Source organism: Notechis scutatus, chromosome 3 (assembly GCF_049901735.1).
Source record: "Notechis scutatus isolate UNSWTSFEM ecotype Mainland chromosome 3, rNotScu1.2, whole genome shotgun sequence".
Classification (NCBI taxonomy): Eukaryota; Metazoa; Chordata; class Lepidosauria; order Squamata; family Elapidae; genus Notechis; species Notechis scutatus.
In genome coordinates this window covers 90355033-90427121 of record NC_142011.1, presented here as the reverse complement: position 1 = coordinate 90427121, position 72089 = coordinate 90355033, and the positions used below count along the sequence as shown (strand labels likewise).

The 72089-nt window shown below is 39.5% G+C and overlaps 1 protein-coding gene and 1 pseudogene across 2 annotated transcripts; both read right to left on the bottom strand.

The window, feature by feature from the left end:
* Positions 1 to 34226: 34226 nt before the first annotated feature.
* On the bottom strand, positions 34227 to 49377 carry LOC113414756 (pancreatic alpha-amylase-like). The gene is made up of 10 exons (XM_026671768.2): positions 49210 to 49377; positions 46857 to 47003; positions 44708 to 44905; positions 39875 to 40105; positions 38982 to 39115; positions 38761 to 38883; positions 38238 to 38337; positions 36457 to 36578; positions 36104 to 36229; positions 34227 to 34482 (listed from the first exon to the last, which is right to left on the bottom strand). The coding sequence occupies exons 1-10, from the start codon at positions 49375 to 49377 to the stop codon at positions 34290 to 34292; spliced, it is 1542 nt and encodes a 513-aa protein (XP_026527553.1). The 3' UTR covers positions 34227 to 34289.
* Positions 49378 to 50713: 1336 nt separating this feature from the next.
* LOC113414757 (pancreatic alpha-amylase-like) lies at positions 50714 to 71589 on the bottom strand (annotated as a pseudogene). The gene is made up of 10 exons (XR_015748668.1): positions 71033 to 71589; positions 69103 to 69249; positions 65385 to 65582; positions 62221 to 62451; positions 60583 to 60716; positions 60233 to 60355; positions 58001 to 58100; positions 57296 to 57417; positions 56458 to 56583; positions 50714 to 52448 (listed from the first exon to the last, which is right to left on the bottom strand). The product of XR_015748668.1 is annotated as a pancreatic alpha-amylase-like (transcript).
* Positions 71590 to 72089: the final 500 nt, after the last annotated feature.

Genomic DNA, 72089 nt, shown 5'->3' with positions numbered 1-72089 from the left:
AAAAAATTTTTTTTGAATATTCAGAAATCCTTATCCCTTTAACATTTAATTACCTCCAATGCAGGTTTTCCTATTTCTCTTACAATTCTGTTCGCTGACACGTTAGGAAGGAGAGTGAAAAGAAGAAGAAAAAACCTTTCCCTTTTAAATTTCCATTCGCCGCTTGCAAGTCTCTGGGAACGATGTATCTTTGGCAACTTTTAAAAACCAGGATACTTTCGCTGTTACTTTTCCCGGTCAGCAAAAAAACACTTTCACTTCTTCACAACTCCTCCTGCACTTTCTTTTTCCGGCTGAGCACTTCTATGTGGAGGCCATTTCTGACCGCCGCTCAGCTGCCTTCGGAAAAGGGGGTTTTGCCGGCTAGGGAAGAGAGGTGAGATATCTCTCGACCCTGCCAGGTCCCCCCTGTCTTCGCCACCTTCTACGGAGGTGGCTAACCCTGAAGCCAGGTGGCTCAGGGCACTCGGGCAGCGAACACAGGCAGAAACCGCGCACAGTCACGGATTCCTGCCTGCCCCGAAGCGCTGCAGACCGGAACCCCCTGTATCAGATCCTGTTTCTGAGATGGCATAATTTTACAGGAGGGACACCTTTTCTGCTTTTAAAGAATTTCTATATGGGGAAACAATTATAGCCAAGTTACATTTACAGGTGGGATAGAATCTGCTGACCTTTCTTCCTTGTTTTTTCTCTGATGCCAGAAAGAGTTTAGAAACACAGACTAACTAGGCAAAACAGTTTGACCACATATGGATATAATATTTGTGGATATAACAGATATAAATGCAGGTAGTCCTCAACTTACAACAGTTTGTTTAGTTATAATTCGAAGTTACAATGGCACTGAAACATGTGACTTATGACCATTTTTCATAGTTATGACCTTTGCAGCATCCCCATGTTCATGTGATCAAAATTCAGATGCTTGGCAAATGGTTCATATTTATGGCCTTTGCTATGTCCCAAGGTCATGTGTGACCTTCTGATAACCAAAGTCAATGGTGAATTCAGATTTACTTAACAAATGGGTTACTAATTTATCAACTGCAGTGATTCACTTAACATCTGAGGCAAGCAAAGTCATAAAATGGGACAAAACTCACTTAACAGAAAGCTTGGGCTCAATTGTGGTCATAAGTCATATATATTGCACCGGTGACTTGGTAGCTGATTTCTGGAGGAACTGTTTTCAGCAGGTTAATAGAATCTAAACTTTGCAGGACTGGAAGATTAGCTTCTTGAGGTTTGATCAAAAGCAGAGGTGAGCTGCTGGGGGTTTGCAGGGGTTCGGGAGAGCCCCTAGGTAAGATTCTGTGCAGTTTGGAGAACCCCCAAATCCCACTCCTGGCTGGGCCCACCTACCCCTCCCCTCATCCCCCCTCATCTCCCCTCCCTCCCAGGAGTCCCCACGTGGCCCGTTTTGGATGCAGGTAAGTGCAGAGCACACAGGGAGGCTCGGGGTAGATGAAAAACGGGCTTTCCGGAAGTCCAGGAAGGCCGGAAATGGGCCTGTTTCCAGATTCTGGAGCCCAGAGAGGCTATTCTCACCCTCTCGGCTCAAGGAAAGTCTCCAGAGTCCGGGGAGGGCAAAAACTCCCTCCCTCCTCCCCGCCGTAGTACAGGAGGCCAACTAGGCCATGCTCACCATGGCTATGCCCACCCAGCAACTGGGCAGAGAACCCTTTGCTAAAAATTTTGGAGCCCACCCCTGATCAAAAGTAACCCCTTCATGTTTTAATGCTTTTATTGTGATACATGTCTCTTTCTGCATGAATTCTAGGAAGGGTGTGCTATGTGATCAATAGTGGAAAGCTTTGTGGTTGACTCTCATGCACAAAATTAATTTCGATTTTTCACTAATATAAGGTTCTCATATATTATATATCTTGCAAAAGAGCCACTTTCTGAATTCAGTTTCAGAGGTTTCAGTCAAGGGAACAACTGGTTTGTAGAAGGTGGTCAGACACATTGTACAACTTGGCCAAAATCCCTTCATACCACCTGGAAGGAATTTTCCCATTCTCCTCCTTCCTCTCAAGAAGGATTTTACTCATATTTCTCTTATCTTGCCATTATGCAGGGACAGCAGCAGGTGCAGTGATTACTCAGCGGTGTTCTTCTCCATTAAATCAGAATTTTGAGCCACCAAAAAACCCCAAAAAATAATCTGGACTTGCAGATCACAGTAGTAAGATGGAAAAACAAATTAATATTGCCACCATGAACATGGTTCACTTGCTTGTCCATGTTTCTACTGTTGTAGCATGTTAGTGTTTGACTATAGCTGGGATAGGTACACCAAGAACATAAATATTGTTGCCTTGAGCCCTGTTGTGTTTTAAGGACAATCCTGTGCACGGGCCTCTCTAAAAACCATGCAGAAAGAATCTTGCTGAGCAGATGGAGATTAAATCTGTGACAACATTTTACTATCAGTTCAAGTCACCATTTTCCTCATTTATCAAACAGGAAATTTCCTAATTCAAAATTTCCCTTTGACAAAATCGACAGGAGACACTCATCCTTCAGAATCACTCCCCTGGTGATTGATTGCATTATTACCATTCTTATCACAGCAGGCATTTGGGAAAGGATATTCTTCCATTCTTGGCAAAACCATCTTACGCCACCTTCCAGCAAGGATGCCTTTGGCACAGTTGCCATCCATAGCCAAACCTTTGTTCTTGCACCCTGGTAGGAATACAAATGAAAATCATTCTGAGAAACCTGAATATGGATGACACCTGCCAAATTTAGGAAAATTAATGGTTCTATTTCTTCAGGGTATTGAAAAACACCAGGAAGAGAAGCTGAACATTCATCCGCATGTGGTGTCATTGTTGGCATCATTCCTGCATTTTGGCTCATGCCCAACAGGATAATTTCGAAGAGCACAGGCTCAGGACCTCCATTTACTTCAAAGGTTTCTCTAGTTAGCCTGCTTCTTGAAAATTCTGGTAATTGGTTTTGACAAAGACTTATGGCTTATATAATCCTCCTGCAACTAATATTATTGCTGAAGCATAGAAATACAATCATCCTCTCGCCGCACTCAAGCAATTACAATGAATTTGATAAATGCACAGAGCGGGGGAAATTGTCTTTTGGAGAATAAAAACAGAAAAGAAAAGTGAGATCACTTCAGTGGGACGTCAGTTCTTGAATTCTGTACTTGCTCAGGAGTTTCTCATTGAAAAGTAACACTTATGCCAGATACCTTTGGGGGCACTGACTAATTGATCTATGTCTACAAAGCACAAGTGCTTGGACAGGACTTTGAGACAGCTTTCTAAGCTTAATTCCGGCAAAGTCGAAACAAGAATTGGCAGTGGAATTTACTGCTGGTTGGACTGCTTGACATCACCTTTCGTTGAACTATTGCTGTGTTCCTCATTCAAGTGTTTTCTCTTCCTTCCTCCCCTCCCCCACCTAAATGATTAGATGCAAAAGGAGAAATACATAATAGCGGTGGGGAATTTGTGGCTTTCCAGATGGTTCTGCACAGTAGCCTAGGATCTCACAATAAACAGGATATGGAGTTGCATTTCAGCAACATCAGAAATGTCACGGTTTCCCCCATTCTGATGTTGAGGCATCCTTTCCCTCCCCAAGCAACAGCTTTTGCAGGCTGGGGAGTGATCAGGTCTTCCATGCAAGGCAGAAGGATTTGAAATACTTCCCCCATGATATGAATTCTGTTGCTGCATAAGATTGCTAAAGGTATGTTCAAAAATAGCCTGAGCAGGTGTCAGGAAATACTAACAGGGGACCTCCTTGTCTAGTGCTGCAAGGGAATAGCCAAATGGCAACCAGTGATTAAGGTCTAATCTCAGGGCAGCCATATTGGAAAGGTCTCACTGAGAACACGTCATTCTGATTGCCCAGCTCATAAGAACAGCAATCATCAACCAAATGATGGTTAGCTTTAGTGCCACTAAAGCAAGAATAAAGTGGGCAAAAGGGCACCACGACCCCAAGTAATAAAAATGACAAGCATTATTGCCTTTTGAAACTTCTTACTGTCAGAAGCAGATGGAAATGTGCAATATTCTCTTTTCCAGCTTTAGATAAACCTTTGGTGGAGCACATTAGATTAGCATTTCTTATAGAGAGCCTTCTGAACCGTGTTTAATAGAAAGTTTGGTAAAATGGACACATGCTTTTAAGTCAGCCTTGCAAAGTAGCTCAGACAGAAAGCAAACACAAATGAACTAATTCTACTTTATTGTAAATTAACAGTATCTTGCAAGCCTGAAACGTATTTTTTTTTTACAGCCCAAGAAACTAAGGAGGGTTATTTCTGAGAAATTTGCTTTATCCATATTCCTGCAGAGGACCAAGCAAGGCCTTGCCTGTGGCTCTTTTCCCTGCCTTCCAAGGTCATTTCTACATACCATTACAGCTATGGGAAGTGATGGTCAGGCATTATAGGGCAAATGTTACACATGCTCCAAGTTTGGCATATGAATTATCCACCATACTTGGTAATTTTCATCCAGTATCCCACCTGCTTTTCCTGGGAAAGGCAGTAGACAAGATGGGCACACAACAGCTTCAGAGGGTGGAAGCAGATTACCTGAACCTTTTTCAGTCAGGATTCAAACTTGGGTAATGGCATTGGTCATGTTTTTTTGGATGATCTCTGGAGTGGGTGGGATGGAGTAATTGCATTAATCTTTATCCGACTTGACCTCTTGGTGGTTTTTGATACCTTCAACCATGGTATCTTTTTGGACCAACTCAAAGGATTGGACATTGGTGGGACGGTGTGCTATTTTGCCTCCTTCCTTTGAAATCAATTCCAGTTTGTGATGATTGGGAAGAGAGGTCCTGCCTTTGGCGCCTACATTGTGGGGTACCACAGGGTTCAGTGCTTACTCCTCCTTCATCCCCTTGATTTCAGTATTATAAGAAATGACAGAGGGCACAGTTTGGGCCACATCTAGCCATAAAATGCAATGGTGTGGGTCTGTGAATTGACAGTTTAGAAAAACATCTGGATAGCATTGGCCCTGTCAAGAAAAAGCAAGGTATAATAGGAAAAACATAGAGCAGAAAGAATCCTTTAGCCATTTAATCCAATACCATGCATTCTGATCCACTGTATTTAAGCTATCATCTCCAATCTCTTCCTGCAGGGATCCAAATTAAAAACAACAACAAAAGCCAGACAAATGGAACTCTAACCCTTGACTGAATATACCCAAGAACAGCCTACCACCTCTCTGGTTATTGGTTCCATTGTTGAAGCATCCTTAACATTGAGATATTTTTATAATACAGCTTTCCTTTCTGCACTCTATGTTTTTGCATCCTGTAATTTTCCACACTCCATACCTGGAATGAGCATTTGAAGATAGCCCTTATCATAACTGCTTGGCCTTCTTGTCTCAAGGCTAAACAGCTCTTCCAGTCTCTCTTTGTAATGCTTAGTTTTTAATCTTCTGATCACCTCCATTATCTTTCTCTGAATCTGTCCTTTGTCACATTTTGCCTTCTTCATGGAGCACCTGGTGTGTTACTTTTACTTTTATTTTGAGCATATCCAGAGCAGTGGTGGGATTCATTTTTTTTTAATTACCGGTGCTGTGGGCATGGCTTGATGGGCGTTGTGGGTGTGGTGGGCATGGTGGGTGTGGCTTGGTGGGTGTGGCAGGGGAAGGATACTGTAAAATCTTCATTCCCTCCCCACTCCTGGGGAAGGTTACTGCAAAATCCAATTCCCTCCCCACCCTACTAAGCTGCTTTCCAGCTCCGTTCTCCTGTGCAGGACAACAAATGAAGATCCAGTCGATCAGCTGAGGAGGCAGATAATAGATGGGGGTGGGCCAATCAGAGGTGGTATTTACTGGTTCTCTGAACTACTCAAAATTTCCACTACTAGTTCTCCAGAATTGGTCAGAACCTACAGAATACCACCTCTGATCTAGAGAAGCTATTTTTTTTTCATTCTTATCATCCTTTGCTAGAATAGAATAGAATACTTTATTGGCCAAGTGTGATTGGAGACACAAAGAATTTGTCTTGGTGTAAATACTCTCGGTATACATAAAGGAAAAGATACATTCATCAAGAGAATCATAAGGTACGACATTTAATGACAGTCATAGGGTACAATAAGCAATCAAATCATACTAGGAAACAGTCAATATAAATCATAAGTATACAAGCGACAAAGTTACAGTCCTACAATCACAAGTGGGAGGGGATGGGTGATAAGGAGTGATGAGAAGATTAACAGTAATAGTAGTGCAGATTTTGTAATAGTTGAACAGGGTTGAGGGAATTATTTGTTTAGCAGAGTGATGGCTTTCAGGAAAAAACTGTTCTTGTGTCTAGTTGTTCTAGTGTGCAGTGCTCTATAGTGTCGTTTTGAAGGAAGGAGTTGAAACAGTTTATGTCTGGGATGTGAATATTTGTAATTGTAATTGTAATTGGGATTGTGAATATTATGTCTGGGATGTAAATATTTTCACAGCCCTCTTTTTGACTCATCCTTTGCTAGCCTCCACTCATTTTGACCTTCTACTTTCTTGAAACCAGCTCTACAATTCTTCCTGTCTATCTTTTTTCTTTGTAACCCTTTCCTTTTCCTCCCTGTGTCCTTTTTTTCTGGTTCAGATCTTCAGTTGTTGTTGTTTTTTTGTACTGTAAAACTTCATTGGCTCCTTTTGCTCCCCTCCACTTCCAATTGTGCTTTAAACTTTTTCTTCCTTAGAAACTTCCACCAATCCTGAGAGCTCCTTTTCCAATTACCTTCTCCTGCCATGGAATGTTGCTTCTCATTTCTCTAAGTTTATAATCAGCTCCTTTAGAATCCAAGGCATGTATGTGACTACAGTTTTTATTTTCCCTTTAAATCAAGAACTCCAGCATGACATCACTGTATGTTCCCTATGTTCCTGCTAGTTCCGCTTCTTTATCTAAATTTGCCCTATTATTAATCAGAATAACAGAATTAGGAGGGATTTTGGAGTTCTTCAGAAGCAAGAAGACCTTATATACCATTTCAGACAAATGGCTGCCCGATCTCTTCTTAAATATCTCCAGTGTTGGAGCATCCACAACATCTGAAGGAAAGCCATTCCACGGGTTAATTATGTTCACTGACAAGAACTTTCTCCTTGGTTCAAAGAGAACTAAATTCTCTTTGAAGGACGCCTTCAAGGAAAAACCAAGTCCAGTTGCCTTTTGAAAAAAGCACCTTTGGGACAACCATGACTTGGATGACTGCAAATCTCCATAAAGATTTGAACTTGATCCTTTTTAAGGATCCTTGACCTTTTTGCACCTTCTTCCAACCTCTGAAAGAGACATTTTTCAATAAGCTAACCCAGGAACTCCCAATAGAAGTCAGTTAATTAAACCTCCCATCATTGTGACACCTTATATATTTGAAACAGCTTCAATCTGCTTTCAAAAAGCATCATGTGCACATCTTCCCCTTAAATGAGAGGATGATAGCAAACACCAACAGCAGCCTTGCTTTTTTTTGTTCTTCACATACACACATTCTCTCTCTCTCTCTCTCTCTCTCTCTCTCTCTCTCTCTCTCTCTCTCTCTCTCCCACCACCCTCTTTTTAACACAGATGTCTTCTTCAGCATTGCAAATTCATTCATTTGGATTTCTGAGCACAAACTGATATTTTTAGCATTTCTAGTTAATTTGGCTGCATTTGAAGGCCTTCGTCAAGAGAAGGTCACCATCCCCTGTGGAAGTGCTATAGTTGTCAAGACAACATTTCTCATGATGTTCCAATGATATCTATTATGGCTAGGCATGCCTCAGAAATGATTCAGAAGAAGTGCTTCAGAGTTCACATAAGAATAGCACACCTCTGTTATTCTTTACAGTACTCTTTTTCTACATGAGCCTGGGGAATTCATTAATGATCTGAAAAAAAAAATCCTAAAAATAGTCAGAGAATAGCAATAACACTAAGTCTTATATACTGCCTCACGGTGCTTTACAGTCCTCTCTAATCGGTCTACAGAGTCAACCTATTGCCCCCCAGCAATCTGGGTCCTCATTTTACTGACCTCAGAAGGATGGAAAGTTAAGTCAACCTTCAGCCAGTGAGGATCAAACTCCTGGCAGTCTGCCAAATTCACCTGCAATACTGCGTTCTAACCACTGCGCCACCAGAATCGCGAAGCAATGATATAGAGAGCCACAGGAAGGACCTTGGAGAAACTGTGCAGAAATGGTTACAGAAAAACAAAAGCTTGGAAATAGAGAAAGTATGAGAAGAAGATCAGAATGACTCCATTCTCATCCATAGGTATAAGAGGCAGGGGAGGAAAGGGAAGCTTTCAAGATGTTATTACTAGAACCTAATTTAATACATCCATTCAAATGTATGGAGTCCGTTCCTGATCTGGACCTCCTCAAAGAATTAGTAGGTATTTACTTTGCTTGGGGTTTGTAAATATTTCTTCCAATTCCAAATCACTTTTTAAAATACTACAGGCCTAAAACATCTACCTGCTTGTAATTTAATCCCATTCCATTAAAAACTATTATCTTGAGTGGAACAAAGCAAGAAATTTTCTCTTCCATGTCAAAATTCTTCTGCTATAAGCAAATACAACTTTAAAAATATTTCCTTAGATTATTTGTTTTCTATCACCCAACCATGTTTGATGATGATGATGATGATGATGGCAGATATGCCAGCCTTATTATAAACCAGGAGAAAGTACTAAAGATTGAAGGAATCAAGATATTCTATAGAAATGGCATTAAGAGTCCAAACGAAGAAGGTAACTACAAATTTCTGTGTCTTTCAAGCTGACAGCTTGAAGCACACTGAAGTCAAGACAAATGTTAGAAATCATATAAATCATATAAAAAGAAGATTTTAAAGCTCAAATTTAGTGGAGGAAATACTATCAAGGCAATTAACAGCTTGGCAATTCCAGTTATTAGATGAACAACTGGATTAGTGGACTGGATTCCAGCTGAATTTAAAACCCTTGATACAGGTAGGAAGAACCAGAAAAAAATGACAATGAATCATGTTCTACATCCATACAGCAATGTTGACAGATTCTGCTTACTAAAAAACATGGGTGAGTGTGGAATGTTGTAGGTATCCGTTGAGGGAATAAAAAGAACATCTGAAAAATATCTGAAGGACAGTAAAGAAGATGCACTGAATCTAGTACTCCATGAATATTGAAAAGACCAAACTGGCCTACAAGTAAAACCAAATAAAGAATAGAAAAGAGACATGTCTAGGTATAGCATTACATGGCCAATATATAAAACCTAGCAGGCAAAGCAGATAGCAACAAGGCCTGTCAATGACTAAGAACAGGAAAGTTGAAGAAAGGAGTGAGGGCTAATTATGGCTTTACAAGACCAAGCCTTAAGAATAAATGCATACAAAGTCAGAATTGGGAAGACAGCAAATAGTGCAGGAAGAAACAGTGGATCACCCAATTAGCTGCTACGAAATCATTCAGACTGACTGCAAACAAGTGCGTGACTAAGTAGCAACAATGGTGCATTAGAATATCTGCAAAAAATACCCCTTGCCTGTAAGCAATAACTGGTGGACCACAAAATAGAAAACAGTAAAAAGTGTTGTGTTCAGGGACCTTAAAATTCAAAACAGACAGGCATTTGCCACATAACACCCAGATGTAAACCTGTTGTTAAGAAAGACAAAAAAAGTCTGAATAGTGGACATTCAGTGGAATAGAGGAGAAAGAAATGGAGAACATCACAAAATCTAAAGACCTGCAAATAGAAATAGAATGTGAAAAAGATGTTGAGACTCTAGAAAGAGTGCAAAAAATTATGATTAAGAGACTGGAGGCTAAAACCTATAAAGAATGGTTGCTGGAATTGGATATGTCTTGTTTAATGAAAAGAAGGACTAGGGGAGACATGATAGCAGTATTCCAGTATCTCAGGGGCTGCCACAAAGAAGAGGGAGTCAAGCTATTCTCCAAAGCACCTGAGGGCAGGACAAGAAGCAATGGGTGGAAACTAATCAAGGAGAGAAACAACTTAGAACTAAGGAGGAATTTCCTGACAGAACAATTAATCAGCAGAACAACTTGCCTCTAGAAGTTGTGAATGCTCCAACAATGGACGTTTTAAAGAAGAGATTGGATAACCATTTGTCTGAAATGGTAGTAGGTATCCTACCTAAGCACTGGGTTGGACTAGAAGACCTCCAAGGTCCCTTCCAACTCTGTTATTCTAAATCTAGAGACCCTCCTTCTAAAAATGAGCAAAGATAGAAACCAATGGTAAAGGGCATCTTTACTTGGAACAGTTTATATCCTCCAATGATACTTTTACCACCGTCAAACAACATCTGCCATCCCAGATCCTTGGGAAGGACTCTATAGGTGGATAGAAATGGCCAAATCCATCTAAACATCTGGTTGACTGTGCAATCAATTAAAATAATAGATTAAACTTGTATGTGTCTGACATCCCCCCACACACAACTCTCACAACAATCAAATCAAAGAAATTCCAATAAAACCAACAAAAAGGGAAAAAGATAAAAGATGGCAAGAACAGCAGATCAGATGAAATGAAGCAAAGTGTCTCACTTTCCCTCGCCAAAGGACTCAATAAAAAGCCAGGTCTTCACAGTTCTTCAAAACATCAGCAGATTTAAATCTCAGAGGAATCTTGTTCCAGAGGGTAGATGCTTTTCTACAGAGAAAGTGAAACTCTGAGATCATGAAGGGGTGAACTATGAATTTCAATAAGATGAACAGAGGTGGTATTCAGCCAATTCAGACCGGTTCTGGCATACTGGTAGTGGAAATTTAGAGTAGTTTGAAGAACTGACAAATACCATCTCTGGCTGGGCCCGGCCTGCCCCCACCCACTGGCTCTCTGCTCATCCTTGCCCGCCCACTTGCTGCTTGCCCCGCCTACCCACTTGCCCCATCCAACTACACCCTACCTATATATCTCGCCTTTGCCACATGGCCCAGCTAAACTCCGTACCTCGCATGCTCTGCTAACCAAAAGTAAGCATGCCACCTGCTCGCTCTTCACCTAGGGTCAGGGCCCAAGGATGCACCATTCCCCGGCTCCGGCTCTGCCCAATCGCCCTTCACCTAGGCTGGCTCAGGAGACGTGCCATTCCCTGGCTCCGGCCTTGTCTCAAAGCCTCCGACCACTCGCCGTTTGCCTAGGGTGGGTCAGGGGAAGTGCCATTCACTTGCTCCGCAAAGCGCTGCAGCTGAGAGAAACAGCATTCCACGTGGCTGCTGCTTCTCTGTGCCACAGAGCTTTCTGGATGGGACTTAGAGGAAAATGGCAGCTCACAGTTGCTAAATTGCATAAGATGCTGCTCTCCCAGCAAGAGCAGCTGTGGAGAGAACCAGCCACTGCCCTGGAGAGCAGAGATGGAGGGGAGCAGGTCCCGAAAGGCTGCTCGGTCGAGCTTCACCACACGGCGGAATCCCCATGCATGCACGGAAGCCATTCCAACGCATGTGTGGAAGCCGTTTGCGCACACAAGCGCAGAAGCCACACATGTGCATGCGCCTTCACATCTTCAGCAAACCGGTGGTAAGATTATTTGAAAACCATCACTGAAGCTGAATGCAATTTCTCAGGAGGGTCTGCTATCTTGAAAAGAATAAAACAATCCTTTGAACTTATCCTAGTGAGGGCACAAAGCAATATTTCTACCCTGGCAGAAGATGCTTCTTACCAGAGTATGGCCTATGTTGTATTTGCTATTTGTAATACATGAATAAAAGCAAGCCATTCCTACAAAGGATATTTGGTTATCATGTGAGTTGGCAGATAGGCGGAGCAGCATAATTATCTTCATTTTTAACCCAAGACATGCTATTATTAATCTGGTCCATTTAATTATTCTTCTATCTTGCATGGATAGTAATGAATTTTTGCTCCTGAAATTTAATGTGTAAATTAGAGTGTGATCTAAACAGCAGAAACCTAATCAATGGATTTATTATAGGCAGAAGCAGCAAGCAGTATTGGTTTCTTTTTCTTTTTTTTAATCCAACCATTAATTGGTTGTCAAGAATCTCTAAATCTCACATTCAGTTTGATCGTATCAGGGTCACAGGATTAATTTGCAGTCGGAATCCCTAATCCCAAATGCTCAAAGCTTTTACAGTGAACCATTACAACCATACCAGCTTCATGTATAGAAAGTCTGCTATGGTTACTATTCTAAGGGAAAGTACTGCAGTGCAGATACTTATCAAGGGTATATGAATTCATTATGTTTTAATTAATTTTTCCCCAAGTCATTTTAATAACAAACAAATGAAACAAGTGGGCCCAATCTGTCCAACTCCAAAGGGAAGGGAGATATGGATGAGAGAAGTAGCAATTTGATGGGGTAGATAGATTGGTTACGTTTTATTTTACATTTGATTGAAAACAGGCTTTGTACTTTCTCAATGCATAGGTACAGAAATAAAATTTCAATCTGCTTGCATAGCTAAATGTAATAGTATAAAATTCGCTATGTGGAGGGACCTGGAGCTATCTGTAAGGTGTGTAAAAAACGGTCAAGATAGCGGGTAACATTACATGATTGAAGCCCCACCAATTTTTTACACACTTCACTTTGTGAAACACATTAATGAAGGGCGGGCTTTGATTGTATAGTTGTAGCTGACATCTTCATGTTTCTGACATGCAGGTTCACACATGAGCACGCACACAAATACATCCTCCATGATGGCACAGTAGTTAGAATACAGTATCAGAGGTGGTGTTCAGCAGGTTCTGACCAGTCTGGAGAACCAGCAGCAGAAATTTTGAGTAGTTTGGAGAACCGGCCAATACCACCTCTGACTGGCCCCGCCCCCATCTATTCTCTGCCTCCCAAGTCCCACTGATTATCTGGGTCTTCTTTTGTTGCCCTGCACAGGAGAACGGAGCTAGAAAACAGGTTAGTGGGGTGAGGAGGGAATGGAGATTTTACAGTATCCTTCCCCTGCCACACCCACCAAGGAATGCCCACAGAACCAGTAGTAAAATTTTTTGAATCCCACCACTGTACAGTATTGTAGACTAATTCTGCAAACTACCAGTAATTTGATCTTCATCGACTCAAGGTTGACTCAGCCTTCCATCCTTCCAAGGTCAGTAAAATGAGGAACCAGGTTGTTGGGGCAATATGCTGACTCTGTAAACCGCTTGGAGAGGGCTGTAAGGCACTGTGAAGCAGTATGTAAGTCTAAGTGCTATTGCTATCCCTTGAAGTAGTCCTTACAGGCAGTAGTGGGATTCAAATTTTTTTACTACCGGTTCTGTGGGCATGGGTTGGTGGGCGTGGCAGGGGAAGTATACTGTAAAATCTCCAGTCAGATGTGGTATTTGCCGGTTCTCCAAACTACTCAAAATTTCCACTACCGGTTCTCCAGAACTGACCAAAACCTGTTAAATACCACCACTGCTTATAGGATCTGATTGCCATGTAGCTGATGAAGAGGAAGTACTTGTGGAGGAAAAACAGCTTTACCCAGACGGTTGGACATAAAGGGACGCTAAACATTCAAAGTCCAAAGTTTCAAATAAGGCATTTGTCAGTTTGGTTTTCTCCTATATTTGATAACTATTTTTTTTTAAAAAAAATCCTCTTATTTCTGAAGAGTTTGGAAAATAAAAAAGGCATCAAACTAAGCTCTCACTCATCAATGAAAAGAGCAGGAGGAAAAGGAGGAGGGGAAAAAGAGGAGGAGGGGAGGAGAAGGACGGGGAGGGGAGGAACATGGGAAGGAGCAGGAGCAGGGAGGAGGGAAGGGGAGGAGGAGATGGGGGAAGAGGAGGAGGGGGAGGAACAGAGGGAAGAAGGAGGGGGAGGAAGAGGAGGGGGAAGAGCATTGTTTTCTAGATTCCTAGAAGAGTGTTCAGGCCAAAAAACAATAGTATCGATAGCTGAAAGAAGGTGGGCACTAGAGATTATTCAAGTGGTACCTGACCTTAGTAGCTAGCAATCTGTTTACTACAAAAGATAAGCAACTTTACCACAAATGGGGGGACTTTGCTTGTTTTAAAATTCAGCCTTTGAGGGATGCAGGGTGCATGAGTTGATATTACCACAAAAGACACCCCCCCCCCATGAATGTACATTTTTAGGGTGGTCCCTTTTGATTTTAGTATACCATTACATCCCTTAAGACTGCCAGAGGTTTAGTTCACCTGTTTTGGGTGCTTATCATGCTTACAAACCAAGTGACAAAAAACTGCCAAAAATCTAGACTTGCTACTACACTGCTCAAAAAAATAAAGGGAACACAAAAATAAGACATCCTAGATCTGAATGAATGAAATATTCTCATTAAATACTTTGTTCATTACATAGTTGAATGTGCTGACAACAAAATCACACAAAAATTATCAATGGAAATCAAATTTAGCAATCCATGGAGGTCTGGATTTGGAGTTACACTCAAAATTAAAGTGGAAAAAAACACTACAGGCTGATCCAACTTTGATGTAATGTCCTTAAAACAAGTCAAAATGAGGCTCAGTAGTGTTTGTGGCCTCCACATGCCTGTAGGACTTCCCTACAACACCTGGGCATGCTCCTGATGAGGTGGTGGATGGTCTCCTGAGGGATCTCCTCCCACACCTGGACTAAAGCATCCCCCAACTCCTGGACAGTCTGTGTGCAATGTGGTGTTGGTGGATGAAGCGAGACATGATGTCCCAGATGTGCTCAATTGGATTCAGGTCTGGGGAACGGGCAGGCCAGTCCATAGCATCAATGCCTTCATCTTGCAGGAACTGCTGACACACTCCAGCCACATGAAGTCTAGCATTGTTGTGCATTAGGAGGAACCCAGGGCCAACAGCACCAGCATATGGTCTCACAAGGGGTCTGAGGATTTCATCTCGGTACCTAATGGCAGTCAGGGCGAGCACATGGAGGGCTGTGCAGCCCCCTAAAGAAATGCCATCCCACACCATTACTGACCCACTGCCTAACCGGTCATGCTGGAGGATGTTGCAGGCAGCAGAACGTTCTCCACGGTGCCTCCAGACCCTGTCATGTCTGTCACATGTGCTCAGTGTGAACCTGCTTTCATCTGCGAAGAGCACAGGGCGCCAGTGGCGAATTTGCCAGTCTTGGTGTTCTCTGGCAAATGCCAAACGTCCTGCACGGTGTTGGGCTGTAAGCACAACCCCCATCTGTGGACATCGGGTCCTCATATCACCCTCATGGAGTCTGTTTCTGACCATTTGAGCAGCCATGTGCACATTTGTGGCCCGCTGGAGGTCATTTTACAGGGGTCTGGCAGTGCTCCTCCTGTCCCTCCTTGCACAGAGGCGGAGGTAGCGGTCCTGATGCTGGGTTGTTGCCCTTCTACGGCCTCCTCCATGTCTCCTGATGTACTGGCCTGTCTCCTGGTAGCGCCTCCATGCTCTGGACACTACGCTGACAGACACAGAAAACCTTCTTGCCACAGCTCGCATTGATATGCCATCCTGGATGAGCTGCACTACCTGAGCCACTTGTGTGGGTTGTAGACTCCGTCTCATGCTACCACTAGAGTGAAAGCACCTCCAGCATTCAAAAGTGACCAAACCCTCAGCCAGAAAGCATAGAAACTGAGAAGTGGTCTGTGGTCACCACCTGCAGAACCACTCCTTTATTGGGGATGTCTTGCTAACTGCCTATGCTTTCCACCTGTTGTCTATTCCATTTGCACAACAGCATGTGAAATAGATTGTCAATCAGTGTTGCTACCTAAGTGGACAGTTTGATTTCACAGAAGTGTCATTGACTTGGAGTTACATTGTGTTGTTTAAGTGTTCCCTTTATTTTTTTGAGCAGTGTATATGTCAGAGATGTGATCTAGGGAGACTCCTGGGAGGAGAGGGGGTACTGCAAAACAGGACTCTGCAATTTAATAGCCGATCTTTGGCTAAGCAAAGAACAGAAGATTCCACAGTTCAAATAAGCCTCTTTGCTGTTTTAGCAAAACCATTCCACATTTCAGACAGTTGCCAGATGGCCAGTTGCTCTGTGTCCCAACAACTGGACTTAAATTTTCATGAGGTGCTCTGGCTCTATCTGCTTCCTTGGCATTCTGAGAGAAGATGGAGATTTACAAAAAGATTTAATGTAAACTGACAAATACTGAGTGCACACTTTACATACATACATGCCAGTTTTACATACATGCCAGTTTTATTTTTATAGATAACTACCAGGGGCACTTTTGATATGCTAATACAAAAGCAGCATTGGAGCTCTGGGAGCACATGGCATTAGCTCTGCTGAAAAGTTAAATTGATATATTTCTACCTTAGTTGAACACAGAATTTCCAAAACCTATCCTTTTTGGGATGGGGGATGAAATGCTGTGGCTTTGTGGAGCTCAAAAACAGTACAGGTAGTCCTTTCAACCTTTCATTTATGGACTCTTTGGATAGATAGATAGATAGATAGATAGATAGATAGATAGATAGATAGATAGATAGATAGATAGATAGATAGATAGATAGATAGATGATAGGTAGGTAGGTAGGCAGGCAGGCAGGCAGACAGACAGACAGACAGACAGACAGACAGACAGATAGATAGACAGATAGATAATGATAGATAGATGATAGATAGATAGATAGATAGATAGATAGATAGATAGATAGATAGATAGATAGATAGATAGATAGACAGATAGAATAGAATAGAATAGAATAGAATAGAATAGAATAGAATAGAATAGAATAGAATAGAATAGAATAGAATAGAATTCTTTATTGGCCAAGTGTGATTGGACACACAAGGAATTTGTCTTGGTGCAAATACTCTCAGTGTACATAAAAGAAAAGATACATTCATCAGGAGTCAAGAATCATAAGGTACAACACTTAATAATAGTCTAATAAGCAATCAAATCAGACTAGGAAACAGTCAATAAAAACTGTAAGGACAGAAGCGACAAAGTTACAGTCCTACAGTCACAAGTGGGAGGGGATGGGTGATAAGGAGTGATGAGAAGATTAATACTAATAGTAGTGCAGACTTTGTAAATAGTTGGACAGTGCTGGGGGGATTATTTGTTTAGCAGAGTGATGACGTTTTGGAAAAAACTGTCCTTGTGCCTAGTTGTTCTGGTGTTTATGTCCGGGATGTGAGAGCTCAGTAAATATTTTCACAGCCCTCTTTTTGACTCATGCAGTATACAGGTCCTCGATGGAAGCGAGGTTGGTAGTAATTGTTTTTTCTGCAATCCTAATTATCCGTTGAAGTCTATGTCTGTCCTGTTGGGTTGCAGAACCAAACCAGACAGTTATAGAGGTGCAGATGATAGACTCAATGATTCCTCTGTAGAACTGGATCAGTAGGTCTTGGGAAGTTTGAGCTTTCTGAGTTGGCACAGAAAGAACATTCTTTGTTGTGCTTTTTTGATGACATCTTTGATGTTAGGAGAGTCACAATAGCACTGAAAAAAGTGCCTTATGACTTGTTTTTCACACAACCAATGCAGCATCTCTGTGGTCACATGATCAAAATTCAGATACTTGGCAACTGGCTTGTATTTATGAAGAGTGCAGTATCCCGGGGTCATGTGATCAAAGTCGAAACCTTCTGACAAGTCAGTGAAGAAGTCACATTTCACTTAACAACTATGTTACTTATTTACCATAACAACTGCAGTGATTCACTTAACAACTGTGGCAAGAAAGGTTGTAAAAGGAGGGACAAAACCCCGCTTAACAACTGTTTTGCTTAGCAACAGAAATGTTGGTCTCAGTTATGGCCATATGTCAAGGACTAACTGTAGTCCTAATTTTTTTTTTTTTTCTCATAGAAATGCTGGGTTTTGGAGTGGTATTTTATGTTCTGAGCAAGACAATGGCATTTGCTATTAGGGCTCAGGATCATGAAGTTGGAAGATCTGAAGATGATGGTGAATTATTTTCAGATTGCAGCTGAGAGCAAATTCTGATGTACCAGCCTTGCATTTAATCTAAGACCTTGCTTTTAAATACATTTCTAATGAATAAGTAAAGCTCCACTAATTTTAATCCATAGTAGGAAAGTACATATTGATGGAACAGCATGAGGTCAGAGTGTTGGAAGCATTAACACTCTCTGATTTCATGCTGTTCCATCAATATGTATATCGATCAGATTAATTAGTGTCTGTATTTCCCCCTCTCTGGCAAAAGTTAATTTTCATAAGGGCAAGGGGGAAAAACCCTGAACTGTTTAAATGCCATAAGAACAGCTCCCAATTTTGACACCTGATGGATAGTACCTAAATTAATGGAATAGTATCACAATAAATCATTTTGTATTTGAGGTTTGTTATAATTACTATCTGGAATCTTTGGGTGTGTGCTGACACTTTCATAGAGAATTAATTAATTGATTAATTAATTTGTTGCCCACTGCAACCCAATGAATTTCATCAGCTTACATTATTATCCAATAGATTTGAATATCTGTCTTATCACTGAAATAAAGGTACAGCCAGGAGAAAGTGTGCATATCAAAAAATTCTGCAGATCCTTGGTAACTCAGAAAGTTATTGAGGATTGGTCAACAACTCTCAATTGTCTCAAGTGCTAGGTCACTTTCTGTGGCATAGAACTGCCTGCAAGACCATTGGAAAAACCCTACACAACCTTTCCAGAAAACATCCAGAACAGTGGTGGGATTCAAATTTTTTTACTACTGGTTCTGTGGGCATGGCTTGGTGGGCGTGGCAGGGGAAGGATACTGTAAAATCTCCCATCAGAGGTGGTATTTGCCGGTTCTCTGAACTACTCAAAATTTCTGCTATCGGTTCTCCAGAACTGGTCAGAACTTGCTGAATATCACCTCTGATCCAGAACGATAAAATGCCTGAATCAGCCCATTTGCCCTATAGAGGTTCTAGTGGAAGCCAATTTCTATTTAGACCAGGAAATAATCCAACCAACAGTTGGAATTGCTCTTCATGTTCACATTACTAACCATCTCTCTGGGATAAACATGAAATCTCTCATCTTACCTATATATGTGTAGAATCTTGGGCTTAGAATCTTAGCCCATGATCACCATGGAGGCCATGAATTCCTGAATTCTGCTTGAGCTGACTTAATGAAGAGGGAGATTGAAAGCCTCCAACATTGGAAGGAAAATGACTCCCACTTCAAGGGAAGGATCCTTATACATTAGAGGTGGAATATGGATTTGGACATGGATAGATAATCCCACTTTTTTTCAGAAGTTCAAGATAATGTGCATAAGTCTCTACCCTTCAGCTTCATTCCATTTTATCCTTATAATAGCCCTATGAAAGAAGATCAGAGTGAAAAGTTACCCAAGCAGCTTCATGGCTCGCTCATATTTTGGACTTAAAACTACTCAATTTTAGACCAACATTCTTACCACAAAAAGCATCTTGTTTTTATCATGTACTTTCCCTCATTTCAATTTGCCTGATATTAAAATAACTGCTCCAGCTGCACTTCTTCAGATAAAACTGGATTTTTAACTAGCATTGGCTTCTTAAATTTATGTACATTGTGGAATATTCTTCTTGTACTGAAGATGTCAAATTTATCAATTTTCATGTAACAGGGCAGTCCTTTTTTTTTATTTTTGTTTTGTTGTCCAAAACTTTTTTTTAAGATTTTTTTATTTTTAGACAAACATACACAAACAAAATATAAAAATTTTGTCCAAAACTTTTAATGGGTGAGGTTAACTTTTTAATCTAATCAAAATCTGTTTTAAATTGATTTTAAACCATTCTGCTGACTCTAGCAAGCTACTACCTAAATCGATTTATTATATATGGGGTTTTGTCTTTTGAAAATGAACTGATTGTTTTTACCGCAAGCCATTTGGGAGAGTTTTAAATATGCTTAAACAGTTTTAAATCAGTGCATTTAAGCTTCCTGTGTTTTGTTTTGTTTTTAAATAATCATGTAGCATGTAACACATAGGCCTTCAGAAGAGTGACAATCTAGCACAGGAGTCCCTATGGCCCACTATCAGGCTGTGAGCTGTTTAGAACTGGGACGGGGAAGCGACATGCTAGTGCGTGCATATGTGCTCCAATTGATGAGAGGTGGGTATGTATGCCTGCCCACCAGTCATGGGAACCATCCGCTCTTCCTCCTCCTCCCTCCTCAGACAGTCCTGAAAGCCAGAAAGGTTGGAGAACTCTGATGTAGTACATCCAAAAAAAATGCAGTACTTTACACCAAAAACAAAAGCTAAAAATAAAACTTGAATTGTAATTTCAAATATTTTATTAAGATTTGTTTGGTGCACACACCAAATGTGCATTTTGCGCATGCGCAGAGGGTTTGCTACTAACCAACTCCTGCAATACTGCACTCTCCCTGTGTCTTCAGCAGCTGACATGTGGCAATCGGCTGTGCCGCGTGAAGCAGCTGAAGTTGAAAAGCAGGAAATCAAGGTCAGTATAGAGCTGGGGTGGATGAGAGGACCCAACAGCTGATTGTTGGAGTGAACCGGTTCGCTCACAGATAATTGTCGGAGCTACCGGTTTGGTCAAACCGAAGCAAACCGGTAGAATACTAACACTGATGTAGATGCCTGCAAGGACACACCTGGTATAACATAGTAAAAAAGATACTTTGCCAATTCCATATTGGGAAACTAAATTTGGAGTACATTGCAGCAATGGCAAAATTAGCAGGCTTACCAGCTTGCCCTACTCAGCCCATACAACTTATTCAAAGATCTTTCATTCTTGTTTTGATGCCTTGGTGCTCTCTGAGCTAGTCTATCACTAGCCGTGATGATGTTATCTCGTTTGGGTAATGAAATGCCTGCAAAAAAACATCCAAATTCTGAGAGCGCCAAATAACCCTCATTTCAATCCTAAGCTAAAAATATTCTTTTTTATTGAGCCTTGTTTTTGCTAAAACCTGGAATAACAAAAATATTCCAGAGTTTGTTCTAGCAAGATTTCAGGAATATGATGTGTTTGAAGTGTGAAACAAATCGTTTCCCCCTGTTTTTTGCAGACTGTAGTACTGTATGTTGCTTTCTTCTTCTGATTTGCTCTTACATTAATATTTGCTTTAAAAAAATTCATTGCTTTTGATCTTATTATTTCTGAATCAAATCAAATTTGTCTTGTTCTTAATTCACTAACTGTAATCTTATTCAGGGGTGTTCAATAACCTCTCTAAAGTATTATGTTTTCTTTAGTTGTGGTTACTGCCCTATAGTGATTCAATAGATCAGCAGTGTTTCCAGATGTTTTTTATATAACAATAATCAGGTACCAATAAAAGAAGTATATTTGTAATAGGCATCCTGTTCCAGTTAATTGTAGTCCCATTTTCTGTGGTTAAAATGAACATCAAGATCCAGATTCCTTTTCAATCAGCACAGAACATTTCTATTTCCTACCTTGGCTCAATTAAAGCACCTTATTGAATTAGTTATTTACAAAGGAAAGCATACAGTTTTATTTATAACACAATTAAACCCTGGTAAATTTTCCAAAGTGGAGGAAGAAACCTTATTGTGATATAAATTATTCCTAATAGACTTTATTAGTCAGTAAACTGTTATTAAGTGGGCATAAGACTTCATTCCAATTCCACCATAATATACACATGATGTTGTCTTTAATGAAAAGGTCTTATATATATTTTAATGCCAAATAAAACAAAGCATTCCAAACCATTGCACAGAAATAAACAGCAACTATGTTTCTTTCTGAGCCTACATGTTTCCTGAGCGCTTAGCAGAAATTTAGGTTCTAATCTCTTTCCACTTTTCTTTCTGGTGGAATTCTATAGGACTTCTATAATCCAGACTTAGATACATTAACAGGGAACTTCTCTCTACAGAGTGTGTGCTCTTTCTGTGTATTGTATTTATAGTGCCTATTGTAAGTGGGGGATGACAGGGAATGAGGTGGCTGGATGGAGTCACTGAAGCAGTAGGCATGAGCTTAAATGGACCCCAGAACATGGGAGAGGACAGGAAGGCCTGGAGGAACATTGCCCATGGAGTCACGATGGTTGGGACACGACTTCACAACTAATAACATTGTAAGTGGCTTTTTAGATGTTGATTGGGTTGTGTTAATGGCTGGCTTTTAAGTCATTAGCTGTCATTTGCTTGTGCTGCCCAGCCCTTGCCTTCTAAGTATTTCATAGGCTGGTGGTAAATCAGCACTCCTGTTGACTGATAAGAGGCCTGTTTCCCAGGCTTCCGTCATGTCCCTGGCTGTTTCTGTGCCTGCTCGTCCAACAATCTTAGTCGCTGCAAAGTTGAATGTGTGTCCTTGTTTATTGCAGTGTGAGACTACCAATGAGTTTGGGTCTTCTTGTCTGACCACTCATTTGAGTTCTTGCAATCAGGTGGTTAGCTGCCACCCCATCTGCGCTACATAGTTACAGGGGCAATCCATACAAGGGGTTTCGGCAGTGATGGGATTAAAAAAAAATACTACTGGTTCTGTGGGCATGGCGTGGCTTGGTGGGCATGGCAGGGAAGAATACTGTAAAATTTCCATTCCTCCGCACTCCTGGGAGGAGGTTACTGCAAAATCCCATTCCCTCCCCACCCCACTAACCTGCTTTCCAGCTCTGTTCTCCTGTGCAGGGCAACAAAAGAAGACCCAGCCAAAAGAAGATCAGCTGGGACTCGGGAGGCAGTGAATAGATGGGGGCGGGGCTAGTCAGAGGTGGCATTTGGCGGTTCTCCGAACTACTCACAATTTCCACTACCAGTTCTCCAAAACTGGTCAGAACCTGCTGAATACTACCTCTGGGTTTCAGCAGATTACATTGGAAGTATCTCCCACCTCCAAGTGATCTTTGCAATGCATAATTTGTCCTCGTATGGTAGCCTTTGGCTGGTGTGCAATGCTCATTTGCAGATCTTGGAAGCTGCTTCCTACAGCTTTTTTTTTTTTTCAGTTGATTATAAAACTCAGAAGTCTGTCCAAAACAAAATCTTAAAGCAGTGGTTCTCAACCTTTTTTTTTTTTTTTTTTTACCACAGACTCTGTTTAAACACCTTTTGTGACCCTGGACCTCAAGATTTATCTCAAGATTTAAATCATAACATTTCTTCAAATCTCCGTGGACGCCTCCTCTGATGACATTGAGACCCCTCCCAGGTCTGTGAATCACAGATTAAGAACCACTGTCTTAAAGCTTTATATAAAGATCATAACAATATTTAACCTTTATATTTAACTCTTTATAAGAAGATGGGTCCCATTTCATCTTTGAGTAGTGTGCCAAGGACAGCCCTGCCTAAAACTGAACATATCCCAGACAAAAACTAAACTGACTCTAAGTTTATATGAGATAATTTGGTGCAGTTAATATGACGGCCTCCACGCCTTTAACAATCTGGAAATGTTTCATATTAAAAATCAAATGGTAACAACAACTTTTGGGAAAGCTGTTAATACAGTAGCCAAGAGGTTGGGCCATAGGTGCTATTCAGCAGGTTCTGACTAGTTCTGGAGAACCGGTAGTAGAAATTTTGAGTAGTTCGGAGAACCAGGAAATACAACCTCTGACTGGCCCCGCCCCCATCTATTCACTGCCTCCTGAGTCCCAGCTGATTGGCTGGGTTTTCTTTTGCTGCCCTGCACAGGAGAACTGGGCTGGAAAGCAAGTTAGTGGGGCGGAGAGGGAATGGGATTTTGCAGTAACCTTCCTGCAGGAGGGGGAGGGAATGGAGATTTTACAGTATCCTTCCCCTGCCACGTCCACCAAGCCATGCCCGCAGAACCGGTAGTAAAATAATTTTTTGAATCCCACCACTGGGTTGGGCCCTCTGGTTGTGTAGCTCTTGCTCTGGACACTTTTAATCAGAATTGAAATTGGTGAAGGAAAAGCAACAGCCATAGCTCTGACCACAATGGCCTATTAGCTGGATAAGCTTAAAGATTGCTCCGCTGAAAGGGCAGGAGCAGGGAGAAGAAATGCAGGAAATGACCTTTATCAAGTCCTATATAAACAGAGTCTCCCACCCATTTATGCCAGCAACCTGGCTCGTTTTTCAGGGTCTTATTGGAAAGACATAGAAGAAGAAAGGAAGGGGCCAGATATTTCACTTCTCTTGGTGTGAAGGAGGAGAATAAGCCTGAAACTGCTGCTGCTGCTGCTGCCTGTCCCATTTTCTCCGTCAATTTGATATCTTTTTTGAGAGAAAGAGAGAGAAAGAAAGAGTTTATTTTGAATTTCTTGGTTTGCTGACACTCTAAAGACCCTGTTTTTGTTTTCAGCCACTCATGTTGAAGGCTGAAAGGTCTGGGAAGAATAAACTGCAGCAAGTACATCTTTGTTTGCTGGTACTCACTTGCAACTTTGCCACACAGAGCTTGGCTGTAAGTAGCAGGCTGTTCCCTCTTGAGTCATCCCCCCCACTTTAAATCCAGTGGTGTAGCTAGTAGACAGCGTAGCCCTTACAATAATGAGGGCATCAAATATGAATCCAGAGAATGACTTGAGTAGGGACCAGCACCCCAACAACCATTGATTTGGTTACCTTTTTACTTTTATTTATTTTTTTAAGTTTATGATCAGGTAGAGTAGGGATAGAGTGGCTCAATGGCTAAGATGCTGAGCTTGTCGATCAGAAAGATCAGCAGTTCAGCGGTTCGAATTCCTAGCACCGCGTAATGGAGTGAGCTCCCGTTACTTGTCCCAGCTTCTGCCAACCTAGCAGTTTGAAAGCATGTAAAAATGCAAGTAGAAAAATAGGGACCACTTTGGTGGGAAGGTAACAGCGTTCCATGCAGCTTCGGTGTTTAGTCATGCTGGTCACATGACCACGGAGATGTCTTTGGACAGCGCTGGCTCTTCGGCTTTGTAACGGAGATGAGCACCACCCCTAGAGCCGGAAACGACTAGCATGTATGTGCGAGGGGAACCTTTACCTTTACTTAGTGAATAGCACAGCTCTTACTAGCAAATATGCTCATTTTCTCTGGAAAAATACCTACTGTGATAGGTATGATTACCAATAATAGATGTCCATACACCTTGTGGGTGATATAAAATAAGGCATTCTTATATACTTATTCTCTAAATTGTCATTATATTGATCTTCTATTGTAGTTCACTTCTCCCAAATGCCCCCATATGTTGCACAGTCCAGGATTAACCAAGTTTGAATACTATTCTGATTGCAAGTTGCTGATTGCTCTGAGTGTGTCTTTGATATTGGTACCACCCCTGCCCAAGGCATTATTTCTTTCTTGAAGTTTGATTCCCCCCCCCCACATGTATCATTTAAAACAGCCCACAAGAAGAGGCAGTTGACAAAATGATTGAGTGATCACATTCAGATTCAGATCCACCATCGCTCATGGAAATTCACTGGCTGACTTTGGGAAAGTCACTATTTCTCAGCCCAATACATCCCACTCGTTTGCTGTACTGGGGAAAAATAGAAGCATTCATATCATTCCTCATATTTGCAAGGATGTTCAACTTCACTTCATCTTACAATACTTTGAAAGAATATAAAACATGTAAATGTAGATCTGGACATAGAATGGACAGCTTAAAAAGAATAGGACACACATTTATCACGCCTTTCTTAAAACCCAATAATAATACACAGGAATGCAAACTGAATATTTCTTGCTTCTGTCTCCCCTCTCACTGCAGCTAAAAATGCTATAGGTTTTTTTTTTCCTGCTGCTTCTTTGTTTAGAAATTCAAGCCTGAAGAGGATTTACAAATTCAGATTAACAAGCTTCTTCTTGTTATTTGCTTTTCTGGTGATGGTCTCATGAGAAACAAAGGATAATTTGACACCAGATGGAAACAAAGATATAGTTTACCAGCAGGAGATAAAAAGTAGGAAATAAGCCCACTGGGTCTCCCACCTCTTTATTACACTGGTAACATGTAGTAAAGCAAAATGTAGGGGACATGACCAGCATGCACTTACAATACTTTCTTCAATATACTGCATTTCACTTCACAGTGGAGAAAATCAGCAGTGCAGGGATATCCTATGGCGCAGTCCCTTTAGCCTGCAAGAAAGGTTCCTTCCAGAATTCATTAGGAATTTAAATGTTATTGTATAGAATACAATTGGAGACCTGAAGGAAAACTGAAGGGTTATACAAATACCTTCCAGCCACATTCATCTCAGACCCAGCATCCCTCATTCATTCACACGCCAGGACAAATTCACACACCCCAGATGAAATAAAACAGAGGCTGTATTGCAATTGATCGTAGCTTGCTGTCCAGATTCACTAGACTCTCAGCCCTGCTGCTGCCCTGGCTATCTAGAAATTGCAGCTTTGCCTTGTTTTCATTCAATCTTGAAGGAGGCAAAATATAAGCCCTTCACCCTCCAAAGAAAGCCAAAAGCCCAAAGGAAAGTGGCTCTCTTTTTTAGGAAAACCCACCTGAGAAGTGAAACCCACTCTCCGGATGTTGGATTGCTCATGGTTCAGTTGTTTTCATCAGCTACCTGGATGAACAGGTCAAACTAATCTTATTTTTACCTTTTCAGGATCTGCATCTCTGGAAAAGGAGATTCCCCTCAGTGAATCAATTATCTTCTGGTGTGAGGAACCCAGACCTGAATAGATTGTCACTTGAGGGTTGTCACCAGGACAGGCTACCTAGATAAGTAAAATTAGGCTGTATATTGTTTAAATTTATTTATTTTGTTAAATGTATATGCCACACATCTCATTATCCAAAAAAATTATCTCCTCCATCCCAGTGTCGGAGGCTTTCACTGAAAAAGGCCTATTCTTTGCAATTATCTAGTGAACTCCCAATAATTGCCCAGTAAGGAAGGCACTTGGCCAGTTGGAACTGCAACGAAGTGGTGCAGCATAAAATATGTAGTTTCTTGTAATCTGTTAATTCTAGCATTTTATTTCCCTTCCTGTTCTGTCTCCTTCTCCTCCTCTTTCTTTTTCTTCCTCCTTCTTCTGTTAAAACTCTCCTATATTGGAACATTGATTAACATGGGGAATGCCCATCAAACTATGTACTAAAAGTATTATAAACATTCCTGGAAAAGAATCTGTATGGCCAATAAGGGAGAAATACATTTCAAATACAATAAGGGAGAAATACATTTCATGCATCCATTTTGTTCCACAAAATGTTCTTCTTATATATATTCTTTTCAAAAATGATGGTTATAGAACTGTATGAAGGAAACCTTTGGAGAGAGAGGGGGGGAAACGATTAAAAAAACAACAACCACAATAACCTTAAAAAATGTGTGGCTTTAAATAATTATCAGTCACACAGTGAAGGCGTTAAGATCACCAATTTTTACTCTTGTGTACCTTGTACTTGTGCGTACTTGCAGTAGCAAATATCTCTTTCCAAAATAAACTGAATCACAGATACACATACACTTCCTTTTTTCCCCAGAATTTATATTCAAGGACAGAAAGAACAAACAGACTGCATGGTTTCCCCATCTGTTCATTTCCTAATCAAAGATCTTTGAAGGTCCTTTTTTATGTTTCATTTTGAAAGAGTGCAAATGCCTGTGAGGTCCCATTACGCTTCTCTCCCCCTTTTATTTTAAGCCTGACAAACACCAGCCTGCCTTTTTTACAGCTGTATGGGGGCAAAGAGGGACAAGGAGCCAAGCGTTTTTGGCTTTAAAAAAAAAAATCCTTTGTGGATTGTTTTTAGAAGGAAAGGCAAAACGCTCACCTTCCAATGGGTCCACAGAGAACCCTTTTTCATTGGCTGTCACCAGAACAAACTGCCCCCTCCCTCTTATATCCAGGATGCTGGCATTTTGTCAGAGCTGTGATGTAAGCTGCGTTACATTATTTTCCACACTGCAAAACACACCACCAGCTGCAAACCACTTAAGATAATGAAGAAAGTCAGAAGAGATTGTCATGACAGCTCATTTTACTGTCACAATAAAGACTGGGGTCCTTCCTAGGACAGGGAGTTTGATCCTAGGTAGAGGCAGATATTTCTCTTTCTGGGCACAATGAGAATATGTCTGCTGAACAAAACTCCGCATCGGCAACAGGAAGGGCATCCGGTCAGTAAGCACTCTGCTAGCTCCATTCAATTGCCCAGACTCCAACCTACATGGGGATTATGGGGGCCATTAAAAGATGATGATGAATAAAGACCGAGGTCCACTAAGAAAGAGTATCAGCAAGTATTTTGTCTAGCGTACTGATAGAATTACACAATCATACATTTGGAGGTGCTTTACAGGCCAGAGAAATGCATAGTGGAAGCATTTCTCAGGTTTATTTATTAAATTTATATGCCTCCCCATCTCAGTGTCCAGATAACTATGGAGCCTCTTCATGGGTATTTCAACTCCTATATTTCCCAGGAAACATGACAAAGAGAAAGTTATCGTGGGAATTGTGGTCCAAAACTTTGTATGTTTTATTGCCATGAATTATTTGCCTATTAATGAAATAAGACATTAATGTCATAGTTGAGATTAAGAAGTGTTATGTTCCTTTTAAGAGGAACACCCTCCCATGCATGCGGCTTCCTCCTTCTCCAACTTCAGACAATAATTTTATTCTGTTTGTATGGTGGTTTTATTGAGTTTATATTTATATTTGATGATTTTAATGTTTATGCTGTAAGCCACTCAGTCGCCCTGAAAGAAGATGGTGGCAAATAAATTTAAGAAGTAAAATGAAATAAATAAAAATAGCACAGACTTAAATTTCTTGGATTTTTATTATGTAATAATCATAGACATTTGGCACTCTATCAATTCCGTTTCATCTCTCACACACACTCCTCACATCTTGTCCAAAAACCTTTTTGCAAAGTCTCCTGGGATTCGTAGTATTGCAGGACAAGAGATTTCAGCCACTGTTCAATTGAAATCTACTTTCTTTATATCAAAATCCATTATCTTATATTCTGCTGCTCAGATGGCAAAACTTTGCTTTCTTTCTGATAACTTTTCATGTCTTTGAAATACATTTCATCTATTTGGTCAAATATACGAGGATCAAAGATGTTATTTCAAGTTTCAGAGCAACTATGACATAAAGTTAATTTACCACAGTTATAAATAATCATAAAAATAAAAAAAACAATCTCAAAAAAGGAGGGTCTTTGAGAAAGATGACAAAATTGAAATTTTTATACAAAACCAAGATCATTTATTAAGATGGATGCATAAATTATTGCTGAAATATGACAGAGGGACAGAACAAATTAAATAATTAGAAGATAAAATGGATGCAAAATTTGAGAAAAGTAATTACAATTGACCAAAGAGAAGAGCTATGGGGAAAAATCAATAAAATTTACTCTAAGGCACACTTTGATTTATATTCTCTAGAAATGTTCTATAGAAGATATATTAATTATGATATCTATGAAGATAGATAAAAACAGACAAATGTTGAAAATGTAAGAAACAAAGAACATTTTACTATACATAGTGGACATGCAAAAATGCAAAGGTATTGAAAAGAAATACATCAAAAGAATAAAAAAACTAAAACTAAAATATAAATTGAAATCACAGGTATTTCTATTGGTCATAATTCCAAGCACCATACATGAAAAATATTAAATTTAGTAAGAAACAATTTACTAAGATTGAAACAAGAATAAACCTAGCACAATATTGGAAAATTGATACCTTGCTATATATCAGACTGGGAAGACTAAAATTGGATATATGCCATAATAGCAACATCAACTGTACACATTCGCAAAAAAGTTTAGTTAAGTTGCAGCAGAAATGGCTCTAATATAAAACATAAGGCAGATTTGGACATCTGGAATATGTTTTTTGATGATTCAAATAGAAACTGGCAACAATTAGAATTTGATGCAAAGTCCAGATATGTAAACAGCGACTGGTGGTTGGGAATACCAGCAGAAGGACAAGATAAGATATACCATTAAAAAGTTACCTTCTTTTTCTTTTATTTTTTCACTATGCTTTGTTTAATTCAAATGTAGCAATCTTTTTATTTATCACCTTGGGTTTTTCTTTTCTATTTTCTTTGTATTGCAATATTATAACAATCGATATAGATTTAAACAAAAGACCAGAAACTTCTCATTTGGTGACTGATTTATTGTCAAGATTTATAAGCCAAATATTTTTTATCTGATTCTGGATATTACAAATTCAAAATAAGACAAGACACAGATTTAAGTTAACCTTTAAGCTTTATTCTGTAATACTTCCTAATATTTACAACCATTTTAAATATATCTTTGGCAATGGTAAGGATGTGTATACATATATACACCAGTACTTTATGTTAACAGTGTATATAACACTGTTTTACTTTTAAGTAAAATAATTACAGAAATACATATGTTTCTGAATGGCAAATAATGTTCACATCCTGTTACACTTGGCATTGAGCCAACTGCAGGCTTACGAACTTGGTTGCTTAAGGTGTGTTCATACTCTTTTACTACGCAATCCCACTTTGTTCCTATTTTTGTTTCTGGGAAACATTTTGCTAAAAAAACTTTGCTACAATTTACCTTCTTCAACATCTACTGTAGCTACTTTTTGTGGTCTCCATCACTTAAATATAGGAAGAACTGATTCAATGCAAATGTCACCTACAACTTAAAGCCGTCTCTCTCTATAGACATCCCCTATGCAAAGAACTGTAATGGCATGTGGGAATGACCTTGCAAGACAGGAGAGAGAAATGTAGATTGGACAACTAGCATGTAGTAGACAACTTAGCCCTCAAAAGGAGGGAGGGTATGGGAAATGTTTTAGAAGAGACCCTCCCAAGTTTTCTGTAAAGCAAAAGGAAAGGGGGGGGGAATACTTTCACTCTTGCAAGATTTTTGTAACATAACAATAAAGGTAGTACTCCTGATTGTGCTTCTTGTCTGGACTGCCTCAAAGAACTAACTGTTGTGGGACTTCCGGTTTGCAAGGTTTTGGCGGCGGCAGGGATTCGCGACACCGCGCGATCCCTGCTGCGTTCGCCGCCAAGGTTCCCCCGATCCGTTTGGATCTGGGGGATAAAGCTGCCCCGTAGAGGCAGCTGAAGACAGGGGGGATCCGGAAAGGGGTTTGGGGGTGACACAGACCCCCTCCCCAGACGGCTAAACCCCCTTTTCCCGAGGCGGAGGAACGGCGGTCAGCAATGGCCGCCATGAAGAAATCTGCAGCCGGACAAGCAGGTGCAGGAGGAAGAAAGTCGGAAGAATAGTGAAAGTTGCTTCTAACTGGGACAAGACAAGAGAAAGTGACCTGGAATCTTGAAGGCTGCTAAGTATGCATTGTCTCTAGTGAGAGTTACAAGCTGCGAATATTTTAAAAGGGAAAGTTTTTTCCTTGTTCCACTCTCCTTCCTAAAGTGACAGCGGAGGGAAATCTTTTTGGCTGTGAGTGGGAAGGGAGAGGGAAAAAAATTGGAGCAAAATTTGAAAATAAGGAGAAGATTGCCTAGAATTTTAAAGAGTTACTAAACATCAATAAGACTTCCAAAAAATATATTTGAAAGGGAACTTTGTGATTAAACCTTAACTCCAGAAAGAGAAAGTGAAGAAGAAGATATTTAAAAGAAACAGCCTGTTTGGATTGTTTGGTGACTTTGGAACTTTTGAGAATTATTTCTGATTAAAACATCTGGGTGGTTGTCTGGAAAAACTTTTTCTCTACACAATGGCATCACTTGTGAATGGATTGAAACTTGTATATCAAAAATATGAAAAAGAAAAACAAGAAGGGAAAGATGGTCTTGGCACTATTTTTCAATTTTTAGAAATGACGGTTTATACTTATGTGAAGCAGAATGAACAACAGGATGAAGGGGACAAAGAAGAAGCCATCTTTGATGAACAAATGACTTTGGTTGGAGAAGGGAAAAAGGAAGAGAAAAAGGAAAAGATGACTCTAAGATCTGGAAAAACAACCCAAAAAGAGAAGAATAAGGTGAAAAAGGGACATTATGTTAGGAAACAACAGAAAGGGGGAAAACAGAATAAAAGGGAGGTGGAGAGACAAGGGGTTAAAGAGAACGAGAAGAAGAAGCAAGGGAGAAAGGAAGGGATGAGAAGCCCTAATGGTGGGGAGCAAGATGTTAAGAAGCAAAAGGTTTTTAGAGATAATGGATAAACTTTATTGATAAAGGGATTCTAGAAAGGTACATAAGACTGTTTTTTTTATATTTGTATTTAGAAATAACCATAGAAAATTGGAAATAATATGTAATTTAAAATGTGATAAAATATTTAACATAAACTAGTGAAATTTTTGTTAAGAAAAAAGGAGTACTGCAATGAAATATGATTTAAGATTGTTATTTGGGGGGGGGGGGGTAATAATTTTTGGAAAGCATAACTGTTCCCACAAAGGCATGATATTTAATTGAAATGGATAAAATGTTTAAGATATAAATGATTGTTAATATTAATGATCAGACTATGGTATATTAGCGAATTTTTGTGTGAAATGAGAGATTTGAAGTAGAAGAAGGAGGAACATCGTAATGAAACAATGAGCTATAATATGTGATGTGGGGGGAGGGAATAACTATGGAAAATAGGGCTCCTATAAAAGTATGTGATTTAATTGAAAAGTAATGTGTTAAACGTTTAAGATATAAATGAATACTAATGAAAAGATTTGTATTATTTTTGATAACATAGTATAATTTTAGAATGTACCAGACAGAATCCCAATGTAAGTTATGTGTTTTATATTAAGTATTATAAATATAGGGGAGAGAGATAAAGGCATCATACTCCATATAGTGTACAGGAGAAGTTTTTCTTCTTTTTTAAAGAAAAATAAATGGATGGCTGGAAATAGAACAGACAAAGAATAATAAATATTATGATCTGAATTGAGAGGAGATAAATAAAATAAAATTGAGAAAATTTAAAAGAGAGGAGAAGTTATATAGAAAATTGAAAATGTTAATAAGATATGAAATGGTATATAAAAGGAATATGAATTTGAATTTGTGTCTGTACCAAGAGTTATAACCCGGGACTAAGCAACTTTCAGAAAAGAGATTTTTTATGCTTTTATGTTTTGTGTTTATGTGTATTTATGTATTGTATGTCTTGAAGAATTAATAAAACTTGTTTTTGTTTTTTTTTAAAAAAGAACTAACTGTTGTGGAGCGGCCGAATAACCTGAGGCAAACTCGGAGCGAACTTCAGCTGTTACTTTATTGAGACAATAAAGGGTTGCCGCAGCTGCCACAGTAACAAGGCAGCCAGCTGGCGGACAACAGCTGATGCCATTTGACAGCTCCCTTTTATAGCCGGCTGTCAAACAGCATCAGCCAATAGGAACGGTCCGTGTTCCCGCTGGAAACACGGACCTGAGTGAAAACTTCGGCTTTAGTCTATTGCAAACGCCACACTAACAAAAACTCATTTTAGGGGGATAGCCTCCCCAGATCTATCTTTCTCTTGTCATGGAACTCCATTTGTTGTTAGGACAGAATACAAGAGCAGAGCAGAGCAGAATAGAATAGTTGGAAGGGACCTTGGAGGTCTTCTAGTCGAACCTCCTGCTCAAGCAGCAAACCCTACACCAATTCAGACAAATGGTTGTCTGATGTCTTCTTACAAACTCTCAGGGTTGCAGCATTCACAATTTCTGGAGGCAATTTGTTCCACTTATTGTTTTCAAGGAAATTTCTCCTTAGTTCTAGATTACTTCTCTCCTTGATTAGTGGCCATCCATTGTTTCTTGTCTTGCCTTCAGGTGCTTTGGGGAATAGCTTGACTCCTTCGTCTTTGTGGTAACCCCTGAGATATTGGAACACTGCTATCATGTCTCCCCTAGTCCTTCTTTTCATTAAACTAGACGTAGGCCGATTCAACTGGGGGGGTGGGGGAATGAATCTAGATCTAGGATAAATCCATGCACTATTGTTACCAGAAGATGGTTGTCTGAAACCACTTTTAAACAGTGGTTTTTCTGTGATGACTTATTATGTATAGCGGGATCCCCAACCCCTGGTCCTGGGTGCTTGCGGGAGACCATCTTCTCTGCTGCCATTGCTGTTGCTGATCTGCAGAGCTGAAAAAGTTGGGTACTAATCTGATATGGAGAGAGAGACCCCATATTGCAGAGGTCAGATTGGTGGGATGAAGATCAACATGTGATGGAACGGTAAATGCTGTGACTATTTTATACATTATGCTGTCTCTCAAGACTGGCCACCTGAAGTCATTTGAGATACGTTTAACAGGCTAAATGTAACAAAAACCCATGGACAAAACAAAGAGCAAAGACCTTTTCTCAGTAAAGCAAATGGAAAAACTATCAGAAGACAAAAATGATTTTTGAAGATGTCCATTACTTTGGAAAACAAAATTGTTGAAATGTTTCTCTCACTGAGATTATAATTTAGCTTTGGTGTGAATGGCAACAAATGGATCCTCAGCAAAATTGCTAATGTTAAAATCAGCAGTGCCATTTCCATTGACCTGGATTTTAATTCCGGTACAGGTATTATTACCCTCCTTCTGTCCAGATATAATATCACAGTAAATTCCTTTAGGAAGGCCAGTTTGTAACGTGGCAGTCAGATTCCTATTAATAAAGAAAAGTATTCAAATTAGGCAAATGTAGTGATTTTATATGATACACTTTTATTCCCTAGATTTAATTTTGTTGCTCTGAGACTATAGTTTTGTAATACAATGCCTAACATTGGTATCCAATTTCCCAGTCCCAAATCAAAGTGTTGTCTTTTAGCATTTAAAGTCCCAAAGTAGATTATGTCAGGCTAATCTTTCATATATATATGCCATACATACATACATACATACATACATACATACATACATACATACATACATACATATATATATATATATATATATATATATATATATATATATATATATATTTCGCAGGTACTTACATGTATGGTATTCAGCTTTGTTCGGGTATTTTCCCATGTCATTATAGTTGTGCTTTTAAAGTTGTAGCAACGTTTCGGCAGAATCTCATCTGTCATCATCAGGCTTCTGTATTGTGTTCGTCTGTGAGTCAGACTTTCACAGCCGTTTCTGTTTTAAATTTGGGGCTAGCCTACTGCTGTGCCAGAATGGTTTTTTCTTCATCCTGATTGGTTGGGAGTCTTGGTCTGTGTGCAAACTCCAAGACCAATAAACACACCTAGACCTACATACCTGTACCCGTGAAAATCTACAAACACACATACACACACACACACACACATATATATATATACTTCATCTTTTCATGTACTTCATTTGTTTAAGAATGTTTTGAGTTGAAATCATAAGAATTGGCTTATGGGGCCCAATTGTTTTGCAAAGTAGTTTGTACACTACCATTGCTATTAGTTTGTGAGTTGTGTGCGACCACATTCTTCTTTCAATAGTAGTTGGAAAAGGTGCAAACCCAAAGATCAGCTAAAAGCTGGCCAAAGTAATTGGAAGTCAGGCAGCATATTAATTAATTAATTAATTAATTATGATTCTAATAAATAAGCAAAATGTAATAAACAATGTCCTGAGATTATCTGAATCTGACTAACCTGATTGTTTGAGACAGATAGTAGCAGGAGTGGGATTCAGACGATTTGGGCTGGTTCAGGCGAACCAGATGTTAAATTTAAATCTGGTTCGCTGAACCGGCAGTTGAACCGACTGGCTGGCCCCGCCCTGACCACCCTGCCCTACACTGCATCTCCCAGAAGTCTCCACATGGGCCATTTTTGGATGCAGGTAAGTGCATGGTCCGCGCGGAGGCTCTGGGAGGGAGAAAAACAGCCCTCCCGAAAAGTCCAGAAGTCTGGAAACAGGCCTGTTTCCGGCTTCTGGAAGGCCTCTAGAGCCCAGGAGAGGCCCGAGGGAAACCTCCGGACTCTGGAGAAGGTGAAAAACAGCCCTCCCAGAAGTTCCAGTAGGCCACACTCACCCAGCAACTGGGCAGAGAACCGGTTGTTGGGATTTTTGAATCCCACCCCTGGATAGTAGCCTTTCCAAGCCCAGTACATTCCAGAATTCTGCACCACAGACCCCATATTCTCTAGCCAGAAAAAAACAAGGGCAAGGTTAGATGAAGTTTATGGTGTCTGTAGTCACAGAACTAAAAGACATTTGTTTGGGAAATGCTGCAGTGTAGTCCCCAGTTCCGACAAGATGTCTGTATCCTGTATGTAAAATCCCTGTTTACTTACCAGTCATCATTATTGAAGACAATAAATCCCTGGTTACCACGACCGAATGCCACTTGATTGCTGTTGTTATCCCACCAATTGGTAAATGGTTGCCCATCCACAACATTGCGGAAAATAACCATATTCCTTGGAGAAAAAAAGGAGAAATAGTTATTCAAAATCTTGACTTACATTAGTTTGATGTGTTACATGTGTTACATGTTCCAGCTTGATGTGTTACATGTCCCAGCTTGATGTGTTGCATGTTCTGATTGGAAATTATGGGAACTGATGTCCAATTGGTCTGGAAGATGACAGGATCTGGGAAGCATGCATATCTTATTGCTAGAATAGGAATTGTGAAATTTTCTAACCTTATTTGACGCCACCGATGTTCACAGATCCAGCCATTGCCACAGGTAGTGTCTGGATTAATTGTTACAGACTTAATTGATCCATCTTCATAACTTGGGGGACCAACCCAGGAATTAATATCCTGGTTGTTAAATACAAATTAATCATGAAAAGAAAATGTAAAAATAAATAAATAAAACAAGTGAGATTAAAATATACAAACTAGAATAGGCTACCTGACGATAATAAATTCATTTTCTTTCTTTTATGAAAAAATTCCATAAAGGGTTTCCAGTCAGCAATAAATGTCTTTTCTTTAATCAAATGTCAACTGGGCTATCTCAGTAAATTCTATCACCTTCACCAACCATTCCTATGTTTGTTCGTTTGTTTGTTTGTCTAAGTTTATTTGCAGCACATCTCCTAAATTTTTCTATCTTTGTGCATACAATAATTTCACTGTGGTTATCATATACAAAAACAGAATTCCAATTTTTTCCAACTATTTATCCCTGAAACCCAAGAGGAAGACTTATATAGGCAAATCAATTAATAATGTAACAGAAATTCAGAATTTATCTTCTAGTCCTGTGATGGCAAACCTATGGCACGCATGCCACAGGTGACACGCAGAGCCATTTGTGCCGGCATGCAAGCTGCAGGAAAACTTACTTCACTGCGCATGTGCATGCCTCACAGCTGATTTTCGGCCAGTTTGAGGCCTTTTTCAGCCTCCCAAAGGCTTGAGGAAGGCTTCTGCAGGCTTCTACAAGCTTTGTAGGCCGAAATCTAGCCCCGTTTCGTCACTTCCGGTATTTTGGAAAAACAGGAAGTGATGAAACGGGGCTAGATTTCGGCCTACAAAGCTTGTAGAAGCCTGCAGAAGCCTTCCTCAAGCCTTTGGGAGGCCGAAAAAGGCCTCAAACTGGCTGAAATTCAGCTGTGAGGTGCAGTGTAGGTAAGGGGGCGGCGGGGTGGGGTGGGGTGTGGGATTGCACGCGCATGTGTCGTGGACATGGGGGGGCACGCATTGCCTTCTGGGTGCTCGCACACGAGTGCGAGTGTGCAAGCACGTGCTCAATTTTTGGCACAGGAGCCCAAAAAGGTTAGCCACCACTGTTTTAGTCCAACTCCCTGCTCAAGCAGGAAAACTTATATATCATTTCAGAATTTGTCAGAAATGGTATAGGGTATCCTGCTTGAGCAGAGGGTTGGACTAGAAGACCTTCAAGGTCCTTTCCAACTCTGTTATTCTCTTATCTTCCATTGTCTGGCTCTCGTCCAGCCCATTACTAAGTTCAGGGTCAGCACAACCTTTGGAGCTACAGACCAGATGCCAACCAAGCATGATCTCATTTATTCATTTACGTATTAAATATATTTGGCACCTATAGGGTGTAAGTTTCATGTAGGTGTAGCAAACTTTCTCAACCATGTTCTGCCTCTTGATCACTTTAAGGGTCCCAGCAAGTGGGATGGCTTGGTTAACAGACAAAAAAGCTTTGATGAGGGGATATTTCATTCTTCAAATCCATCTAAAATATTCCAGCCCTCAAAATGTTCTACCTGACCATTCTACAGGTTCTTGAGAACTATAAATGATATGCTAGGAATGCCTGTGCCCCACAGATTGCCTATCTCTGGTACAGTATTATTGCCATGAAGAGGAATCAGCCTGGTCACAACATTGTTCTAATAAAAGACATCCATCAGGGCATCCAAGATTCCCTCTCAATACATAATTAATAGATGCTGCTCATTTCCCCAAGCTGTTTGTTAAGTTTACAAAAGAGACACTGACCTCTCCATTTTCAAAATATCTTGGCCAGCTGAAACTTGACATGATCCTTGTAAAGCCATATGGATGTGCAAGCATGAAGCCAACTCCCATTTTATAGAGCCTAAATATGAAATTTTAAAAAAGGCAGAGAAACTCATATTTGTATTTCTCTAGCAAGAGAAACTCAGTCAGGCTTTCTGGACCCAATGATTTTGGTGTCTGAGATCAAGAGAAAAAAATACCTAACTTCATTCCGTATACACAGAAGCAATTGGATTGACAAATCTTTCTTCGGCACAGGTATTTTAATGGACTTGTTTTTTTCTTTGAGGTTTCTGGGCTGCCACCTGGCTAGTTTAAGGGATGCAGAAAAGGCTGTGTGGCACACACAGTTCTGCCTACCAAAACAGGGAAAGAACTGAAAAACCCCAATAAGAATAGTTTTGAGAATTGTTGCTACTATCCCAAATCCTCCTACTTGTGGCAGTTGTCCCAGTTAGTCTAAGAAACATCTGGCAGAGGGACCTTCAGAAGTCCTTCTCACCTGGAATCCCAGAAGGTCAAAATAGAAGCTCCACCACCTCCATGACTTCTCTGGTTATCATGATTATCCACAAAGACAACAGCTTTGTCAGAAGGCATAAAACTCCAGCCTTCGCCCCAGTTCCTTAAAAAAAAAAAAAAAAGACAGCAAGAGTCAGTTTAAGTGAACACAATATGTCAATGAGCTAGGAATCTTTTTTAAAAAGCGGAAAGCTAAATTACTTCAAATAAGTCATCTTTTCTCCATGCCACTTGCGAATGACTGTCCCTAATTTGGCACCATATTTGAATTCAGTTACTCGGCCGTTTCCAAAGTACTCACTGGATGAAATGGCCTCCCCACCTTGATCAATCACCTGGTGAAAATCAGAAGGAAAAATATTGTGGCATACAACCTTAAATTTAAAAAAGCACTATATATTTTGCATAAATATACCTGACAACATCTCCTGATAAAATAAAGCAATGGAGAAATCCAATATGCAGTCTATGTTGAATAAGATCCTCCTTCTCATTAAGCTAAATACATTTTGTTTGTCTGTAGTTTAGCTTGTTGTAAAAATGATGTCAATGAGGTTTCTAAACCAGGATTTAAGTTTTAGTATGAACCCAACCATGTAAACCATGGCTTATTGAATTATATAAACACAGACATAATAATTCAGCTCCAGCTTTGCCTTCAGGCTAATCAAATAGGATTGCCTGGTTCACACATCTCTGGTGTTAACTTTCAAGAAATACAAAATCACTTCATATTACTTGCTTTTCAGTGGAGCCAGTTCACACATACAATTAGGAACCTTCAAATTTTGCTAATAAATTCATAGATATATTGACCAGAATAGCTTAACATCAATATGTGGGGGGGGGGGGGGGATAAAGATGTTGCAAGGCTGTTACCTACAAAAAGCTAAGAAATTGTTTTTAAATTATTTTCATTAGGTGGTTTATCATAACAAATAAGGTTATGTTTTCATGTTGTTCTACTGCTTCCAGCTTTGGCTTTTATTTAGAGCTGGAGGCCTAAGAAAATGTTCAACCTTGCCTTTTTTCCAATCTTTGATATGTATTTGAAATTGATCCTTAGTATAAAATAAGATATATAGGCAGTTTACCTCTTGGAAGATGAATGGCCTTGTCCCTTCAGCAAACCATTTCGTGTTGAGATGTTTTAGTTTGTCTAAAAAGGCTTTCATATCCCCAGGCCACATGTGCTTGGCAGCATCAATGCGAAATCCTGCTACACCAATGTCAATTAGGTGATTCATATATTCCACAACTTTGGAACGCACATAATCCTTCTCTAGTGCAAGATCAAGAAGACTAACAAGGCGACAGTTCCGAACCTGTTCAGAAAGTTCATTTAAAGAAATCAACATATCCAACACACTTTTTTCAACATAAAACAGACTCTAAATCAAAAGTCTTCAAACTTGGCAAGTTTAAGATTTGTGGACTTCAACTCCCAGAATTTCTGAGCTAACTGACTGGAGGAGGAATTCTGGGAGTTGAAGTCCACAAGTCTTAAAGCTGTCAAGTTTAAAGACCCCTGCTCTAAATAGTCTTCAAAGTTATTCTTGGACTCTGGCAACCAAAGAAAATTTCAGTTTGTTTGTTTATTTATTTGTATCCTAACCTTTATTATTTTGACAAGTAATTCAAGGTGGCAAACTTATCCAACACACCTTCTTCCTTGTGAGGTGAGTTGGACTGAGAGAGAGGGACGAGGCCAAGGTCATCCAGCTGGCTTTTATGATTAAGGTGGGACTAGAAGGCCATCCAAGAGCCACCCAAGAGTTAGTTTGAGGTAAGATAGATGGCTAAATAAATAAATAAATAAATAAATCTCAAGTTGAGGGGTCAACCTCTCAGATGGGTTGCAATGATAAAATTTAGAATTACAGGAGGTTGTCATTTAAACATAATCTTATGTTAAAATCCCTAGCTATAGCAATGTGAGAACCAAGAAATATTAATGCAGATTTCTGTTTTTGACCAGATTTCTACAATTTAAAGGTGAGGGGTGTTAGGGGGGTATATATGCATTTACAAGGATGAAATTCTCGTGGATGGCTGCTAAAAGGATCTAGAAGAGTGAACTCAGCATTAAGACTGAATTCAAATTCGAGTTTGTTTATTACAAACCCAAGGCCAGATACAAAGACAGCAATAGCACTTAGATTTCTATACTGCTTCACAGTGCTTTACTGTTGTCTCCAAGCAGTTTACAGAGTCAGCATATTGCCCCCAACAATCTGGCTCCTCATTTTAACAACCTCAGAAGGATGAAAGGTAGAGTCAACCTTGAGCCGGTGAGAATCAAACTGCTGAACTGCTGGCAGCCAGCAATCAGCAGAAGTAGCCTGCAGTACTGCATTCTAACCACTGAGCCCTAACAAAAAGCATTGCGTTTTTCTATATACTTGTATATGTGCAGAAGAGAAAAACAATAAGCAGGGACTCAAAGTAATTAAAAACATTGTTACTAAAATAAGCCCCCCAAAATAAGAAGTTCCAATGCTAAATAACGGTATTATGACTGACAGATATGGATTCTCAAGTCTACACAGAATCTCTCTCAACCTGTCTCAGAGACTGCCAGAAGTGACAAAGACTCTACAACCTTCAGGATACAGATTACTAGCTGCTAGGTTTCTGAAATAAAATAATATCAAACTAGGTAATATAAGTCATGAAAGCAGGATTCCTTGTTCTGACTTCATACTCAGCAATATTCCAGGAGAGCAGTGACAATTATTCAGGCAATCATGTGAGTCAATTGAGACTTCCAATGTTCCTCAAGCAACAAAACGCATTGGCATCCTGCCCATGAAGAGATGCCAGCTAGCAGGTCTTCTTAGAAGAGGTCTAAACTGGCGCTAAGGGTCAGTTCATCCAGCCTGCAGCAAATCAGTCCCATTCTCTCAAACCTTGGTCAGTCTGAGCAGAAGTTAATTATGCTAGCTCTGCTTCTTCACCCATCCTTCATCCCTTTAATTTCAAGGTGTCTTATGGAGAAGGTATAAGGATGCTTCCCGCCAAGCCCACAAAATTGGAACAGAGTGAAATTACCACAAGTTCGGATACCTAAGATACACGCTGTTTTCTTAAAATAGAAAGCATATTTTATACATTTTAAAAAACCACAACACATTAAAATGTCTCAGAGGAGCCATTGCAGCTGAGGTCTTGACAATTCTCCCAAAACCAATTCACCTTGCATGGGGGGGGGGGAGAGAGGAGGGAGAACAGTTTCTGTTCTCCCAACCTTTTTTATGTCTCCAGTTTTCAGTAATGTGTTTCCAGTCCGTTACCTGTTACTGATCTGATTATCTGTGCCTGCTACAGTTCTTCTGCAATCAGTACTAAATATTATTATACTTGATGTATTTTGCTTTTTTAAAGTTTATTTTGCAAACAGTCCAGAGAGATTGTTGGCAGTACAAATACTTGCTTATTGCCACCATCAATGAATAAAACTGACTTTCAAAATTCATTCACTGTGGGCAGGTAATTCCTCTGTGCCCAGCATAAAATATAATGCAGGAATATAGCACAGCGTCCTCTCATGATTAAAAAAAAGGATCGTGTGGAGACTCAGCAGGTAGCCTTCTCTATGGGTAGAACTACCATGCACTCATCAGTCTTAATGTATTAATGATTTCATTTAATACATACTACTACATGGCAATATACAGCTCCAGAACTGCTGAAGCAGAAAGTACTGAACCAATGTTTATTTTGAGTAGCAATAGCAATGGCACTTAGACTTGCTTCACAGTGCTTTACAGCCCTCTCTAAGTGATTTACAGAATCAGCATATTGCCCCCAGCAATCTGGGTTCTCATTTTACCGACCTTGGAAGGATGGAAGACTGAGTCAACCTTGAGCCAGTCGGGATCGAACTCCTGGCAATGGGTAGAATTAGCCTGCAACACTGTGCCACCACAACACTTTCTACCACATTTATAGATCCCATCAAGCCATAGTGTAGAATAGAAGTACACATTATGTGTCTGTGTGAGCATACATGTGTGTGTACATACTGTATATGGTGTGTGTGTGTGTGTGTGTGTGTGTGTGTGAAAGAGAGAGAGAGAGAGAGGGAGAGAGAGAGAGAGAGAGAGAGATATGTCCTATATAAGACCTAGCACTGAAAAAAGATGTGATCACAGAATGAACAGGAGAAAGAAAAGGTTTGTCAATTTTGGGAGGCGGTGCTGGGAGGTTTAATGAGCAAGCTGGCAGAGACTTAAATAACACATTTTGCTCCTTAAATTCCCTTTAACATGGGTAAAAAAATAGCCTGGCATTGGTGAGAATAGTGTGTTTTTAAGAAGCGTAAAAAAGGGACCTGGAATCAATCTCCTTGCAAGGCTTAAATCATAAATTTTGTAAATTCCTCTAACCACAGGTGCAAATATCTGCCCTTTCTACTTTGTTAAGACTTCTAATGTGGCATAGGAACCACATGCAGTCCACAGATTGCTGACCCGCTATTTCGCAAGGAAAGATCCAGTCCACCTAAGCCTTAACTGCACCTTTAATCATCTTTACCACAACAAATAAAACTTAAGAAAACTTTACCTATGCATTTACCAGAAGTTAGGATTGCATCTAACTCATAAACTGTGGTCAGTATTTACTACTTTAAGTCAGTTTCATGGCTCGAACTGTCATTCATGTTAACCATATGTTGTCAGTTTGGATGACAGAAGAAGTTATAGCTAAGCGAACATGAAAGCAAAACTGGTCAGTTATATTTTCATAGTCCTCCTGAAAAGGACACATCCAAGCCCAGCCACAGCTCTCAGATGGGGGGCACTGGGAACCAGAAATGCTTGCATCTTTATATAGCTCACAGCCAATATGTAAGATTCTGCCCAAGAAATCCTAATTGATTTTTGACAAATTTTATTCTTCTGCTCAGATTACACATAATTCTAGTAAACCACACACACACATGCATACATGAATTTTACTTGTACCCACTTTCATGTGTCCATTGTCATACTACTGACACTTGAGCTTAAATCCTGTGAAATACTGAACTAATTTGGTCTAGTGGTTAAGGCCCTAAGGCACCTTAGAAAGCAGGAGATTGTGAGTTCAAGTCCTGTCTTAGCATGAAAGCCAGCTGGGTGACTTTGAGCCAGTCATATTTATTTTATTTATCTTTATCTATCTATCTATTTATCTATTGAATTTATTGAATTTATATTGCCACTTATTCGGCCATGGAGACTCTTCACTCAATTTACCTCACAGGGTTGTTATTGTGAGGAAAAATAGGAGGAGGAAGATTTATTGGATATGTTTGCTACCTTGAGCTATTTGTAAAAACAAAAAAAGTCAGGATACAAATCAATTTTAAAATTAAAATAATAAACTCATGAAAGATCAGCATATTGTTCTAGGGTGTTTGCGTTCTATCTACAACTGCCAGAAACCTGGCTTAAGAATGAGGCTGTCCAAATGCAGTCTCACTGGGCATCACTGTTTCAATCATTAAAAAAAAAAAGAACAGAATATAAAGGTAGTCTTTGACTTACAACAGTTAATTTAGTGACCATTCGAAGTTACAACAGCACTGAAAAAGGTGATTTGGGACTGTTTTTCAGTTATGACCACTGCAGTATCCCCATGGTCACGTGATCAAAATTCAACCGCTTGGCAACTGACTCATATTTGTGATGGTTGCATGATCCCAGGGTCATGTGATCCCCTTTTGCGACCTTCTGACAAGCAAAGTCTCTGGGGAAGCCAAATTCCCTTAACAACCGTGTTACCAAGTTAACAACTCCAGTGATTCGCTTAACAACTGCAGCAAGAAAAGTCGTAAAATGGGGCAAAACTCACCTAACAAACATCTCATTTAGCAACCGAAATTTGGGGCTTAATTGTGGTTGTAAGTCGAGGACTATCTTTTCATGAATTCAGAAAAATACCTGGTCAGGATCATTGTAATTTTCTATCTCTCCACTGGCGGTTCTGCATTTCCTGTCATTGAAATCCCATCCAGAGTATGGCACAGCAGGAAAATCGTGCCTGTGTGAATCAAAGTAGCTTCCACATGTAGAATGGTGGCCAGATCCAGCAGCAGCTCCACACATGTGGTTGACAACAGCATCCACATAAATGTATACCTGAGCAGAGAATAGTTGATCAGATTAAAGCAAGTTGAAAGGAGGCCCTGCTCTATGGGCATGGGAGCGAAGTGACATCAAGCGCGTCCTGAGACATCATCTTTGTTTAAGAACCCCATAATCCCTTGTGGGGTGGAGTCTGGGCAACTGAATGGAGCTGAGTGTTTACTGGCCGGTGCCCTTCCTGTCACCAATGCAGAGCGATATTCAGTAGATATATCCCCATCGTGCACAGAGAGAAAAATGTCTGCCTCTACCTAGGATCGAACTCACAGCCTCCTGATTGTGAGGTGAGAGCTCTACCTCTGGATCACTGTACCACTAAGCGCTTCCTAAGACCACCATGCATATTATAAAATCCATGCCCATCCCACACTGATGTCACGATGACACCATCCTGTGACACCATAACACTGTTCTGTGGCAATGTCATATGAACCTGGTCTTCATCTTTTTCTTTAGTCACGAACGAGATAGATATTCTGTGGTTTGTGGGGAAAAAAACATTAATTTCTAGTCCATTGGAATTAAAAGTGTAGCTTTACAAAAATGAGACTCAAATTCCCTTATAAACTATAGATCAGAAAGTCTCCAAATCGATACTTGCACTCACAATTTGGCCTTAATTGGAAAATCATTTTCTCAAGGCAGTCTGGATACAATAGGAGGATATTAATAGTTAATTGATTGTAAAGATAACTAAGTAAGATAACACATGTAAACATTTGGAAGTGTTGTTATGCAATTGTAAGGTATTATAATTGCATATTCCCACTCTCTTACTGGTATAATTCAAGATGCTGCAACATTTGCAAATTGCTTATATTCAACCTATCTTAGGAACACTTTCTCCCTTGAGCTTCTATTACTACCTTTGGAAGCTACTCAACTGCCCTTTGAATGATACCATCTGTGCCCCAGGCTCAGTTAAAGACATGCAAACCACATTCTTGGCAGGTGCCCCGTTCCCAATGATAAAATTCTTTCCCACACTGATTTGCCAAAGTACCGTTCTGAGCTTTGTACGCTGGAAGCATCTCTTCCAAAAGATATCAAATGAAAGACTTCGTGCTTGTGAGGGCAATCAATCCGTCCCTCCAGAACCTATCCAGTCCTAATTTACATTTCACCTTTGTAGGGCAGACATAAAGAGAGAAACAATGAAACAATTTACAAAAACCAGTAGATGATTTCATAGTCAAGGTGAAGTTTGCTTTCCCATGCTGTGCTTTCTGAATGCTCTTTGCTGATCCTCCCTCCTTTCCAAATTTAGAGATGGCTGGTGGCTGGTTTGTGTTCCCAAAATAGCTCCCATTACTGCACCTGTATTATTTAGACCCAGCTTGTAGACCGGGCTCCTAGCTGACTGGGAATGATCTAAAACATAGTTCTCCCAATTCCCGTTACTAGTAAGTCAACATGGACTCAAGTGTCTGATGTCAAATGTTTATTATGTCAAATATAATTTTTTGTGATTCCTTACATTTCTAAGCACTGAGACTCACATGAATTACATTTCTTATCATTTTTGCAGGGTGAATGTTTCTGTATGTACAAATGGAATCATCACAGTAATATCATTATTATCATAGCTAAATGATCATATTATATAGCAGTAATATCTAAAATCAAGCCAGTAACTTTTTGTCTTCATTTTATTAATTCAAAGAAAGAAGGACCTCGGGCAGTCTAGATTTTATTGCACTCAAAAAATTTTTTTCTGGAATGTGATTATTTGGAAGGGACTAATCTTAAATTAGATGACTGTAGATACTCAAGACCATTTTCTAAATTAATCAAATTAAAACGATTCCATTTGAATTGATTAATGGAAGATGGTCTCACCACTAGTTTGAGAGAATGCAAGCTATAATTTAAGAATACGTATCACTGTTAGGGAAGCAGAGTTAACTTGAACCGAAAGTCTTACACAGAATATCAGATCACTTACTCCAACTTTGTTACATCTGTTCACCATGTCTTTAAATTCAGTCTCATTTCCAGATCGTGTACAGAGCTTGTAGCTGACCGGTTGGTATCTTTCCCACCATGGTCTCCACCGTGTTGTAATGACAAGGTTTTCATTTGGAGGAGAGATCTGTGAATTGAATAACATCACCCAACAACACAGAGCATTATTTCAGTAGCTCAGTGGCAGGCTGAAAATCCTTTTTGACATAGTCCATGGAACTATGCAAATTCTCTATGGTACAATCCTTACCTTGATTTGAAAGCACTTGGGTTTCTTAAGGAATACTTCTAAAAAACAGTTTGGATATGCCCAGTGTGCAGAAAACCCAGCCTTTCCTTACTTTTTCCTCTTCAAGTTCATGGTTTTTCTTGAAATCAGAAACTTAAAAGAGTGACTAGAAATCCTATGAATTCTGCTTCAGTTAATCAAAAGCCAGTAAAACGCCTTATGTGTCCCTCACACAATTAGTTTTCCCATCCTTTCAAAATAAAACATTTATTAGGAGAAAACTGGGAAAACTAACTAGAAGACTAATTCACGGCAGGAGTGAACTACACTCTGAATTCCCCTCTATTACTTGACACCAAGAACATATAATCCATTTGATTCTCAGAATATTATTTGATCATAAGTGGGCAGTAGGCTTGCTTGCTCATTTGACAAAACATTGATTTCTACTGGATGGCAATAAATTTTGAATATGAAGTAAGATTGACTGCCTTATGTTCAATGCAAACAGCAACTTCTACTGAGTTAATAAAATAAACATGATGTATTGTACATGAAGCATATTTTTATGTCAGCTGCAGCCAACTAGAGACGTTGCTGTGTCTTTATTTTATATAATTTCTTAAGAAAGTACTGGAGGAACATATAGAAAACCAGAACTCTAGTGAATATGTTAGCATGATAAATTAGATGTTACTCATTAAAGTAAGTTGTTTGCTATACATTCATTTAGAAAGTAAAATTAAAATACTGGTCCAGCTTGTTATATTACATGAGTAGTAATAATAATAATAATAATAAATCCCATTATTCTTCTATTTCTTTGGAATAATATGGGAACATATTTACCATCGGATGGAAAGGTAAAACAATCAGCATCTGATGGAGTATTATCATTAGCAAAATGGTCATCAGTAAAAATTCCTTAGCTTTAATACTCTACAGTGCTTTCATTTCCACAATACCCATTATACAGTACATGATGTAGCCGTTAAAAATAACATGGTTTTGGTTTTTTTCCTGTTATGCTAGAAAGTCTTTATGATTGATGAAGTATTTAATTAAATGGTGGCTGAGGTGGTTGGATTGCCATATTGAAAATAAATGTTGAATAAATCAGCAATCTGATTGTCTGTTGATGCAACAACTTTTCCACCAGTATCCATCTTACTACTTATTCATTTGCCTTCATTTAACCAAGTTTTTAGCAACTAGTTGGATGCTTGAAAAGAAACTGAATTACAAATGTTATGCCTGATAAATCAGTTGGAACACTTACAGGAACATGTTAACTTCACACACTCAGTACAACAAAACACGAATTTACTCCACATCACAAATAAACTGATGCAACCATTTCACTGCCATGTCTTTACAAAAGGTTCATTCATTTTGGCCAGTCCTTCCCAAACCAAGCTGTTCTTTAGATATCCCAAAAGTGTTTTTTCCCTCAAAAGGCAACTGGACTTCACTTTTTCCTTGAAGATGTTTCACTTTTCATCCAAGAAACTTCTTCATCTCTGACTTCAAAGCTAAAGAAGCTTCTTGGATGAGAAGTGAATTATCTTCATGGAAAAAACAAAATCCAGTTGCCTTTTGGGGGAAAAAAACACTTTTGGGACAACTATGACCTGAATGACTGAGAATCTTCATTCACATTTGTCTATGGAGATTGTCAGTCATCCAGGTCGTGGTTGTCTCAAAGGCACTTTATTCAAGAGGCAACTGGACTTTCTGGTTTTTCTCTGAGCTGAAGAAGCTTCTTGGATAAGTGAAACGTCTTCAAAGAAAAACCAGAAAGTCCAGTTGCCTCTTGAAAAAAGCACCTTTCTGACTCCATTTACATTGTTCTTTAGATGTGTAAACTTCAACTCCCAGAATCCTAAGCAACTGCCACACTAACTGGGAAATCCTGGAAGTTGAGTCAGCATGCTTGAAAGATTATTTGGTGATTTATACCATGAAAAAAAATCTCCACAGCCCTTCACTATTGTTAACATTGTTGAAATTTCAATTTAATGCAATATTTATTTTCTTGGAATCAGAGAAATTGTGTCAAAGACAAAGACTTCTTTCCCAGAAATTACCATCAAACTGTACCTACCTGAACTCCACCAAATCCATTAGGTGCTAAGTAACGTTCGCATTCAAGAGCAATGTCATTCCAACGCCATTCAAAGAGGTGAACGATAGATGTTCTTCCAGGCAACGTATTTGGATTATACTGAGCCCAACAAAGTTCCAGACCAGCAAGGAGAATTAAAATCCACATGCTGCCTTGGGTAATGGGTCTTTCTCTGCTCCCAGTTGCCGTTTTCAGTACTGTATTTATATTTCTGGTACAGCTCAAAGTACACACCAGTCATGAGACATTCAACACAATTGGCTACATTTAATCAAAGGTCACAGCCACTTGATGGTTTAAACAAGAGAAACAGGTGAAGATAAAGAACTAAATTCCCCGGGGAAAACTTTGAATGCATAAACCAAGATAAGATTCAGAAGAATTAATTACATCCATGTCTTCTGCTAACTATATTAGATAATGTACTATCTGCTTCAAGGACATCTACATATAAAAAAAAAAAAGAAAAAAGATAAAAGACAGAGGTCTCCAGCACATAACAATCTATTCTTTGTAACACTTATTCCCCCAAATCGCAGGAAATGATACATAATTTAGCCTAGTATTAAGCCATGGGAGCAGCCCAATATATTTGCCTGCTTGAGATTAAATGGCAAAAAGTATACAGCATCCTAAACCAAGAAATGTCACCCGAACCAATAAAAACCCACATAACTCTCCTCTTATCCCAATAATAAACACAGAATATAGTAAGGCATAAAGTCTTGCTACTTTTCTATGGCACCTGTGAGCTGAAGCAGTTGTTCTCTACACAAAGAATAGGGAGTTGACAGTTTGTCTTTACCTATCTTGAATTTTGGGGGTCTTTTGAGTTCCGTAAACCAGATTTATTCTGCACTGGGGAAATTCTGCATGAAGTGCTATAACTATATAGTGAAGTGGCAGAGATGAGTTTTGCTTTGCTGATCTGTCACGAGTCTTGCAACCAAAGAGAGATGGGGGAATTCATGTTTTAAAAATGTATCCTTAAATTTGTGATGCAAAACTTGGTTTGGAAAAGAAACACTTATTATCTGAAAAGGGGGTGGGAGTTATTGTTTCCTATCAGGAGCTAATAAGAGATAATTATTTTTTCTGTTTTTGATCCTTTTTCCATTGATACACCCACTGAGTAGCGGAAGCAGCTTTAATGTCCTAGAGGAGTGACAAACATTCTTATCAGGAGGTTAAGGTTTTTCATCAGTTCTCCAAAGATACTTTTCACAAATATCAGTCAAGTCCATTTTAAAGTCCAAAGGTTGTAAGTTATAGGAGGTAAAATTTGAGCACCCTGTTTAATTCTCAAAAAAATTGCTCATTGGGAGACAAGCAATGAGGCAGAGTAACCATCTTCATATCTTTTTCATGAGTTTTCCAAGAACACCCAGCTAGCGAGAATTGGAATCCAATGTTGGAATGACTCTGCAGGGTATCTCGGTATGGACAAGGCATCCAAAGTTTATTTAACAGTATCCAGAAGATGATTGAGCTATAAATGGCATTTATTTTTGAATAAACTTCCAGACAGGTTTCACAGCATGTTAAGTGGCACAGGTTATGCTTGCTGGTAATATGTGAGGCAGCCAGGGTGGACGATTGTAACTATCCTGGTTTTCCTCAATCTTTCAGCAGGTATCAATATCATAGAACATATCCTTCTGAACCACCAAGAGGGATTAGGTATGGGAAACCTAGTGTTGTCATTCTCCTTTCTTTTGTCTAACCAGTATTGTCAGGGAGGAGAAATCAAGCTAGAGACCTCTGATATGTGGGGTGCTCCAGGGCCTTATGCTTTTGCTCCTCCCTTTAGTATCTATATGAGATGCTGGATGAGGCCATCCATTAATTTGGAGCCAGGTATTATCAGTACACTGATATTCAGTGATAAATCTCAACCACAGGCTGAACAAGTGATGCTATCAGGATCTTATTACGGTGACTGAAGGTTATGTGGGTCTGAATGGGGAGGAACAATCTCAATTTCAACAAGACTAATGCCCTGGGGTATTTGAACTACCCAGAACTGGAAATGCAGAAGTTTTTATTCCAAAAGTTTTATTTCTCCCTTCACATTGGCACACATTGGGGGGGGGGGGGGTTCTTTGAAGTTCTTCCTTGCATAATTCAACTAGTGTCTCCATTTAGACTGGGAGGACAATCACTCAGGCTTTGCTTGCCTTGCCTTTGGACTATTACAATGCACTCTACGTATGGCCATCTTTGAGACCACGTCAGAAACTGCAGCTGGTCCAGTATATAGTGGTACAGATGGTTATGGGCATGCCACAATCTGTTCATGGAACGAATCTGTTTTGTAAACTGCATGAGTTACTAGTAAGCTTCAGGTTGCACTTCAAGGTATTGGTTATCATTTATAAAGCGGTTCGTGACATAGGGCCTAATTGTTTGAGGGGCCATCTATCTTCTATAGTTTCTGTCTATCCCATACAATCAGGCAATGTCACCTGGTAAGACTCAGGAAGCAAACCTTCTCTGTTGCATTGCTTGTTTGGCTGTTCAAATCTCACCGGCCAAAGGTTGACTCAGCCTTCCATCCTTCTGAGGTCGGTAAAATGAGGACCCAGATTGTTGGGGGCAATATGCTGACTCTGTAAACCGCTTAGAGAGGGCTGTAAAGCACTGTGAAGTGGTATATAAGTTTAAGTGCTATCTCTATTGCTATTTCTCTTTGAAATTATACTCTCCACCAAATATTCACATGGACATCACTGACTATATTTAAACAATCCTTAAAAATATGGCTCTTCTCCCAGGTCTTGGATTAGAAACGGATGGAAATGGATTCCTTGCAAGACAACTGGTCTGTTAACGTTTATATTATTTTATTCCACATGTTTTTGGTATTGTTTTGAATTGCATTGCTGTAAATTGTCTTGCATTGTATACCATCATGAGTTATGATGGAATCAGCCTATACAAGTAATAAATAATCATGTATACAATCAGCTTTATAATACACAGAGAACAGAAACCAATCAAAGAGGAGAAATGTTCATCAGAATATATATTACAGTCTGGCTTCAACATGAATTGCAATGAAGGGATGCTTTGCTTGGTAATTAATCTGAAAATGAGCCATGCCATTAGCAGCAACATGGATTTGAATTCCTGTGCAAGCTTTGCCTTCCTTTTGTCCTGAAATGACATCACAATAAACCCCAGCAGGAAGTCCAATTGGAGGGATTACCGACAAGTTCCTGTACCATAAAAGATAATTTTATTCCTTTATTTATATTCAGAAATGATATGCCACCCATTGCTATGAATGTCTCATAAAATGTATAATAAAAATGGTAACACTTTAAATCCAGAAATATAAAACATTAAAAAACTAAAACATTAATCTGCCTGGATAAATAAAACTGTTTTCAACTCATTCCCAAATTGTTGATAGAGGGGGGGGCTTTTTTCACCTTCAGTAACTACGTGGTTTCATAACTTAGAGAAACATTAAAAAACAGAATTAACCACTCACATCTATCCATGGCAAAATTAGCAACAAGCATACATCCCTTGTTAGACTGGATACACAAGAATAGAAAATCTGTAAGTAACTAACTTCTGGAGGAAGACATTTCAGGTTGAAAACTGGTGAGGAATGAAAAGCTGGCTTTTCGAACCTCTGGACAATGAGGTTATTTGAGATCACCCAGATGTACTCCAGAGAGCTGCCCCCACAAGGAGACTGGAAGACTGTTGCCTCCAGAGGGTTTAGAGTTCTGAGAGACAAGAGAACATTGTTCAAACCCTGCTTGGTATCTTCAAAAGGACACTAAGTTTGCATACTTCTTTTTCTAATGGCTTTTAGAAATTGCTAGTTAGCTGCTTTTCAGCTATTAGAAATCTTTGGGTCATCAAATTTGGCAGCTCTGGTTAAGTTTTTATTTAAATTATTGGAATAAACAGCAAAAGAGTGATTAAAACCTTGGTTTTAGGAAGTTGCAAATGGACTAAGGGTCCAGTTAAATTTAAAATAAGATTTTAGAATGAATTGTAAATTAATTATTTATTAATTGGAAAATTCTTTTTTTTTTTTAAAAAAAAAAATCAAGTTAAGATAATATTTTAAACATTGGACACCAGAGGGAACTAAATATTACAATTAAGGGAGAACATATAAATTTCATTTTCAGAATGGAGCAAAATATTCTAACATTGGACATATTAAAGCAGGGGTTCAAACCCCCAGTCCATGGACCAGCACTGGTCCATGGCATGCCAGAAACCTGGTCAACAGAATCTTGGAAACAAGAGAAGCCCCATCCATGGGATGCAGGCAGAATGTGAAATCATGCCCCCTCTGGTCTGTGAAAAAACCTCTCTCCTCGGAACCAGTTGTGGTACCCAAAAACCTGGGGTCTGCTATATTACAGGATATTTTTGGAAAATATTAACTCTGAAGTTAATATTAATAGTCTCAACAGAGACATATATACCTCTGTGTGTCTAAAAGTGTATTGGTAGACTGTGTCTAAAAGATGCTATAGAAGAGGAACATGTTTTACCTGCCAAGATCAAGACTGAGTTGGAAGTGGATTTAAAAAATGACAGGCTACACTTGAATGTATAGAAAGACATGGAAAAAAGACATTCTATTGGACATATCGAAGAAACCATGTTTGATTTAATAATTATAAGAGATATACAAACAATAAACCAACAGAATGATCTGGATAATTTTCCTATATTAGATTTACAAAAGAGGTGTGTTAAAGTTGTGAACAATCTCATGGGAAGGGACAAATAATTTTTAAAAATCAAGTTCTGCAACATTATTTAAATGGAATAAAGTTTAAGATTGATAGGAATAAAAGGAAAGAATATAAAAATTAGTTTATTTGATCAAGGGTCATATAAGATTTGTTGTCATTTCTGTTAGCCTGAATGGATTTTGGCCGACACTGAAACTGAAATGATTATGCTTTATGGATTCATTTAAAAATAAAAAGATGGGATGTGGAAAGAAGAGAGTATTTTAAGAGAAGTTGACAAGTTACTAAAATTGTTGATAGCCATTGTGATGAAGGTTGGAAATCACTTATTGATTTATTTTTCTTTATTACTTTACATTCTTTTTCTTTCCTTTTTCTCTTTTCCACCTTCTATTTTTCCTTCTATTCTTCTATTTTTGTTTAGGTTTACATTTGTTTTATTATTACAATTACAGCCTTTCATAAGATTACTATATTGATGGATGCTGAAAGTCTGTTAGTAACCCAGGTACAAATCATTTATGTTTTCTAAATTAACATGTTATTAATGACCTTAGTTGGCAACCAGCCATTCATGAAGCTGTACCAACACAAACAATGTTCAACAACAGTACTGCCAATTTCTGGGCCATCAGAATTTCTTGGACTGTCTTCCATACCATTTTCATCAAAAATTTCCATTCCAGTAATTGAATCTACCTATGCCTATGTCTCTCCAAAGACAGGCCTCTCTGCTATATGAGGTAGGGATGCACCTCATTTATCAGTTAAAATAAATAAAAGAGCTTCTTTACTTTCAACTTTATATGGTTTTTGAATATGATGATATGCAGGTTGCCTCAGATTCAATTTTTATCTTTCCCATCCATAAAGAGCACATCTCAAATTACTTGCCATACACTAAGTAAATAAATAAAAGTCTAAATTACCTCTAATTTACTTCAAAGTATCTCCCAAATTTTATCTTATTTGTGTGATCTGACATATGGGGTCATATACACATATTATTTTTTCTCTATTTCATCTACTTCTCTCAATACATTTAAATAAAAGTACATGTGAGAACTTAGCTTGCTAGAATCAACATGGCCTGCAAACAGCACATGTAAGGTACTGTGATCCCCAGAAAAGTCACAGCTGCTTTAAAAAGTACTAAGACAGGTGCTATGTTCACATGATAAAGCTCTTTTAAAAAAAAAAAAAAATCATAATATTATATAACCAAATTAGAAATCACCTTAGCATAATAGCCTAGCTCAGAATGCTGAACTACTACCCCAAGCAGCTTCAGCCAGGCAGGACAGTGGTAAGAGAAACGGGCATTCCAACTTTGAACTTTTGTTTCAAATATTGCAGGCAATGAAAAATGCCTCCACATTTGATGCAAAGTATCAATTAAGTCTAACACTTTGAGTAAAGTGGTTTCTGTACATGTAGAATACCAGCAAAGGGACCAAAAAATGTCTGGCTGCTCCAGACTGATAAAGTAAAGTGTGGTGTCTCTTTTACAATTCTGCTTTGGTGGGATAATTGACTCAAATAATCTTCTGAGCAAATCATCCCATTGAAACTCTACCCAACTATACTACTTACACAACATATGGATGAACACAAATTCCCTTCTCTTACTTGCTATGTTGGAAGATATTCTGGAGCAGACCAGACTGTCTAGCTCTAGAATGATGGTTTATAGTGACAAACTGTAATGGCATGTCAATAACAGCAATGAAGTTTGCACTGATATCTGATATTTTCTACCCCAAGAAGACCAACCAATATTATTTAATCCTCCAAACTATTCAACAAATGACTTCTACTCTTATCTGTGTTCCTTACAATATTTTTGGCTGTACAATGAATGGAGGGTCATGGAAGCTTCATTAAAAACCTAGCACGGTATGCTGAAAAGCTCAACTGATCTACCCAGTGCCCTCCCCTCCCCTCTCAAGAGAAGGGATATCAGAAAACCCAGTGCTGTGGATAACTGGTGAGTATGAGTGACTTATGGGTGATAACCGGTGTTTTGACAGACATTCAACTCCTTTTCAACATGACCAGTCGTACAGTAGAAAAGCAGCAAACTGGAACTGTTAGGGATAACATTGTTTACCCTAACTGGTTTGGGTAAAAAATAATAAATAAGGTATCATGGTTTACTGACTGATATGATATATGACTACTGGACTGTTTATTATGACTATGCTATAATTCTTAAATGGAATAAACTATATTTTTGATAGCACAAGCATATCTGTATTTTTACTGCGTGTTAACTAGAAAACTTATCTCACACATTTACCTGTCTTCCTATCTGACTTCGCTGTACATTCTGTTTAGTTTGTTTTCCTTAACACCCGTTGGGGAATCCAGGCTTAACAGGAACTACCAAACAATTAATTAGCTTTGATCCAAAGATGCAGCCCAAATGATTTTGACCTATTACGTACACACTGCATAGAAATCCAAGTCCCTTTCAATTCTTAAATAAGCATACCTGTCATCATTATTAAACACAACAAATCCTTTGCCAGCACGTCCAAATGCTACCTGATTGTTATTGTTATCCCACCAGTTTGTAATTGGCTCCTTACTGACAACATTTCGGAATATCACCATGTTCCTGAAATGGAAGAAAAATGGGTAAGGGTAAGGAATGTATGCACCTTTACACAATCTGGTAACTATAGAAAGTACCGGAATATTATCTTGGTAGACATATGCAAGATCAATTGCTAGGGCAGCCAGGAATAAAAATAGTTTAAATTCACAACAGACAGATAATACTAGGCTCAGACTGACACCTCCCTAATTCAATGAAGTATAAGGAAGAGGAAGAATTACAGCACAATCAGATTTGCAAGATTCTGAAATTATAGCCAATTTTAATCAAAGTAATTTTTGCTTTCACGGGGACTTGATTTCCAGGTCTGGATTACCTAACGGGGCTGACATTAATTTTATAAATCTGTTTATGTAAGAAAAGGTGAAACATATAATTCAGTGAATTAAGGAGGTATCTGTCTGAGCTATTTCCAAATATTATGTCTGTTGTGGACTTAAAATACGTTTTGCCGTTGCCACATTGACAATTGATTTTGCATATCTTTCTTGCTGTCTACATTAACTTTTAGATATAACTCCTATTGTTCTGAAGTCCACAGATTAAGGGAATTACAGTTCAAACATCTGTATAGCATTTTGCAGGGAGAGGCATCTTTAAAATCTATCCACATACTTAGGGAAAAAATCTGGGTTATTTGAACCCTAGATATACAGAAGAACAAATTTACTCTCAAGAAGGCTCTGTATAAGCTAGCATTGAAAGCATTTACCGAATTTCATCCCAACGGTGCTCACAGATCCAGCCATTGCCACAAGTTTCATCTGCATAAATTGTCACAGGTTTAATGGATCCATCACTATCGCCTGGTGGCCCAACCCAATCATTCAAGTCCTTGTTTAAAAAAATGCATATCATTACTAAATCATAAGAAGCAAGGCATACACCTGCTAAATAAATACCTGCATTCCTTCATAATATCTGGCTTTTAAACATTTCTAGGAGCAGCAGTCCTAGATTCTGGAAAACCAACAAGGTTCTTTTTACAATTTATGCAGGAATTTGAGAATCAGTGAAACTTAAAAAAAAAAAAAAAAAAACTAAGCTGACATTGCAAACATCTACTAAGCTAAAATACTTACAAAAGTTAATTTTCCCTACCATATGTGAATGTTTCTGTGCAAATATTTTTAAAATGAAATTATACAATTCATATTTTGTATAAACTAAAATCTAAACGGTTGCTCATCTGTTAAACAGCTCCCAGCAGTTTAACGATGAATACAAACAAAATAAATGGATAAAAATATAAAATACGATTAAAATGTTGCAATAAAACTAACACTAGTAAAGACAGGAAAAAAACAATTACAATCTGTTTTCAGAGTGATGGGACTATCTTTTAAGATACAGTGGCTTAGAAATAAATTGAATGCATTTTAAATATCATTTTTTTTGTGAAGCAACAAAAAGTTACCGTTCCATTCTGGATATCTTTAGGTCACCAGTAGCTCGACATGATTCATGTGAATCCATAAGGATGAGCAAGCATAAACCCTACTGCCATCTTATAAAGTCTATTAAATAGATAAAATAAGAGTTCTGGTATAAATGTGTTTTCAGATACAGAAATGAACCAACATAGAATAGATAACTTGTTTGAATTGAATGTTGAAAGCAGGTGACAGGCACTTTCACAAAATGGCTCCCATCTTAAGTGTGAGCCCTCAGCTTACCAAAAAGTAAATTGATACAGTTGCTCCCTATTATCTCTCTTGACCCCTGATGTTCCCAACAATCACAGCTTATTTTTATCTGGTTTCCTGGGCAAGTGAGCTCATTTCCAAATAAAGCATCTGGTGTAGCCCCCAATGTTTACAAGTAATTTACACTTAATAACCAGCAATTTAGTGACTATAAGGAATTACAACAGGCCTATAAAATGTTATTTATGACCTAGATTCAAAGTTCCAATGGTCAGCCCCTCCCCCCCACAGTCACATGATCGAATTTTAGGCTCATGGCAACTGGACCACATTTATGGCCACGTTTCTGCAATTTACAACCTTTTTTTGTCAGGAATTGGCATTTTCCTACCAAAAACACCCATTGCAAATGGGTTCACTTAACAACTGCCACATTCACTGAACAAGCGTTGCATTTGCTCAACAATCACTTCAAAAAATTAAATTAAATTATTAAATTATTATTAAATTATTTGTAAATTAAAGACTACTTCTACTCTCTAATCTTATGTGGATCCCAGAGGTATTTCCATAAAGATGACGGTAGAAGCCCTAGCTTTCTTTTGTAGCATGAGAACTTTTATGGAGATACAGGAGAAGATTTAGACTACATCTGGTAGATGTGATCATCATCACCATCATATTTAATATCATCTATAATGAGCCTCGGTGGTGCAGTGGTTAGAGTGCAGTACTGCAGGCTACTTCTGCTGACTGCCTGCTGCCTGCAATTTGGCAGTTCAAATCCACCAGGCTCAAGGTTAACTCATCCTTCCATCCTTCCGAGGTGGGTAAAAGGAGGACCCAAAATTGTTGGGGGCAATATGCCGACTCTGTAAACTGCTTAGAGAGGGCTGTAAAACACTATAAAGCGGTATATAAGTCTAAGTGTTATTGCTATTGCTATCTTATTCTTCCATTCAAAAAATAGGAATATGTCTATACTGCAAAGATTTTCCAGTGGTATATCAAGGATGAAATTTTATCCATACTTTCCTGAGATTACACCCAACTGAATACAATGTGATTTATTTTCATATAAATATGTTCAGGAAAATGAGGGAAAGGGTATATTCCGTGTTTGTTTTTAGGCTGCTAAGGGCCGCAGCAGCAAATCAATGAATTCCTGAGTTTGTTAATACAAAAGAATACATGAGATGCCTTAACAATTTTAATGTCATTAATTTATGGGACTGCTTTTGGAGAGACTTTTTTAAAAAAAGAAATCAGATGTGTTACAATTTGGCCACAAGCTGGAGCATAGAATCAAAATTCAAAGAGCCTCTAATTCAGTAGCCATCCAGCTATCAAAACTCTACATTTTAGGTTTTGCCTCTGCCAGCGTGGAGAAAATCTTTCATATCTAGTCTTAAATGGCAGCTTTCAATTTGACTATGAAATCTGCACAAATTTCACTTGGAATTGAGAAAACTACCAATTTCAAAATCAAAGGAGACAGAAGAAATTCAACACTGCTCCTGAAGCTATGTAATTTTTTTTTAAAAAATCTTGACCGTAGAATACAAGAAAGCATTTCATGCAAATGTATACAATAACCAGATTTACTGAAAATAAAGTATGGTTACTCCTCTAACAGAAAGCATGTATGTTGTATGTGAAAATTACCTCCTCTCTAAACTCTGTGTCTTCCCTTTTGAGAAATAACGGGACAATCGCATACATTTCTCATTGTATCCCAGCTTTGCTTAAGTTGATTCCGTGGAGGATCTAAAAACCATCTTTTTCACAGGCTCCTCTTCACTGAATTGCTCAAGTCAGCTTTTGGAGCAGAAATGTCTACAACCAGATGTCTGAAACTGGAATTCTAAATAGTATTAATTTGTAAATTACTAATGGGAAGACTTTTAAAACTTTTGATGGGATGGGCACCATTTGGGTTTGAAATTTAATTTGCAACTACAAAACAGCTTTTATAAATTATGCTAAAAATAAGGCAGGGTTACCTAGGGTTCCCAAAAGTGAGAATAGAGGACCCACCACTTCCATGTCCCTTTTGGTTGTCGTGATTATCAACAAAGACGAAGGCTTTATTGGATGGCATCATATGCCAGCTTTCTCCCCAGCTCCTAAATCAGGAAGAAATAAGAATGTATTTACAAGACATTTCATAGTAGGCCTATTTAGGAGGATATGATCCAGCCCTTTCAATTTGAGAACCACAGTTCACAAGCTTTCCATCAAAAGCCCACACTTACTGCACCACAAAAAAAAATATGTAGGAACAAAGGTACATGTACCCTCCTCTTACACCTGGATCCCTATCTGGTCCTGGTTAGTGTCAAAAAATAATTACTTCAAATTTGCCATCTTTTGTCCATTCCATTTGCGAAGAACAGTCCCCAGCTGCATGCCATATTTAAATTCAGTCCCGCGGCCATTTCTGAAGTATTCAGAGCTTTGGACTGCTTCACTGCCCAAATCAATTACCTAGAAAAAAGCCAAGAAAAGGTATAGAAGGAATAAGAGAAAGGATGTTAACCCTGGAGCCGTCTTTGAGCATCTTCAGGGTTGTCACAACAAGGCTGGCTGGAGCTGTGGGAAAGGGATGTGGGGGAGTAGAGATAGCTGAGGGAGAGATGTAGCCAAAATAACGTTCTTTCTCTGGAGGTCAAGGACATTCTCACCAGCACCTGGAGGGGCGTGGATGGGAAGCATCTGGGATGGGGAGAGAGACCTGATTGGGGTATGTGATGGTTGTGTGTAATGTGGGGAGGAACTTTGGATTTTGAACTGGGTGGGGGGAAACCTGGGGGGGACTTCAGATTCGGGTTTTCCCCAGCTGTGCCAATATGACATGCCTAATAAATCTATATTTTGAGGAACCCTGCCTTGGAGTTTTGATTTCCTATGGACGGTTACTTGGAACCCTGACAAAGGATTCCTAGAGAGAGCATATCTGGCAAGGTGATCACTTCCTATTATACTGTGTATTGACTCATTCTTAAAAGTGATTTAGAGATTTCAAACACTTAGTCACCAAATTAGTTTTTGGCATGAACTTTGGGGATCATCTTAGGCCAATCGTGCACCAAATGTACTAGTTGCAATTATACCTTTTCCCAAACAAACTTTTCATAGTTTCAGGCATGCTTTGGTGATCCTTCTGAAATGTCTCACCACTAAGAAAGGAATATGGATAGGGAGCATTACAGTGTTTCTGCTGCATAACCTTGAACGTGGAGACCTTTTCTCAACAAGACTAGATTAACCTCTGCACTTTTAGGCAAGATGCTTGAATGCCATCAATAGTAGATTTTTAAAAGGAAGAACCAGCACTCCGTAATAACACATATATATCTTGTTATATTTACTTAATCACAGCTTGTTCTATTAATTTCAACTCACCATCATCATGATTAGAAAAAAGGGCTATACATTCAAAAATGCTTTCTTCTACGTTTTAGCTCTTGCCCTTATGAAATTCTACCTTTTTGTAAATAATACCTCAAGATTTGACTCGACAAACCTCCCATTTTCCATTGTCTTAGCTAAGTTTCTCAAATTCATCAATTAAAAAAATAAATAAAGGTTTGTAAATCTAGATCCTAGATTTTACATACATGCCAACAAGCACATTAAATCTTCTACTCCTTTAAGTTAATGCCTTAGAATTGATTTGTAAAGAATTGCTTTTCTGAAACAGACCAAATGTCTATTGGATCTTAAAATCACTAGAGCTGCAATCTGATCTGAAATTAATACTGAGCAGGCACATATTGTATTACTGTAGATCCTTACTTTGTGAGCTACTGACAATCGAAGGATGGATGGATAGATAGATCAGATTTGTTGACCTTTGGCATATTACTCTTCCTAAGACTCCCCAGTTCACACATTTTAAGGATGTAGCAAGAGAGCATGTTTGAAACACATGGACCTTTTAGAACAATGGACAAATACTGGGAATTTTCTTTGTATTATTATTATTTACCTCTTGTTAGACGAAAGGTCAGGAACCTTTGGTGAACCATCGGGCATTGAGGTTATTTAGCTTGCTTAAAATAACATTTATGTCCTCGGGCCTTACGTGCTTAGCAGCATCAATTCGGAACCCTGCAACGCCAAGGTCGATCAGGTGGTTCAAGAAGTCTATTATTTTTGAACGCACATCGTCTTTCCACTGGGAAAGGTCAAGGAGTCCATAGAGTCGACAGTAACGGACCTATTCATATGGGAAGAATGATTACTACAACTATATCAAAAAGGAAAAATCAATCTGATTTGGGAAAATGTTGAAAGGGTGAAAGAATTAAAGTCCCCATGCTCTGAGATGCCACAAAATGAGAGCCGAGAATCTCAGAATGTCCAATGGGACTTGTCCATACTGTTTTCAACCATTTAAAACACAGCCCTCTACTAGAATAAAAGTGGCTTGTTTTTTCTCCTTTTTAAAGTACAATTTTGTTTGTTTTGTTTAATTTTTATCCTGCCTTTCTTAGTTTATAAGTAACTCAAGGCAGTGAACATAACTAATATCCTTATTAATACTCTTATTCTCCCACAACAGCAACTCTGTGAAGTGGTTTGGGATGATTTGCCCATGAAAAAGGTGGAATTTGAACTCATACTCTCCTGGTTTCCAGCCCTGATGCCTTAACCACAAGTCCTTTTCATTCACACAATCACTCTGATCACAACAAGGAGTTCAGCCACATTTACAAAACTGGTTACATTAGATGATATCAGACAATCAAAAATCCTCCTTTGATTTTTTTTAAACAAATCTAATCTCATATTGCTGTCTCTCATTCAATATCTGCATATATCTAAAAAGGTGCAGGATAGTGGTGGGAGTCCAATTTTTTTACTACCAGTTCTGTGGGCGTGGCTTAATATGTGGGAGTGGCTTGGTGATCAGGTGACTGGGTGGGCATGACTTGGTCATGTGACCAGATGGGTGTGGCTTTGTGGTCACATGACTGGGTGGCATGGCTTTGTGGCCATGTGACTGGGTGGGTGTGGCCAGGTGACCATGTGACTGGCAAACCAAATACAAGTGGTCCTTGCTTAATGGCTGGTTGCTTAGCAAGTGTTCTCATTTATGACTGATCTCCCCAGAGCTACTTGACCGGTTTTTGGAGTTTTGACAGCCATACGCGCGCGCGCGCGCACACACACACACATCTAATCCTGCTATTCTATGATTCTGTAAGGATCTCCTGCTGGAGGAGGGGGTTGGACTAGCACTAGATGATCTCCGAGATTCCTTGCAGGCCAGTCCTAGATTGCTATGCTGCTTCAAAGAGTCTTCTGAAGCCAGGGTTTGTCTCCTTCCTTCCTCTCCTTTTTTTTCTCTCCCGCTCCCTCCTTCCATGTATTTATCTATCCATCCATATATCTCACTCACTTTTTCCTCTCTCCCTCTCTTTCTTTCTTTTTTCTTTCTTTCTTTTTCTTTCTTTCTTTCTGGCCCTTCCTTCCATCCCCCTTTCTTTGTCTACCCCTTTTCTTCCTTTCTTTTCCTTTCTCTCTCCCTTTTACTTTCTTTCCCTTTTCTTTCTTGTCTCTTCCTTCTCTTTCTTTCTCTCTCTCCCTCTTTCCCCCTTGCCTTCTCTCCCCTTCTTTCTTGCTCTTTCTTTCTCTCCCTTCCTCTTTCTTGCTCTTTCTTGCTCGCTCTTTCTCTCCTCTCTCTTGCTCTCCCTTCCTCTTTCTTGCTCTCCTTTCTTTCTTTCTCTTTCTTTCTTTCTTTCTTTCTTTCTTTTTTTTCTTGCCCCCCCACCACACACACACCTCATCTGGGACAAACTGAATGATCCAGCAGCTCATCAGCACCGGGCGGCGGGAAAAGGAAAAAAAGTACCTCCATGCGCGGCGGCGGCAGTGGTGCTTTGCACACTATCCCTGGACCTCTTTTTCTTTCTTTCTCGTCTCTGTCCCTTCCTCTCTCATTCCCGCTTTTTCTCTCTTTCCCTCTTTCTCTTTCTCTCTCTCTATCAAAGCCACGGCTTGGGCCAAGCACTCTTCGCTACTTTCATTTCTTCTTTTTGGAATCAAGACTGGCTGAACAAGCATCACCTGCCGTGCTGGAAGCATCCCTTCGGGTGACCCTTTTCCTCCTCGGGTGTGCACGCCATCCTCCCGGCCCTGCCACAGCTGCCAGTCATGAGAGGAGGGGGAGGGGGAGACAGGTCACCCAAAGAGGTGCTTCCAGCTGGCTGGCAAATCCTTGTTCAGCCAGTCTGGATTCCAAAAAGAAGAAATGAAAATAGCAAAGAGCACCAAGGAAAGTTTTGAGGGAGAGACACACACAGAGAGACACAGAGAGTGGGAGAGAGAGAGGGAAAGATAGGGACCCGGCTGCTTCGCTATTCCCTGCCATCGCCCTTACCTTCTCAGGCCAGGCGAGGGAGGGGAGGGTGAGGGGCAGGATCAGCCGCTTCAGGCAAGGTGAAGAGGCATTGACCAAACATGGACGAGTAGACGCCTGGGAACGGCGGCTCCCAGCTCAGCCGGCCCGAGGAGTTGCTGCAGGCATATTGCGACAAGAGGGGCGAGAAGCCCCAGGACATCCGCCCACCAACCTGCTGGCTGGCCGGGCCGGGCCGGTCTTGGCTGGAAGAGGCGCATCCGCCGGGAAAAGGAAGAAAACATGTGTAGTGGCTGCACTCGCAGTGCGCATGTGCAGCAGCCCTGGGACAACCACCTGAGCTGCCCATGGCCACCACATGGTAGGAAAAGCTAGGAGAGCGACTGGGACAAATGGGCGACCCGGTTCAAAGGCATAGCCAGCCAGGGGACGCCACCAGTTCGGTGACCCACGCCAAATCACCGCTGCCAGTGCAAACCGGCTGAATATCCCCTCTGGTGCAGGAGTTTTGCAAAGTCCTTGCTGCATATCACAAAATTGTCTTTTATGTATTCTATGAAGCAGCCAACATATTTACATAAGTGTTTGCTATCAACAAGCACAATTGCCTTAAGAGTGCTCTTTCCCCCTTCTTTCAAAGATAGAGTATACTCTGTGCTCATTTTGGCATTTTCAACTTCAAGAGCAATTAAGGTTTTGCTTCAAAAATGGAAAACTGCATTTATCTATAGCAAACCACCACTTGTAATAATAAAACTTATACCACCACAGGACACATCAAAATCTACCTGAATAGGATCACTGTACTTTTCAATATCTCCACTGGGCATTTTACATATTGGATCATTAAAATCAAATCTCGAATATGGGACAGAAGGAAAATCATGGTGTTCTGCATTGAAATAGCTGTTACAGATTCCACGGCTGCCAAATCCGGCTGCAGAGTTCAGCATATGGTTGAATACAGCATCCACATAAATATGGACCTATTGTAGATACAAGCGAAATATACATAGTTACTTGATCATAGACATGCATTTTTTCTTTTAACACAAGGTCTTTCCTTACACACAAAGCATTCACAATATCAACTGAAACACTTGCATCTGAAAATGACCAAGCCTTAATAAGGAAAAACTTGTTCAAAATATAAAAATAGTTACATTTTACCTAGAATACAATCCTCTTCTCTATTTTCTGTTCTTCCTTTTGTAGTCTTCATCTAAGACCATCTTCAGCCATTGATAATTAGCTATCAGCACATTAATGATTACACACCCAGGAAAGCAGAAAAATGTACATAATCTGGTGTTGCTAACATAAGTTTTCTGCTAAAGCTAGGAACATGAACTTTGCCCAAGGCAAGAGACAAATCTAAGTCTTTTCATCTTCATATTCACAGAAATGGGAGAAAATGAGTATTAGCCTTTGTAAGTTTCACCCTCATGTTTAAATATAATCCGATTCTTGCAATACCAGTCAATAACTCATTCAATCTGTAATACTAACTTCACATTTCGTTTAAATGGTTGACTGCAGAAACTTAGCGTTCTTAAACTTATTTATTTTTCTTGGTCATCCCTGGTTGTTTATTTTTTAAAAAATCAAAAAATAATAATAATCAGAATCTTAAACATTCTTCGGGAGTGTCTGGGCTGGTTTTAATAACATATTAAAGGAATTTTTTATATTTTGTTTTGTTTCTGTATAAGGAATTAGGTGGTTCATGCTTTGGTCTACAGATTTTTCTATAGATCAATTTACAATTAGCACTTGCCAGATTCAGAGGAATGTCTTTTTTAATGCGATTTCCACATTTTGCAAACTGTGTCCCACTTCAAATGTTATATTAGTACAGATGATACTTTTCCCAATTTCAACCAATGCCACTCCAAAAATTCATATATAAATGAAACAAATAAGAAGGCTGTCTCATTCTTTCAGTAGGTACATCAAAAGGAAACATAATTTCTTATGTTAATGTAGTTCCTCTATATTTCCAGAGCAGCATATTATAAAGCTACAAATATGCAGCTGCTACGACATTATGGGCCCATCCATCCAACTTCTTTTCCCTACCTTGAACACATCCTAATTAACATTTGCTGAAGTCGTATCCTGACATCAAAACCTCCATCTTGTTGTCAGCCTATTGCTCAGGTATTCCAACAGAAAAGTGGTGTTTTCCCACAGCAATATATTCTTGATCCTCCCAGAAAGAGCCTTCAAAGATCAGTAACTTGCTGGATTTTAACTGGTTTATTTAGGGGTGGGCCTCAAAATTTTTAGTTTGGTTCTCTGCCCGGTTGCTGGCTGGGCGTGACCTAATCGGCCTCCTGCACCACAGCGGGGGAGCCGTTTTCGCCCTCCCCAGGCTTTCCTCAAGCCTCTGGGAAGGCAAAAACAGCCTCCCCAGGCTCCGGAGGCCCTCCAGAACTTCTGGGAGGCCATTTTTCACCCTCCCCAGGCTCCGGAGGCCTTCCTTGAGCCTCTGGGGGAGTGAAAACGGCTCCCCCAGGCTCCGGATGTCAACTCAAAAATATTTGTCATCTTTTAAGAGCTGTCAGCAGAAAGGGAGTGGGGGTAGTAATACATACCTTAGATAATTGCTAGGCAGCCGAAGCTTCTGGCACTCAAGATTATTACTGGAGAGCATGATTGATGACTCTTGGCTATGGATGTGTTCCATTGGAGAATATACATCCAGGGGGTGGGGGAAGACCAGGGTCAAAGGTGAAATGAATGATGTGTCTCAGTGCCAGCTGCACTCCAGTAATGCCAACAAGTTAACTCCTAATAAATGATTTTTTTTTTAAACTCTGAGAGATGCGACTAGAGGCTCATGATTCGAATGGGGTGGATCGACGGAGCCCCGACACCGGAGGCCCTCTGGACGCTGGAAAGGGGAGTGTTTCTGGCCAGAAACGGGAGCGGATGCTCCGAAAGTCTTGTTTTTCACCCTCCCTGAGCCTCCACGCAGACCCTGTACTTCCTTGGCATCCAAAACAGGCTGCATGGAGACTCCTGGGGGGGGCAGGGTGGGTGAGTGGGGCCAGCCAGGGGTGGGATTTACCAGTTCACCAAACCAGTGATTAAAAATGATAAAATTATCTACTGGTTCACCCGATCCATGCCTCTGTGTCCATTTCTGTTATGGCTGGCATAGAGGCTGGAGTGCTCTCTTTCATCTCTTTCAGGTTCTTTTTTTTTGTGTGTGTGTGTGGCTTGGTCAGGGGACCCTCAATGTAATGGAAAACCATTACAAAGGTGCTTGTTCCAAAGGTGCTTTTTCAAGAGGCAACTGGACTTTCTGATTTTTCTTTGAGGACGTTTCGCTTCTCATCGAAGCAATGAGGACAACCATGACCTGGATGACTGAGAATCTCCATAGGCATTTAGTAATACACTCAGGGGTAGTCTTCCACTAGATTTCCCAGGGTAAGTTTTCCACATCCATGGCATACGACTGTGGGAGAAGTGACCAACAATTGTGTTCCTAATCTCTGGTTTTATTTAATAAAATGTTGCAAGGGTTGCACATTTCAGAAGGGGGAATATGTATTATTTTCAATAAATAATGTTGACACGTTCACTTCAATTGCTCACTGAACAGAGAGGTGATCTCTACAACTGCCTCTCTTCCTATGGCCTTTGCTAAAGCTTAACAAAGTAACTTAACAGGCACTGCATGACTACAGTCACTATTCCAATTAAGATCCCAATGCCTTACCCACTACATTCTTCTCTATCTGCCAGCTTCTCTCTTCCCCACGGCTACGGCAGCATTTTTAGAACATTATTTCCTTTTTATCTCAAAGATTTAAAGAAAACACATCCCCATGGCTGGGGAATGAGCCCAATGCTAATGTATGACTCAAATCTTCATTTCTTTCAGGACAATATGCAGAATGACACAATTGTTTTCACTCAACCGAATACAAAGTTGTGCCAATACCAATCTAGAGCAATTTAGCAGTGATTTTTTTGGTGTTAGCATTACATAAATATATGTCAAAATGACATCTGGATAAAGCTGATGCTTATCATAAAAATACTAACCCAGCAAAGTCTGAGAACATTATTATATAACATAGAATGCTAATAAAACGAGGACTGAAAACATACATATAAACAGTGCAATGTGATGAAGACATTTTGGTGAGAAGCAAGCTTGGAAATTGACTTGGCCGATGGATCCTTTTTAGACTATGTTCTCCTACAACTTTCAGACTGATCCAGACTATAGGAAATTGTTTAATTATAAAAAAAATATTTTATAGCAAAAATGATTCTATTACTTTAAAATTTTCCCCCAAGGAAATTTGAGGAACTAGAATGTTTTATTATATAGAATCAATTCTATCTAATAAGAACTTCTGGTCTAGAAAAATGGATAAATATAAGACACCATTAAAAAAAAAAAAACCAACTTCCCCTTATGATTGCCTTTAACCTCACATCTCCTGTACCCCTCAACTAAGCCCTAAAGTAATGAAGGCCACTTACTCCAACATTGTTGCATCTAGTCACCATATCTCTGAACTCACTTTCATTTCCAGAGCGTGAACATAACTTGTAACTAACTGGCTGGTATCTCTCCCACCATGGTCTCCAGGGATTCATAATTACAAGGTTTTCATTTGGAGGAGAAACCTAGCTATTCAGAAAGAGAATCAGCAGGTAAGAGGACAAATATTATAGATCTTTATTGTTCAATTTTATTAATCTTATCTGTTCCAACCAATTCATAGCTTAAAGAAGAATATCAGGATGAATATGAAAGTAACCAAAACAATGGCCAATTAAAGACATACAAAACATTTCAAATTTGAACTGCTTTGAACTTCAATTTGGCTGGTCAATTGCTCTGAAACTGTTTTAATCTGAAAGAAGACCCTTTGAGATTCACATAGAGTCTAATATGAAGCCAACTGTTTCAGGATAAACTACTTCTATAAAAATTGAAAATGGGATTGTAATATCTGTTTTGAATTCAACGTTGGGAGATTTAATCTTGAAAAGGTTTAAATTTGAAATCTTTTGCTCTCTTCACTAAACAATTTTACAATAATATGAAGGATTATCATTGATGTTATGAATCTGGACCCAGGAAAAACAGAAGAGAGACAAAAGCAAATTATTCTCCTACCTTCTTCCCATAAGCAATCCCCAACTTTTTTGATGAAAAGATTCATATGACTCCATAAAACAGTTTGTATAAGTGCAGAAGATGATATATACACATAGGCAATTACAAGTGTTTGTTTCCTGCATCTCTCACTCATATAAAATGCCAATAAGGATCACCGGAGAGTAGATTGTTTTAACCAACTCAGTGATCAAGATCCCCGTTTCCAAGGAAGCACAAGACTGTGTTCCATGAGGATGCAGTGCAGGTTGGGGAGGGTGCATGAGTATAAGGGGTTGCATGAGAGTTGTGATGAGAGTTTGGAAGGGTGCATGAGGATGCAGCATGGGTTGGGTTTGGAAAAAGTCAGGGAGGCTGTGATGTGAATCAGGAAAGGAGGTTGGTTCAGACTGGGGACAATATGTGAAGGTGTGGAACAGAGAGAGTATGAGAGGGTGTGCAATGCAAGTCATTGAGGATGTTGGGGTGTGTGAGTGGTTGGTGCAAATGCAGAGGTATATGGGTAAGGGAGACATACCTTAGTGACTTGTAACCTTCCCTACCTACTTCCTCACTGACTTTCTGGGGTGCCAGTAGAGAAGTTTACAAATGTCAAGCACGTGATTGCAGGGTGCTGCAACCAGTCATTATATGACCTTGTTGGCAAGCAAACTGGATTCCATTCAGATGACCAAGAAGTTGTTAGGATGGCCAGAGTTCTGAGGACTGGTCATAACCACAATTTATTTGGCAGCATTGTAACTTAGAATTGTCACTGAACAAATGGCTATAGAACGAAGACTCCCTCTATGTATGGTGAGCTCTTCACAACTAGCTCTATATATGTCAGAGCCAAATTTGCTTGTTCCCCTATTGCAGGGGTCCCCAACCACCGGTCCACGGACCGGTACCGGTCCGTGGAACAAGTCCTACCAGGCCGCTGGTTTGCTGGGCGCCGCCATCTTTTTTTGATGAAAAAGTGCTTCCGGTGAGCTTTTCCGGGTAGAAAGCTCACCGGAAGCACTTTTTCATCAAAAAAAGATGGCGGCGCCCAGCTAATGCCGGTACCGGGCCGCGGCATAAAAAAGGTTGGGGATCACTGCCCTATTGCATTCAGGAAGCACTGGAGCTATTATATTACACAAGATGTGTGTGGCTTATCTGTTCAGAGTGGCCCAACCTCTCTAATTAGAGGCTGTCAGATGTGCTGGGATTGCATCTTACAAAATTTCAAGACAGAAGGAAATATGGAAGCTCAGAGTCTATCAGTGGGTATTTAGCCATGACTAAAGAGAGAAACATACTCACCTGAACACCTGCAAATCCATGTTGGGCTAAGTATCTTTCACATTCAAGAGTGATGTCAATCCAGCGCCATTCAAAAATATGGACAATAGAGGTCCTTATAGGTTTGGGACTCGACTTGTACTGGGTCCAGTAAAGTCCAAAAGCTACCAAGAGAAACAGTAGCATAATATTCCTCATGTTCGCTTTGGCACATAGTGTTGTGTTTCTCAGTAGCCTTTTGTTTTCCTGTTGGAGAACATAGCACCTTTACCAATTATATACTTTAAATTTTGGCTTATTGTCAATACCATGTTTAAAGCCATATGTCCTCCTTCATCATCATCATCATCATCATTACACAAGAACTAAGTATTAACAAGGCAGAAGACACTTTAGTTTGTTCACCAGGCTCAACAACCAAAGTTCAGAGAAATATAAGTCTTTGTTCACATACTAGTCCCAACTACAGGTAGGCATAAAAATATATTTTATCAGATTCAGGTGCATAGGAAATGGGAAGATAGTCAGATTTCTAACATTCATTCAAATACTGATTGATGCAGAGTATATTAGTGCAATTCTTCAATCACACCCCTATGGGGTCATAGTCAATGTGATTTCAGCTACATGCATTTAACAAAGTATAAGTATAAGGAAGGCAATTGAAAACAAGGGTTCATGAACATCAACTAGCATCAACTAGCAGTTACAAGGCATGACCAAAATTTTCCAATCATTTAATGTTTGGAAAGGTCAGAGAAGGAGCCAAGGGAAGGGTGGTTTTTGTTTTTGTTTTTTTGTTTTTTTTGTAGTTGTTCCCAGAAAATTGGAAGAGTTGACACTGAAAATTACACTGCAACAGGTGCTGAAGGAAGGTTCTGGAACAAAGTAGATGCTACATCTTTTGATTGCTGCAGATTGCAATTCAAGCTGGCTGCAGGAACCATCAAGAGGATGGACTAATGGAGGGAGCGGGCTGCCAAGACTGTAATTATTTCCAGAGTGGATGGAGAGAAAAAGTTTAGAAGAGAAAGATGCTAGAAATGGAAATGGGTGAAAGAAAGAAAAAGGATACTTG

Coding starts and splice junctions, on each gene's coding strand:
- LOC113414756 (XM_026671768.2), bottom strand. CDS start 49,377: ATGTGGATTTTAATTCTCCTTGCTGGTCTGGAACTTTGTTGGGCTCAG. Junction 47,004..49,209: donor ATGGATTTGGTGGAGTTCAG/GTAGGTACAGTT, acceptor TTCAATTCACAG/ATCTCTCCTCCAAATGAAAA. Junction 40,106..44,707: donor ATTACAATGATCCTGACCAG/GTATTTTTCTGA, acceptor CTTTCTGAACAG/GTTCGGAACTGTCGCCTTGT.